At 28.7% G+C, this 72,089-nt stretch overlaps 1 protein-coding gene, 1 long non-coding RNA gene and 1 pseudogene across 6 annotated transcripts in view; all 3 read right to left on the bottom strand.

Moving 5' to 3' along the window:
* The window catches only part of LOC147802148 (uncharacterized), a 7,114-nt gene extending 6,654 nt beyond the window's left edge, over positions 1–460 (bottom strand). The window contains exon 1 of the long non-coding RNA XR_015429636.1: positions 126–460. This is a non-coding gene — a long non-coding RNA (uncharacterized LOC147802148). The remainder of the gene's footprint in view (positions 1–125) is intronic.
* A 14,189-nt stretch (positions 461–14,649) lies between these two features.
* Positions 14,650–33,140, bottom strand: LOC107439152 (nuclear cap-binding protein subunit 1-like; annotated as a pseudogene). The gene is made up of 9 exons (XR_015429635.1): positions 33,031–33,140; positions 32,024–32,088; positions 28,152–28,245; positions 27,606–27,709; positions 25,249–25,351; positions 23,453–23,590; positions 21,147–21,261; positions 17,055–17,141; positions 14,650–14,766 (listed from the first exon to the last, which is right to left on the bottom strand). The product of XR_015429635.1 is annotated as a nuclear cap-binding protein subunit 1-like (transcript).
* Positions 33,141–36,474: 3,334 nt separating this feature from the next.
* On the bottom strand, positions 36,475–56,698 carry LOC139425847 (protein FAM200C-like). 4 transcript variants are annotated; one of them, XM_087153029.1, is made up of 6 exons: positions 56,392–56,685; positions 55,012–55,224; positions 53,203–53,320; positions 52,971–53,085; positions 48,885–48,969; positions 36,475–38,902 (listed from the first exon to the last, which is right to left on the bottom strand). In XM_087153029.1, the coding sequence occupies exon 6, from the start codon at positions 38,005–38,007 to the stop codon at positions 37,534–37,536; it is 474 nt and encodes a 157-aa protein (XP_087009155.1). In that variant the 5' UTR covers positions 38,008–38,902; positions 48,885–48,969; positions 52,971–53,085; positions 53,203–53,320; positions 55,012–55,224; positions 56,392–56,685; the 3' UTR covers positions 36,475–37,533. The 4 variants fall into 4 exon arrangements, with proteins under 4 accessions (XP_087009155.1, XP_087009157.1, XP_087009156.1 ...); XM_087153031.1 differs by lacking the exon at positions 55,012–55,224 and having other exon boundaries at positions 56,392–56,698; XM_087153030.1 differs by lacking the exon at positions 48,885–48,969 and having other exon boundaries at positions 56,392–56,694.
* Between the last annotated feature and the right edge of the window lie 15,391 nt (positions 56,699–72,089).

Genomic DNA, 72,089 nt, shown 5'->3' with positions numbered 1-72,089 from the left:
TTTAACTAGGGCAAAAAAAGAAAAAAAGATTTGGAACAATTAAATGACGTGAATGTCCCAAACTCCACTTTTACAAAATTTTGCAAGCAAATATTGATAGAAAATTTGGATCATAAATGACTCACCCACTACCCACAATATTCTTGGGTGGGGAGGAGCTGACCTGACACTCATACAGGCCCTCATCTGCCACTTGTGGATAGTTAATTGCCCAATTATTTGCATGTAAACACTTTGGAATCGAGTGTCACTTGTGTAAGTATACTCTTCAACAGATGAAAATTCTAATCCAAGACACCTAAAAAAATAATAAATTTATTATACAGGGATGAGATTGGCCAAAAGCTGAATTTCCAAGCAAGTAAATTTTATGTGTGTGCAATCGTTTAATAATATATTACAGATAATTTAAGATAATAAATAACAATGTGTTGACAGAAAATTGTGAATTAATTTATTATTAAATAAATGATTACATCAATACTTAACATTTAGCAAAAAGTAAAATTACCAATTGGAAAAATAAGCTAGAAATTATATTTTTCTTCAGCTCTCATAAGAGACAATTATTACGTGAGAAACTGCATGATTTAGCAAATTAAAACTACTGAGAACATACATTAACATTCCATTTCTTTTAATTAATACTGTCTGATATATTTGCTGTAAATCACGTACTTGATTTACAGCAAATATATCAGTAACGTGACTTTTAAATTATTTAGAAAATAAAATAAATTTTTACAATTGGAATCACTATGTTCATATTATAATGTAATCTAGCTAGAGCACTGTGAAACATATCAATAACTGTAAAGTAGGAATAAATATTAACTCCTTAACATACAAAAATTTCTATTTTAGTTTGAAAAATTAAATGATAATCAGTAACTGTTTAGATAATTATTTTTCAATTTATTGCATAAATACATTATACATACAACACTATTTTTTAAATTTTGGATTTTGGTGCTGAGTTAATTAACTCTTTTTTCAAAAAAAAAAAAATTAATCACTTTTTAAATTATTGCTTTTGTTAGCTATATCCTTTATGTTCGCTATATCCTTTTTTGTTTAATTTCCGATTGCTGAAAATGCTTCATGTTTCACAAAGCAAGCAAAAAACCCTCTAATAAGATCAAATTGTGCGTAATGCAGCTTGTGAGAGATGGTTGCTTCAGTTGGGAAAAGTTTTATATATTCTTGTAGTAATAGCAAAACTGACACAAACCAGGGTTGCCGCTCAAATCTGGAAACAAAATTACCTGTACATATTATACACAATATATTAAGAGGAAACAACAATTACTGTGCTCTTGTGTGAGCTATATTAGGCTAACTATATTTATTAGTTTTAATTGCTGGAAAAACAGCTGAACATACTTAAATAATGCTATAGTAAATTAAATAGTTTAGTATAGCTGAAATATCATGGTTAAATATCCTGCATTGAGTGGTCACCATTTTTTAAAAGGCAAAAATAAGAAATAAAATTCCCTGTATTTTCCCAGTATGCAAAGAAAAAATCAAAATTCCCTGCATTTTCCCTGTTATTTTAGGAGATTTTTAAATTTCCTGTATTTTCCAGGTTTTCCCTGTTCTCCCTGTGGAGTGGCAACCCTGCAAACAGATTGGTGATTAATTTAGTTGTTAGTCCGTCTTCAAACATCTTTTGAGAAATCATACTTTTTATTCGTTGCATGCACAGAATGTAAGTTTTGAATATATTCTCTTCCAGTTTCGCTGATATTGTAATGCCCAAATATACTAATAATCGTTGATAGAAAAACAGTCACCTTTATAGCAACTAATTCAAGAAAACTAAAACTTACTTTTAACAGGAATTGCGATAGTTGATCTTAAAATCGCGTGAACACAAATTGCAATCTTGGATTTTTAAATCACGTGAATATAAATCCCGATAATGGATTTCGAAATCACATGAATATGAAACTCGATATTAAATTTTGAAAATGAGAAAATACAAACTGCGATATAGAACTTTTAAATCGCGTAAATACGAATAACGATGCATAATTTTTAGATCGTGTGAATACGAATCCCAATGCCCTATTTCTAAATCACGTATAAATACGAAAATCGATGTTTGATATTATAACCGCATGAGCGAATCACGACATTGGGTTTTAAAATTGTGTGAATACAAATTGCTGCATGGGTTTTTAAAAACGCTTGATACAAATCGCGATATCGGATTTTTAAATCTCGCAAATAAGAATCGCAACTTTTAAATTATGTAAATACGAAAAGCTATGTTTGATACTAAAATCGCGTGAATAAGAATCGAGATATTTGCAGATTCCGGACTTTAGCGTCGGTTGAATTACGAAAATACGAGCTATCTGGCAAGTGGGTAAAAAATCGGAAAAACTTATCTTCTGCGATTAAAAGCGGAGAAAATAACAGGTGGGCTGAAAAGTTCGTAGGCTAACATAGAAAAAAATTTTTTTAAATAAAATTTCATTTTATTACTCAATATAGTTTCCTTCAAGGGCGATACAACGATTATAGTGGTCATATAATATTTCGATACCATTTTTGTACTACGATTTGTCTTTAGCCTCAAAATAGGGCTTAGTTTCGGTGACTACTTCTTCATCGGCGCTAAATTTCTTTCCAGCGAGCATTCTCTTGAGGTCTCAGAACAGGAAAAAGTCGCTGGGGACCAGATCTGGAGAATACCGTGGATGCGGAAGCAATTCGAATACCAATTTATATAATTTTGCCATCGTTTTCATTGACTTGTGACATGGTGCATTGTCTTGATGAAACAGCACTTTCTTCTTCAAATGGACCCGTTTTTCTGCGATTTCGTAGTTCAAACGCTCCAATAACGCTATATAATAGTCGATGTTCATGGTTGTTCCTTTTTCAAGATAGTCAATGAATATTAAACCATGAGCATTCTAAAATACTGACGCCATAACTTTGCCTGCTGACTTTTGCATCTTTCCAAGCTTTGGAGTTGGTTCATCTCGTGCAGTTCACTCGCTGACGGTCGATTGGACTCCGGTGTGAAATTATGGAGCCATGTTTCACACATTGTCATATATCGCCACATAAATTCAGATTTATTATGATTAAACAGCTTCAAACACAGCTCAGAATGATCAATTCGTTGTAGTTCTTGGTCAATTGTGAGCTCGTGCGGCACCCACTTTGCCTAGAGCTTTCTCATACCCAAATATTCATTCACGATATGTCTAATACTTTCCTTTGATATCTTTAGGGTCTCAGATATTTTGATCAACTTCACTTTACAGTAATCTAAAATTATTTTGCTGACTTTTTTGATATTTTCGTCGCTAACAGCCACTTTGGGGCGTCCACGGTGTGCATCTTCGTTAGTTATCATTTCAATTCGTTTAAACTTAGCAAACCACTTCTCAATGGTTGATTTTCCTGGTACAGAGTTCGAATAATGTTTCTCAAGCCAAGCCTTGGCTTCAAGAGCATTTTTTTTCACTAGAAAGCAATGCTTTATAAACACGCGAAATTCCTTTTTATCCATTGTTTTTAAACTAACAAAAGTTGCTTCACTAAAAATACTATATCTCACAAACTGTTAGTCCGACAGCTGTCAAATTTATACACGTGCCTTTCGAAAGTTAGAACTAACTAAAAATCATATGTTTTTTATAATAGTAGCCCCATCTATGTGTCAGCCTACGAACTTTTCAGCCCAACTGTTAGCTATGCAGTTCGAATTTTCTGTTTATCTTTAAAAATTGGAAATAAATATAATTAGTTTATTTCAACGACTGAAAAAGCGGAATATTTATTTTAAAAAAAAGCTAAATTTTTAAAGAATCAGAGTTTTTGTTTAAAAGGCTGAATTTCGATCGACAAAAGTGAAATATTTATAATAAAAAAGATAAACTTTTGGAGAATCGGAGTCTTCGATTAAAATTCTGAATTTCGAGAGACATAAGTGAAAAAAAGCGGAAATCCGCTAACAAGCGGAAAAATCTCATCCCTGATTATATTTACGCAATTCAGTACCAAGATACCAATACATATCTAAAATTGTTGTTGTCTTTTTTATTTTTTACCAAAACACTATTTAATATGCAAGTATCATGTGCAAGAAAAATGAGGAAACCTGGACAATATTATAAGATATAATATGCAGGGGTGATTGTGGGCCCAACTCAAATATCCTGAAAATTTCTGAGTAAAATCATTCAAAAAATTAATATCTTTATAAATTTAAATAGTAATTGAAATTTTCAAAACATGATATTCTAAATGAATTATATGCAGCATAATTTAAATGAATAATTATGTGTAAGTTTACTTTTATCTTCAATCACATTTATCATTCTATCAGAAAAAATATTTACAAATAAAAGAGATGCCAAGTACAAATTCTAGTTCCAAAATTTTTAAATAAAATATACAAGAATTTTTATAAATATATGTGATCGATGATTTCTTGAAACATCAGGACTTAGGATTTCCAGAAACTTTCGGATTGCAGTTAGCGAAAGATCCGGAAATCCGGATTTTTTCCGAAACACAATCACCTTTGAATATGAAACTTTTTACAAAGGGTGCGTAGCCAAATCTTTAATCAAAAAATAAGCATTTTTTTAACATTTAAAAATATTTTTAAGCACTATATACATTAACAAAATGCAAAATAATTTTCAAAGAATGACCGCAATAAAATAACTAGTCTCTGACAATGAACTCTTTTCTTGATTACATCAGTCATTATAAAATGATCAAGAGATTTTTTGATTCGATATCAGAGGGTGGAAATAAAGACTGAAGTTGAGAATAATTTGCAAAATGCAGCAGAGTTGCACATAAGAGTGCAATAATCTCACTGAAACTCAGCTGAGTAGATGCACAAGAGGACTCGTAAGTATTTAATCAAACATGTAAAATGATTGGTGCTTTCATACGTTATGAACCAAGAGTACACCGAAGTAGAGTGTGGTTCAATAATGGTTTGGGAAAACTTTGAATAGAACAATGAGAAAATCACGCTTTTGCATAATACATGGCGAAAATCGACATGGTAAAGAAAAAAATTTCATTTTCAAAAAGGGAAAATTAAGCACTTCTTAAAAATACCCAATAAAAAAAAAGCAGTTTTAAGGTCTTTTCAAAAACGAAAATTGAAAATAAGCACCTTTAAGCATTTTTTAAAAACGCTACACACCCTGTTACACCTTAAATCAAATCTGATGGAAAATGATAAAATTAGGAAATGGAACAAGCAAAATATATCAAATTTTAGAAGGAAAAATTGTTGAAAGTTGACCAGCTGGTAAAAAGAAAATTTCTAATAATGTTTTAGCACTTGATACTATTCCCTTGATTACATTTTCTGATTTTTTTAAAATCAAATTTCTTTCATTCACTATACTTTAAAAATGTGGCTTTCCTCATTAGCATTAAAAATGTGGCTTTTCCTACTTTTTCCAAATGAAATTTTTTTTAAAAGACATTAAATTAAAATATAAAAAAAACTGGTTCACTGTGTAAAAAATAAATCAGATTCTAAGTGAGTTGTGAATTTAATTTATTATGAGAGTTAAAAATTTAATTATGCATAGTCATTTAAAAAAACTAATTTGATTTAAAACTATTGAATTCAAATAATTTATCACTGAAATAGGAATTTCATAATGTACTTGCAAGTAGGTAAAAAATATAACTGAATCCTTAATGTAAAATAGTACAGGAGAATGGCTCACCTTGTGACATTTTTATTTTTGGCCTTAAATTTCAAATTAACTTTTAGTTCTTTTAGATTCAAATAAATTTCAGCATCACCTAACCTTGGAACACATTTTGATTCTATTGATTAAGCAGTTAGGAATTTATTAAGATTTTTATTTTTGAAGCATGTTTCATTACTTTATATAAATGTTTAATTAGTTGTAAAAATAATTTTTAATGAAGTTATTTTTAATAAAGGATAATATAATGAAGTATAAAGCTTTCCCTTAAGAAGTTATCAAATTTAATTGTTCTAATGCTAAGCCTAAAAGTATGATAGTTTAAAATTTCATATTAAGTATTTAGTGCACCTAGGGACAGATGAAGGTGACCCACCTAGGGACACTACATATACAAAATTAATCCTTATTAAAAAAAGATTTTTAACAAAAAGATAATGTGCATGCAAAATATTTTTTAATTTATATAATCTTTGTTTATTAATAGTTATTATTTCTTATTTTAGGAACTCATTAGACTTGACTAATAACAAGAAAGCAAAAAGTATAAAATAATGCAGCAGTTGTTGCTAACAATGTTGAAAAAGCTGCCGCAAATTTTATCAGAGGAAATGACTTATAAGAAAGCTGTTGAATTCTACATTATTAGTAAGACCATTATGAACTGCCATTTTATTTCCTTTTTTTAAAAAAAAGAGAGCAGCCAAATTCTAACTTTCAATATATTTTAAATATACAGATTTGCAAAATATTCACAGATGAGGAAGGAACAAATTTGGTACACTATATGTAACAAGCCTCCAGGTACCATTAAGGATTAACAATATGTGATGCACGTGCACAAGAGTGTGCTTCGCCAAACCAAATGAACATTCCTCCAAACCGAGAGAATGAAAAAAAAATCTAGGAAAATGAGGATTTATTGCTCTCAGAATTAGTGAGAAATACATTCAGAAGAAAACCAGTAATTAGTGATTTATGCAATGACAACAGTGATGATGATGCTTGCAGCTTAAATGAAATGAACAGAGAAAGTGACTACAAAATATTTAATAAGAAAAAAGTTCATCTACAAAAAATTAGTGAAATAAGATTACATATTGGAGATTTTGCTCTTATCAAATTTGCTGGTAAAAGATCTGATGCTGTCTTTGTAGGTTGCGCTGAAAGAGTTGATGGATATGAGTAAGAGTTATCAGTTTTGAGAAGAGTGAATCAATCTGTAACATTTATTTATCCCAAAAAAGAAGACAAATCATACAAAGATTTAAATGACATTTTGTTAAAATTTTAAAGAAGCAGAGCAAAGTACTGACCGTTCTTCAGGTTCGCTATTTGATTCTGAACAACTGGATTTGCATACAAGAAGTTGAAACTAACAAAATAAAACTTTATTAACAAAATTAAAAAATGTAAATTTATTTAGTTATACAATTTTTAGAAAATTTCTACTTAATTTTTCGCATCTTCTTAACTGTCCCAAGGTGCCCCACTAGGAGGTACAACTTGGGACAGATAACAAGGTAACTAAACATTTTTAAAAATTTTTCTATGACAGATATAAAATTAAAACCTAGTTAAAAATGTTTTCAAATGTTACAAGAATACCTGGTAAAATTTTGACAATAATTGATCAAAATAAAATGAAAATAAAAAAGTGTCCTAAGGTGAGCCACTCTCCCCTATACATCTTTCTCCTTAACTCTTTAAATACCGAGCCCTCCAAACCACAACATGCCCAGAATACCGCAAACGCCCGAAGTAGGAAAACAAGTAGCAAAAATTTCCTTCCCCCAGTTTCACTCAGGAATGACAGAGTGACTGATCATCTCTTTATTCACCTGTGGAAATATCCCCAAAATAGGAGTTCAAAGGGAAGAAAGACATAATTTGAAGCAAGAATATCGCTAACGTAACGAGATTTATAAAATGTTAATAAATGCTTGCATTTGTTTTTGGTTTTTTTATTATTTTATTCTTTATATTGAAACATAAGTATGTAATTCCATGTAATCCAGTTATACAAAATCTAAATAAAGCATTTAAATTGGTAATAATACTATCGCACAAATAAAATCCTTTTTTTTTTCGTTGTAAAACAAAAACTAATATAATTCAATAACTTAAATGATTGAAAAATAAATTTTCAATTTCTTAGAAACCAACATTTAAAATTAACATCAGTCATTAAGGAGAAATTAATTTGGTGATAGTACTAAAATATTATTCATCCTAAATGTGTGTCCTACTTTGTATCAATTTACAATATGAAATAAGAGAAACGTTTCTTATTATTTACCAAGGCTCTGAAACCATTAAAAATATTATCCCCAGAAACTATTAATTCCTCCTCAAGGTATCAAAAATATTTTTCCCTTTAGCCAGCATTAAATTCATTTCAATGAAGTTTTCATTTGTAAATAATATTCCTTCAAGCGCTGCACCATAAAAGAGTTTGTAAACTTATATAAAGTAATAAAAGTAATATAAAGCATTAAAAATATAACTTATATAAAGCATAAAAAGTAAAAAAATGCTGAAGAAATATTTTAACAATAATATTTTAAGTTCAATATTTCTATATCATTTGAAAAAATCAAAAAGTCAAATTTTTTTCAAATAAATTATCTTATTTAGAAGCTATATTTTTATGTGAATTTCAGTTCGGTGCATCGGAAAACAATTTTTAAGTTTGAAAATTAAAAAGTATAATAATTAATAAAATTATTTGTTATAAGGTTCTTGTAAATAATCTAAATTGTTTAACTAATTTTTAATTATTTGAAAGTAAACGACTCGAGACAGATGCCAAATTTTGTATAAGTCTTTCCATAATTTATATAAAAATATTCTGAAGCATCCATTTCTTCGTTTTTGAAACATCCATTATTGCTGTAATTTTTCCGCGTGTCCTCTTCATACGAGTATTTGATAATTTTTCTCAAGAATTTAAAAAATATTGTCGTTAAAAATAAAAATGCATAAATATGTGTAATTAAGTAAATTGATCTAAAAAAATTATATTCATAATAAAAACAATAAAACTGCCTTTGAATTTCTATAAATAATTTCGATAGTAAAAATAAGTTATAAGCAATTTAATAAGAATCTAATAATTGAAAAATTATCATAAATTGAAAAAGTGGATTGAAAGCAAACAAAATAAATGTTCAACTATATAACAATATCTTCAAAGCTTAGCCTAAATTTTCATTTACTAACATGTCTAAATTTTTATTTACTAACTATTAATTTTTCTTAATTTCATTTTTAAAAATTTTAATGACTATATTTAATAATCTATATTTAACTACTATATTTAATGCATAATTTTTTAACCTCCGACCCCATCGTTAATCAGCCAGACAGCTGTTCTTTACGTATGCTAGGGAACACAATTACTTCCTATTTCAACACTGCCTTCTAGGCTAAGATTTATCTTTCTGTCACGTTTCTTTGTAATTATTTCTTTTTGAGTATGGGACTAAATTGTTCTGCATTTTACTGAACAGTTGGAAATCGGCATCTGTTTACAGACATATGGTGCAGTATATATGGGTGTGGTGACAAGAAATTTCTTTGAAAGAAAAGGGGAATATCAAAGAAATTTCTTACACTACCACACCATAATTTTGGTGACAAAGATATCAGTCCCAACTTCAGTTAGAAATGGAGAAAATCTACTATATGACATGTTAATTTTCATTTAACAATAGCCTTTAGAAGCTATACTGATAACGCTTATCTTCTACAGAAATGAATGAGTAAATTGTAACACATCTGGGTGGTCTGACAGCTGAATATAGAACATTCATTATGAAGGAAAAAATGCGTTCATGAGAAATTAGAGTTAACTACAGATAATCCTCCTGTGAAGAAACCCTTTTGTATGAAGATAAGGCGTAAAATTGAAAATAAATAAATACATAAAGATTTAACTATTTTAAGAGTTTTGACACCAACACATTCTCCACTAGTAAAATTCGTGTTTTTAGACCAGGTGTTAACAATTAATAAAAAAAATGGGTCTTTGCAGCTTCAAGTGCAATACCTACGCAATAACAAGCATTGAAAAGGTGAAAATAGCGAGGCATTCATAAAACAGCAAGACAACGTGAATGATTTACAGCTGTCGAACTACAAATGCAGAATAAAGCTCAAATTTCAAATAATAGTTTTGGTACCCATCAAAGCAGTTTTTTCTCATGGATCCTACGGTTATAAATATAAAAACTATTTTGTAAGGCATCAAAGCCTACGATCTAATTCTAATAAAATAATGTTTAATTATTTATTTTATATTTAAAAATAGATTTATAATTAATTGTATTTAGTAATCTTTCAGTCTTGTAGAATAATATATTTTTAAATTACTGTCATTTCTTTTTTCTGAAAACACTGCAAATTTCGAGCTGTTTATTATCTTGAACAATTGATATATTTTTAAAGACACAATAACTAAATAATTTAATGTTTAAAAAAAAACTTTATCACCATTACTCCAGATTATTCTTTTCAACGTAAGTAATCAAAAAAGTTCAGATAAAAAGAAGTAACCAGCTTAATAATTTAGGTTATTTAATTTTGAGTTTATATTTGTTTCTACCTCTCTCTCTCTCTGTCTTTCAAAAAAGTTAAAAAATACTATATTTCTTAACTATAAATTTTAAGCTTATGAGAATATGATTTTTTTTTTTTACAATAAAACGTTTCATTTAACTTTTTCTCAAGAAGTATTATCAGAAAAAGTTCAGTCGTTAGGGGCAATAGTAGTTTCCGTTGGTGTCACATCTTCGAATTCATCTTCATCCCCTGATTCATTAAAATCAGACTCATCCTGTCTCATCATTGAAAACTAATTTAATTGAAAATTATTTCGGTCGAAGAACCTTTACAGCGAAAAGACATTTTGGTTTTTATATATATATATATATATATATATATATATATATATATATATATATATATATATATAAAACAACTTTACAAAAGCAGAATGATATAAAACAAACTTTTGTTAAAAAATCCCTCTGCTTTCTTCCCTTTTTGTAAATTACCTTCAAGGACGATTACTGCCACACCTCCCACATTGTGTGTTATTTCTCGAAAAGGGGGAAGAATCTCTAACTCGTTTTACGGGCACTTCGGGCGTTTTCGGTAGTCTAGCTTACGAGGCGTCTCGGGCGTTCCGGTAGCGAAAGAGTTAATTAACACTTAATAAGTATATTGTATTGACATAACAATTATTATGTAATTAAATGACATAACAACTAACAGTGAATATTATGAACATCAAACTAAACTCCAATTTGCCAATTCACCATACCAGCTATATGACTACTTTAACAGGTTATTTGAAATTTTGCACAGAGTGATATATTTGATGACAGCATAAACATTATTTTAAAATACAAAAAGATTTACAAAGCAGCTGTCCTTTTACAAAGCAGCTAATACTTATTGGCCATTCACAACAAAGTACCTTGCCTGTTTAATTTAGTGAACAATTCTGTATAATATTAATAAGAATCAAAAGTAGTAATATGAATGAGTAGCTTAAAAAACATACTGAATTGCGTATAAATTTTAACTAGAGCAATGTATTTACTATATATATATATATATATATATATATATATATATATATATATATATATATATATATATATATATATATATATATATATGTTCAGTAAGAAGAAAATATTGATTAAAAAAATTAAACAAATTTGAATGATGAATGTTTCTCCACCCCATTCGGGTGTTGTTCCAATCATACTCATATAACATTCACAAAATTGTCTAGTCCGTGACACACACCCTGAAAATGCAAGCAATCATAATTGAGTACACTTTCTTATTATTACTTTCAAATTATTTGTAAAAATAGAAACAAAAAAAATTGGACAAATGTAAAAAAAAAATAATTGTCTGTTTGTTTACATCAAAAAAAAAAAATACATTTGATTTTAGTAAACCAAAGCCTAAAGAGCATGGCTCCAAGCCTTTTCAACTTACAAGCCATAAATATTCTTTGAACAATAAAATTTATAGTTTCTATGTGACATCCTAATTCTTAATTTGATAATGATTCTTTCTATCAATGCCTTAAAAAAAACTATAACAGCACAGATTAAAAACTTAAATAATGACATCATATTTCAAAGCATTCAGTTGAAGAGGTATCGAAGGTGCCAAAATCCTTTTTCAAATCACTACATTAGACTGTCCTTTCATAATATCATTTTAACAGGGTTGCCACTCAAATCTGGAGAAAAAACAATTCCCTGTGTTTTCCCTGTACATATTATACACAATATATAAAGAAGAAACACAACAATTTCTGTGTTCTTGTGTGAGCTAACTATATTTATTAATTTAAATTGCTGGAACAGCTGAATATACTTAATGCTATAGTAAATAAATAGTTTAATGTAGCTGAAACATCATCCTTAAATATCCCATAGATTATGCATTGAGAGGTCACCATTTTTTAAAAAGAAAATAAGAAACGAAATTCCCTGTTCTCCCTGTAGAGTGGCAACCCTCTTCAAGTTACCCTAGATAATTAAAGATATAAATATTTTATCCATGCAACTTTTATATTGTTCATTTTCAAATAAAAATTAAAGGTTGAGCATCACATTTTTGCATCTTCCTTCACACAATAACTTGATGAATAAAAATCTCTATACAAAAATATTGCACTTGCAAACAAAACATTTTAGCTTTATAATTAATCAGTTATAAAAATTTTGATCAGTTTTCTCATCATTTAGAACGATTGTGGTAAAAACAAAAATGTAAATTTTTGAAGTTGAATAAGAGGTTGAAGTTGAGTAAATCTTTAGGTCGAGAGGGTGCAGGGAAGGGACAAATGTTTTTATTTCCTACTATGTGTCGGAAAGAATCTGTTTTCTGACAATAAGTTGCTGTCAAGCAAACATAAAGAAAGGGCATGCTGAATTTGTTTTCTCTATGAGTTTTGAAGGGGAAATGCATAGTATACGCATATCAGTGAACAAATAGAAGGTGAAAAAGAAATAAAAAAGAAAAATACATCCCTATACTTTACTCAGAAAAAGTAAAAAAAGTGACATGGAAATACAAAATATTAATAAGAATACGAAAACGATTAAAATACCGCTATTGTTTATTCAATAAAGTAAGAATAATCAGTTTCCTGTGTGAAAAAGCAAAACGCTAACATTTTAAAAAGAAAAAAGTTAAATTGTAAACTAAAGAGAAGGATACTATATTAAAAAAATATAAAAATTTAAGGGTAAAATTTTCAACTACATAATGTTTAGATATGCTGTAACCATTTATTAACTAGGCAGCTGTTAACTTAAACAGTTAGATAAAAAAAAAAGCTTGGAAACAATTTTAGAAATTGAAAATAAATTACTATTTGCTACATTTTATAAAATAGTTACCAATTTTATTTGTTTGAAAATTTAGAAAAAAGTGTAATTCTGTATAACTTTTAAAATTTCTAATACACTTACCGAAAACAAAGTCAGAACCTGATTAAAAGCAAACACACATACAACAAATTTAATGTAACAGAAAAGTAAAGATAATTTTAAATTTATCCTCGTTCATGATAACATTTGGAAATGTGACATCAAATCTAGGGCAGCTTATAGGTCCCTTCTTGCTTAGAAAGCAACATATCTTTTGTAGAAATTTCTCATTATGTTTCTCTAAAATAAGTCAGCGAAATAATCAGTCAGTAAAATAACACACGAGAAAGTCGAATAAAGATGTAGCCAAATGTTACTTATTCACGGCTCTAATAATTATATTTATTCTTAAGCTTATTAGCTTAAATTTTTTTTGTATGTTTCATTTTCTTTACAATGGTTTGATTCTGTTCGGAAAAAATTGCTCTCGACATTTCATTTCAATAAAGTTTTAAATTTCACTATGAACATTTTTTCAGAAATACAATTTTCTTTTATTGACCTGGTTTTTTTTAATACAGTGAACTCTCCCTACTGCAATATCCAACAATAACTCCCTAATAACAGAACATAGAACAATAACTCCCTTTATTACGTTAATATTTCGTGGTCCCGACAAACTTGCATATGAATTAATGTCATGTTCCTCTCAATATTATGATATTCTCTGAAGCAATAAGCCGCTGTAAAATAATTTTTTTATCTAAATTTCAACCATATTTTCTCCATTTATAATTGGTTTTCAAATAATGCAAAAAATCTCATTTCATCATCTTTTGCCATTTTTTCCACCTTTTCTGACAAACGAAGACTCACTGCTGACCACCTCAAGAAGTTCCATTCTTAGAATTGACTCCCTTATCTCTTTAAGGAGTCACAGATGCAACATTCCTATTTTATTTCATTCCCTTTATGCTAAAAGCTGATCATGAGTCACAAATTACCGCAAGCATCACATTTAACAGCTGAAAGAGAATTTTTTCTGTAGAGGGTGGGAGGATCCCCATTTACAAACGAAAATCATTTTCATGCTTTGGTTTCAAAGCATACTTTGTTGGTTGACTTAACAGTCAAAAAAATGAATATACAAACAAAAATATCAGATTATTTTCAATAAAAACGGTTTTCAGGTATGCTTACGATCCTATTTTCTGGATTTATTTCAATTGTTTTTAATATTTTTATCCATAATTAACAATCTGCAAATTTTTTTTTACATAATATATAAACATATTTACAGTTAATACATATATAACATTTAAATTTTAAAAAAATCTTATTGTGTCCTTAAAGTATGTAGGCCCTCGATACAACAACATATCCCTCTACAACAATATATTTATTCTGTCCCTAAAATATTGTTGTAGCGAGGTTTTACTGTATTATTTCTGAATCATGCTTACCACAATATGTGTGATCTATTAGACATAACACATTGACATAGTATCAGATTGATAAAAAACATTTATAAAAAAAGGGTCACTTTAAGAATCTTACTCTTCCAGTTGCCGAAATTCTTCCATGTATACCGCCTTGGTTGATTGGTTCACCAGTTATACAAGTGTGGGAATTCATATCGGCATGACCTAATAGGAGGATAAAAACATACATTAAAGAAAATACTTGTTATTGTTATATATAAACTTTCATTGCTATTGTTATATATAAATTTTGACAACAAAAAATATCTTAAATTTTTTTAATAAATTCCGCTAGAAACAAAATTCCAAGAAAAATATATGTAAGTGTATTTTTTACTTAATTTTTTTCTCAAATTTTCTACAGACCAAATCTAACTTAGTAATAATCAATTGCCGAGCGTATCACAAAATAACCAACCATTTTAAGGAATGTGGCATAAGACAAGCCAGAATGTGGAATAAAATTTTCTGAACTAGGAATTATTGAAAGTATAAATTAAATTTTAAAGACTGTATTTGAAAAGTGGCTCTATTAACTGTGATCATAAGGTGTAAACAGTAGAATTTTTTAAATTTATTTTTTTAAAATCTATTTTCAACTAAGTAATTTTCAATAATGCTTGAAGTTCTTGAAAAAAAAGTCCCGCTCAAATACACTGTTGATCGACAGAAATTTATGATAAAGAATTTTCCAGACAAATCAGAAATTATTATTTTCTGCTTCCTGCATATAGGTAGGAAATCAGTAGCTTTGGTAGACAAGGATAACTTTAAAGAAACATTAATGTCAGAAAACACTATATGATGCAATGAGATCAAGGCTCATTATGTAATACTTGGTAAAGAATTCACAGAGGCATGTTTCGGCATCTGCTCTCTTTCTATTGGCTTATGTTCTTTCAGATTTGATACATTCTTATGAATACATTAATTACCAACCAGCAAGATAAGTTGAAAGCTTTTAATGGTTAAATATTTTTTCTTGAAATAAGGGGGGCAAAAAAGTTGTTGTGAAAGATCATGCAGGGTTTGAAAAAACCCGGGTATTTTAGAAAAAACTCAACTCGCCTGGGTTTTATTGAAAAAACGTGGGGGAAATTGGGTTTAATTTGAAAAAACCCTAGGGGGAAATTGGGTTTTATTTGAAAAAACCAAATTGGGTTTTTTCATTTAGTGTTCATAAGCTTTAAGTTTTACTGTGTAAATATTTTTATTAAAGTGTAGTATAAGCTTAAAAATAGAAATAAATCCAAAAAGTTATTTTAATTTTGTCATATGTATTTTATATTAAGTTTAAATAACGCATTATTACTAATACATATTTGAATCTTATTTATTGTTAAGTACATAAAGTTTCACAATTTTTAACTCAACATTATAAAAGATAAATGCAGAAATAAAAAAGGAACAAGTTTATTAACCTTTTTGCTTTCACACACATTTATTTACTATATTTATTAAACACATATATATACACATTACCTATTATAAAATTATAATCAGTAAATATTTATAATCAGTAAAAACTAAAATTTCATCTGACTTTAATAAAAATCTTAAATAAATATTTAATGGACTTCCATGTTTTTATAATAAGATTAATAGAAAGTGAAATTAAAATTATGTATAATTATCAGTTACATGTCCCATTTTTTTCAAATAACTAATCCTAGGAAAATGATTTCATTTTTAGATAAATAATTTTAAAAAGTTCTCTTATAAAAAAAGTTTAGCTCATTTTTTAAAGTCAGAAAAATAAAACTGTTTAAATTTGTTAATGTATCACTTACTAAAAAAAAGAATTTTTTTTTCTCCAATTTTTTTAAACATGGGAATTAATAATAATAACCTATTTATTAATATATAAAGAATGCAACTAAATTTGAAAAATTGATCTTTTCAGACTATATTATTTAAATTTCTATTTGATTTATTTTCATTAAAATATTTTTTTGAAAAAACCCACTTAAAGTTTTCAATAGTACTATAAAATTATAGATTCAAGTGTTTCCTTTACTTTATAAATATTAAAAACTTAATCATATAAAACATGCAACTCTATTTGACAAATTTATTCTGCACAATAAATTATACAACATTAAATGTGCATCATTAAGTTTTAATAAAAAAAAAAAAAAAATTATTGTTGAAAAAACCCACTTATCGTTCCAAGTGGGCTTTTTCAAGGTGGGCCCACCCAATTACACCCGGCCGGGTGGGCCTTCTTGGCAAACCCTGTCATGCATTAACATGTTCTTGGTCAGAGGAGATTATATCGAGCAGTCTGAATTACGAATTGTTCATAATCTTAAGAATGATTAATTTCAAATATAAATAAAATAAAAAATTAAACAAAAAAAAAAACATTAATAAAGTAGCTCAAAGACTTATTTCAAATCTATATATTAGTCATATATTACCTTTTAGGTAAGCAAATAAATATAAATTCTTACCTATAGTCTGGGCTTAAGTGTCGGCAATCCAACTCATTTCTCTCTCTCCGGTACCCATGTCAGGGGCAGGAACATCTAAACCTGGTCCTATAGAAGAAGGAAAAAAATTACATATTGGTAATCATTGATATTTTATTTATTTATTTTTAATTATAAATAGTGCACTTCAGGGCTTAAGAGAAGATATAGAAGAGCTGGTGAATTCATACTGAAAGATGAAGCAACAATTCCCCACCTCAGGCAGCACACAGATCTCATAAATCCCAACTAAAGGATATGAAAACTTTGATATTTACACTTTCTGTACAAAATGAGTTGAATGTTCAACAACTTTTTCTGATAATAGCTGTCAAACTTTACACTGATAACAAATTATTTGTGTTCAAAAATATAGAATTCATACATTTTCTTGGTATTTATCATAATATTAAAAAATAACATTTTAAAGTTAGAAAAATTTCTCAATGGTTGTCGTTCATTACAGTTTTCTAACTTTTGTTTATAACTTTTGCTGTTAAATAAAAGAAAGCATGTAAAGGCACTTCTATAGTTACATATTGTTTCATAATAATAGTTTACTAATTGTAATGTCTATTTTTTTAAATATATTTTCATATATTTATACATTATCACTAAAAAATTAAAACTTGAAATGCTAATTTCCTAAAAATACAATCTTTGAGTATATAATAATGGAAATATTACTCTTTCTCATAAATATTCAAGAGGCGTTATAATTTAAACACATAAATATTTTGAATAATGACATTAAAAAATACATTCATTATGAAATTGGAAGAAGAGAAATTCAATGGAAAAATTCTAATAAAAGTTCTTAAATGTGCAGTTGTTCAACATAAAGCATAATGCAGGGTTCAGCACAGGCTATTGTAGAAAAAGTGGTGAAAAAAGTGATTAAAATTTTTTTTAAAGTGATAAATAGTGACTTAATTAAAAACAGTGTTAATATCTTAATATCCTTAAAAATATACAAATTTAAGAAAAATTGATCTAAAAACATTTTTTGCTATAGTAATCAAACTTTAAATCACATTTTAATTAACTGCTATTAAAAAAATACATAATAAACATTAATTTTTCCTAACTAAAAAAAATGTTGCATGTTTAACTTTAGCTCCAACAACTTAAAATATTATATTAAAACAGCAGTGACACATTCCAAAGTTTCATTTCATTTCATTCAGTATAAATAAAATTTATTTAGAACATTGAAAACTGAACAAAGTGACATTAAATTTAGTTAAACTTTTAGCTTTAAATTAAGCTATTTTTAAAAATTTTGTTTACTAAAAAAAATTTGACCATTAATAATTTAAAACCATCTACCTATGAGCCAAAATTAACTAAATTACTAAGAAAAACACATTTACTGTGGAATAATCACTTTTCAATGCTTAATTAGATAGAGTAGCTGCAATGATAAGGGGTTTAGAAAGCAAATCAAACACCTAAAAATCCTTTCTTTGCCAACTGAAGAGCAAAATTCCTAGTTATTTTCTCCAGTTCGAATGCAATGTATTCCTGGGGTTAATTTTCAATCCAGCTTTAGCTCCACCAAATGCCACATCCAGTTAAAAGAAAATGAGAATTTAATGCCCTCAGAATAAATGGGAAATACATTTGGAAAAAAGCCAGTTATTAGTGATTTATGCAATAACAGTGATGATGGTGCTAGCAGCTTAGATAAAATGAACAGTGAAAGTGACAACAAAATATTTAATGATAAGAAAAAAGTTCATTTTCAAAAACAAGATTACATGTAGGAGATTTTGCTCGTAAAAGATCTGTTGTTGCTTTTGTAGGTTGTGTTGAAAGAGTTGATGGAGATTAGTACGAGCTATTATTTTTGAGAAGAGTTAAACAATCTTCAACATTTATTTATCTCAAAAAAGAAGACAAATCATACATAGATTCAAATGACAGTTTGTTAAAATTTATAGAAGCAGAGCAAAGCACTGAACGTTCTTTAGGTTTGGTATTTGATTCTGAACAATTGGATTTGCATACAGGAACTTTAAACTGACAAAATAAAGCTTTACTAACAATATTAGAAAATGTAAATTTATTTAGTTATACAATTTTTAAAAAATTTCTACTTAACTCCTCATATCTGTTTAACTATCCCAAGGTGCCCCACTAGGAAGTACACTTTGGGACAAATAACAAGGTAACTAAAAAAATGTTTCTAATTTTTTTCTATGACAGATACAAAATGAAAACGTAGTTAGAAATGTTTTCAAATGTTACAAGAATACTAGGTAAGATTTTGACAATAATTGATCAAAAAAACATTTTTTTAATAATAAGTAGACTAATAAGTAGACTAATGAAATATTGCTTTAAAGCTACAAATCTAATAAATCTGTTATGTAAGCGTATTTTAGATATAACAGTACATAACTGTTATGTTATGTAAGTACACTTTTATTGATATTTTACTTTTTTTTATCTTGTAGTATAAAAGAAATCCATGATTAAAACAGGATTCCTGCTCTTTTAACAAAGCAAACATTAAGCACTTTTAAAGACTTTTTTCAAAAAATCAAGGACTTTAAAAATGGTATAATTGTTTATTAACATCAAATAAATATATATACTATCAGTGACAATGCTAATTACTTAACTTTCTAAAAAAAATCAATAAATAACAAAATAATAAAAAAAACTATCTTATTATAATGTAAGTACTGATAAAATTGTATTAATAAACAGGGCTCACCAAACTAAGATCAGACAATTTTTGCAAACTAGTGTTGGGTTTTTTTAAAAACATTTTCAGATTGTCAAGAATTAACAAAATCTATGAAATTTATCTATATTCCCTTTTTACTAATTTCATTCAAAATTAATCGTAAAATTAGGTTTAGAAATAAAAATTTGCAATTTTCTCATAAATTAAAAAAAAAGAGTATCAACACATTCCTATGTCCAGAAAATTGGTAAGGTAACTTAATTAACAAATTATTTATATTTTCATTATTTATAGACATTTACTTTTAATATTTCTTCATTATCTTCTATCATTCTTAATATTATTCACTACTATTATTATGACTTGATATTTTATTTTTATCATGAATTAATAGTTTTGAAAAAATATATTAAAAAATTATATGAAAAACATATTGAAAATGGTATGCAACTTAACCATTTTGAAATTATTACTCAACAGCCAAAGTGTTATATTTACTTTTATGATGAGTTTACAATTATTTCCAGCCATATTAAGAATTAACTTTTCATAATATTACTAAATCTAACAAAAAACATACTAATTTTAAAACAACCAAAAGTTAAATAGAAATTTAAAAAAAACAACAACAGTATTTTAAGTTGCAATGTTAACTGGGAAAAATAATTATTAAAATCTAAGTTTGAATTTTATTCTAATAGACATTAGTAACAAAGTTTCGGATCTTTTAATTGAGTAGGTTTAATTTTTTATGTAATAATCTGTTTATCCTTAAGAAATAAAAACAATAGCGTAACAATCTAATACTTTAAAAAAAATTTACATGGCAGCAAAACATGTTATTAATAGTTACTAAACATTTAATTTTCTTGTTAGGAGCAAATCATGCATTCTTATTTAATACTCAGGAATAAAAATTTAAAGTATTTCTGAAAAAAAAAATTGAGGTTTTTACCAAAAAATAGAAGCATACAAAATCTAGAAATACTAGCTTTGAACTTGATAAACTCAATGTTGAATATCATCTTAGATGTTTCATAAAAGTTTAAAACTAAATTTATTTTCACTTATTCTGCTTGTTCTGAGTCAGCAATTTCTAATCTTTTATTAAATATAAAGTAAATTTCATACAAAATGAAAAAATTCCCAAATTTTCTTGTGGAAAATTCAACAGTTAATAATTGCCAGATCAATTTCAGAGTTAATAGTTGATTTAAAGATCAATCACTTTTCACTTTTAACCGAGACAAATTCAAACACAAAGTAGCTAAAACATTACATCCTTATATTGCAGAAATTTCACTCGAAATTGAATACATAGTGTTAAGGGGGAAATTTCAGTCTATATGTTTAGCATAAAAACAATAAGACGAAATTACCTGAAAAAAATACTTCCTGTAGTCGACCTAACATGGCTTTAAACCAATAATTGCTGAAATCCACACCTTCTGCTTCACATCAAGCTATATGTTCGGTCAAAAGCATGATGCACCTCTAAGAAAAATAAGTACAACAAATTAAACTTTAAATATACATTTCTATAGTTGAACTGTTTGATTTATTACATTCACTTCAGGAAATCAGATAGTTTCAACCTTATTAAAAAAAAATGTAAATTGGGACAGCACATTTTAGTGAGGTCTTAAACAGATCATAAACTTGACAGTTACAAAGAAAAATATTAAATAATCTGATAAAATTAGAAGTATACAATCTACTGTCAAATGCAACCCTCAATGAATTCACCCTATTTTCAATATATCACCTTGCATTCCAATCAAAAATTAGTCTGAAAAAATTAACTAGCTTACAAATTTCTATAATTGTCCTTCTGACTCATTTCAAAATACTTTAATTAAACATCTAAATTCCAACATTGAAACAGCAAACTGTAAAAGTGCTAATTTAAGGTGCATAAAGAGTTAAATCTTTGGACCAATAAAATAAAACCAATAACCAAAACAAATCTGATTCTAACACTTTTGAAACAAAGATGAATAATTTATATGTATACAGTAAAAAAAAATTTATTAAATAATTTAAAGAATATTGAAAAACTGTTACAAGTAATTTTAATATAAATAAATAGAGCTAAACTCAGAGCTTTCAATAAAATAGTGGCTTTAGTTGCCTCAGATATGAAATAGTTTCTCTCTAACAAATTCTTAAAATATTTGCACCTTAATGATATAAAATTATCCAAATAAAGTATATTTTAAAACATTTACACTTTATAAAGTATATATAATAGGTTAATTTGAAATACACAAAAAAACAGAAGCCTTAAACTCAACCTGCTGTAGATGCATATTATGTTATGTGGATGATTTAAGAAATTCTCAAAATAATTGAATAAAGAGAAAATGCATCAGAAGAAAAATTTGTACGACATATCATGTATAAAACATTTTTCAGAGCATAATAATTGTAAATACACAAAGAAATATTAAATTTAATGTTTTTAAAATACACATACACTGTACTGATATTTAATAAACTCTATTTAATTTTCCAATGGAAAAATAATAATTAAATATTGAATTAGAATTTTACCAAAGATTATAAACTGCACTGGGTTTTATTACTAAAAACAAAAACAAAATATTATCTAGCAATTAATAAAAGTCATGAAGTAGGAATCTTGCTTAGATTCAATTTTAACACAGATCATGTCTTGCAGGTCTCCTAAATTAAATATGACAATTATATGAGAATGCATAGTAGTCTAAATTACATAAAAATGAAATGAAAAAAAAATAAAAAATTAGGTAAAATTGTAAAAGGTTTTTAATATATTTTATTTGATGACTAAAGTTTAAATACAATCATTAAAGTAAACAAGTTTTAAATATTTGCATAATTTTCAGTTTTAAAAAATATACAAGTTTTATTACTAAATATGCAATTTATTATTTCTGAAACAGTTTTAAGGATGCTACTAACTCATTAAAAAAACGGGCTAAGAACACTGGAATAAATTAAACATCACGTTTACAAAAACAAAAAAAATTCAAAGTGAATTCAACTATGTTTTCTTATGAAGCTAAATTAAATTCTGAAATTTTACATTAATATGCAACCGTCAAAAACAACAGGTTTGAGGATTGTTTTTCCTTGCAATAAACCAAGACTGCGGAATGTTATCATGCCCATCAAGGGCTGTAATTGCACTGGTCGAACAGAGAGGGGGAAAAAACTTTTATAAGAGGATTAAATATGGATAATGGAATATAGCAAATTGATAATTTAGTGAATTGATTTTTTAAAAAAATTACCAATTTTTTGCAATTGATTGTAAAATAGCAGATTTTTTTAATATAAATATATTAATGAAATTAGTCCAAATTAGTCGCCTATTCTTAAAAATTATCGTTTCACTTGCCTTTTTAGTTGACAATAGCAGCTCTGAAACCTTCAACATATTTGACTTTAAAATATTATGTATAAATTTTTTAGCCAGATTGATTTTGATTTTATTGCAATAAAGAACACTTAATTTATTACTTGACATAAAAACCGAATTCCTAGGTCAACAGGGGGGAATTAGGATATTGACTGAGTCTGTGTGACACCCTTAATGATGACTAAGAAAAACAACAACAACAAAAAAGGTGTTAAGAAAATAAAAAAATTTTTAACTAAAACAAAACTGCCAATTGGAGAGGTAACCAAAATAAATCCTTACCAGGAAAATAATTAAGAAAAATTTTTTTAAATCACTCTGGGCCGCATCTAATTTTTCTTCCATTCCATCAATCATTTCTTTTGATGGTCGTACATGATTAGAATCTTCCTCATCGTCTTCTTACATTGCATCATCTTCCTATTTGATGTGTAACCAAAATTAAAAAAGAAAAAACAAAACGTTTTAAAGAAAGAGTAGATAAATAACAAATTTATAAAAAGATTAGAGAATAATATTTAAATTGAAATAGAAAAGTAAGTTGAAATAGAACAAAATAAAATACAGGACTTTATCAGAAGACACCCTTTGCATTTTAATGCGGGAGGGTTTCAGAGAACAATTGTTTAACAAATTAAAAGTGTTACTCTAGTCTCAAAGCTCCATTTGTAAAAAATAGATAAAATATAGAAGATATGTAGTCAGAATCAATGCATAAAAATTAATACAATTTATAAACCAAAAATAAACAAAATATAGAGGTAAAAATTTCAATAAAACTCACCGAAAACAAACCTTACTCACCTAAACTAACAAAATTTTATTCCAAAACCTATTTTAGATTGAAATAGATATATGCGTCAAAATAACATTTGGCCAGCAGAAAGAAATAATAGAGAAAATGAAGCTCCCAGATAAAAATTATAATAGATTGCATGATATTTAACCACATTTTTTTAAAGGAATATGACTAGACAACAATCTAATCATAAAGTCAATTCAATTTACGAAGTCAATTTCGATACATAAGAGGTGAATAAACACATAGAAACATTAAATCAAATTAGAAAAGCGCACAAGACAGCTGAAACCAAATTTGCTTTATATAAAATAGAAATAAAATATATATAAAATCTTTACAATTAAAATATAAATGTGTGTTTGCAAACCAATATTTCATCAGGGGACACACTGCCTGCAAACTAACAAGAGCCTTTCTGTAACAATAACAGATAAATAACAATACATTATATCAGCAGTCGGTTAAAATTTTTTTGTTTAACTTGATCGGTAAAACAATACAATCAGTTCAATTGGATACTACCAACGTCCCCCTCCCCTAAAAAAAACCGTTAGAATTCAATGTCCATTAGAACATCAAAACATGCGTTAAACACTTCAAAAACATGTGTTAAACATTTTTGCACTTTCCAAAATTAAAAAAAAAAAATACTTGTACTTAAAAGTTGTTTTAATGCAAAAAGATTCATATGTTTTTTAAAACTCTTATTTCTTTTGTCGTTATCACACAATGAACATGAATTCCCTTTAAATGAAGGAAGAAAAATCACCAACTTTAAATTTTAATTCTAATTAATGATTTGAGATCTGCTATCAAAGAAGTGGTAATATATTGATTTTTAATTTTAGAAACAGATTTAAACATAGATCACATGTAAAGTCAAGAAAGGGTTTACATTGTCTATTTATTTAACATTTTATTTTTAATTGACAAACACATTTAACACAACTGTAACAAAACTTCTTTTTAATATCATATATCTTTAGATTTTGAACATTTTTATTTGTAGAGATAAAAGGATATTTTGAATAGTGTCACTAAAGTTTGGGAATTTTTTGGATTTTTATACAATTAAATAAAATTTCGCACAGAATTTTTTTAGTAATTCTCCAACTTATTCCACATCATTGACTTAACAAACCCATACATTGAAAATTAAAAACTTGCCTTTGATGGGTGATAATAAAACATATAAACAAAATAATAACATACACAAAAAAGATTTAATCAATATGCAAACAGTTATACGGATCAAATCTTTCAAACGACTAATTACCTTTTGAAGTTTCTTTTTAGCATCATTTACTTGTTTTTCTTGATTAGTCACATAACGAATCATTTTACATGTTGTTAAATGAAGTATCTCCCATATATAAGCTCTACAAATAAAATAAAAATTCAGCTTTATTTACACATTTTTTTTAGCAAATATACAATATAGTAAAGGAAATATTTAAAACAAAATGCTAAAACTAATAAATATGTAATTTTTAAAAAGCAAAATTTATAATGTCTAATTATAAATATTAAATTTATTTTAAAAGAAATTCAGTAAAAAAATTATTAAAAATAATTTAAAGTTACTACTTAAATTACTCAGAGTATTCTTTTTAAACTAAAATGGAAATTACGAAGTTACAAAACAAAATAAAGTTAATTTATGGCATATTGATATTTAAGCATGGTTTAAAAGTTTAAAGGCACAGGAACTAAAATAGACTAAACTACATAGGGGTTATAAATAGATATTGAATTAAGAAAGAAATAGAAAAATCAACTGGGTAGTGTGAGATCATTGAACTTGCGTTTACCTAAACAAGACAATTTTCAGGATATTTAATCTAACACCCAACACATCTAGCTCATTTCTTATTATTTAATAAATAATATAAAATTAACATTACTATTTAATTTATAAATCTTAATAAATCAGTCGATTTTTTTTATTTTACAAAAGGGAAAACAAAAATCCATAAAATTCATATAAAAAATAACACTTATAAAAAAAAACTTAAAATTTCATACATAATAAAATAAATAAACATATCTTACAAATATAAGATATGTCACAGAAAACAAACTAAGCTCCAAAACAAGTTAATATAAATACATCCATATTTATAAGAAAAATATAAAATGAAAAAATAAAGAGCTTAAAACAAAATGTACACATAGACTAAGTTGATATAAAAATTCATCAAAAGACATATACATACATACTTGTTTAACTAAGTAAATTGTACTTTTTTTACTACGATTATACAAAAAAGTGATTCAAATGAAGATGCATTTCGGTGAGACTATTTTTAATGTAATCAGAGTTTTTATGCCACTAAAAAAGACCAGTTAAAATAAAATAATTTTTCAAAACTTGAGATAATATAAAAAAACCATAATGTTGTTAATTAATTACAGTGTATGATTGATTATTAGGAACAATATAGAACAGCACACTTTTGCACTTTCGAAATTTGTTTGCTTGAAGAAACAGCTTTAAACTTTAGATGTATAAAGAACAATAACTTTAAGCTACTTAGAATAATCAATATCCGAACTTTTGCATTTTTTTATTTTAAACTTTTGCAGCGAAATATTTATTTTAATATTATTTTGAGCAAAACTCACAAATTTATAAAAAATACCAGCTAAAAAAGATTTAGCACAATTATTAAGAAATGTTTAGTTTGCAGCAATTTAAAACACATTTCTGATATTTTGGAATATGCTTAGTAATTTTGGACTTTTATTATTTTGGGTGCTATAAATAGATGCCTCTTATAACAGTTTCTACTAATAATTTTTGGAGTCTTATGGACTGTTTTACTCATCTCTAATCAAAACAAATCCCTGTGCTCAGTATTATACTTTACCAAATTACTGATAAAAAAATTCATGTATTTTTTTATGCCTAAGTTATTATGCATATTAAATACTATGTAAAATAACGTACATATGAAACCAACAAATGTAAAACCGGAGATCCATTGTATATTTATGTATATATATACACATACAGGGTGTTCCATAAATGTTGTGACAAACTTCTAGGGGATTAGGGCATTTTATAAGGATTAAGAATTACTTAGGAAACCATGACCAGAAATGATATCGTATGCTGCTAAGGGGGCATTCTTATTATGAACTGTGCCCATGAACATCAGGTACTTTTATTTATCTAAATTATCTTCATTTTTTTGTTTTCTATTAATTATTGTACAACACTGTAATAAGTACAATATTAGCTGTTTTATTGTAATTTAAAGATTTGGCAACAAACTGGACAAGCTTGCCTAATCATTAAATTACGATAAAACAGCAGTTCGTAAGCTTATTTTAATGGAAATCTTGAAAATAACTAATAATAACATAAAATTAATATGAAATTAAAATATTTTAGAAAAAGTTCAAAAGCACAACATGTCCATAAAGCGCCTAAAGCAGTGTATGATGACATTTCTGATTACGGTTTCCAAGGTAATTCTTAAGCCTTATTTAGTGCCCAACCTACTTCCCACAGAAGTTTGCCGCAACATTTATGGGACACCCAGTAGGTATATATATAGACATACATTAGAAATTTATATATACAAGTAATAACTCAAATGTCTCATAATAATAATAAAGAATACTTGCTTAGGAAATTCTAAAGACATCTCTTTGGAAAAGAGCCAATTAGCTACTGTAGAACATTTAACTATTTCACCTTTCAAAAACTGTGTAAACAACCCTACCATCATCTGAAACAACAAAAAAAAAATAATACAAATTATCTTAAGAAGAAAGTAATGAAACATTTTTATAAATAGGGTGCAGCAAAAAAACTAAAAAAAAAAAAAAAAAAAACTGGAAAAACAATATTTAGTAATCCAATTTCATTAAAAATAAATAAATTAAAAAATATAATAAATAATAATAAAAGTAGACTTATACTAATTAATAAATTTAATTGATTTCAAAGTGACTGCTTTTTGCAGAGATGCAGTGGCTTAAACACTTCAGCAATGGACCATAAGTCTTCTACTTTTTATCTATTCCACTCCTGCTGAAGTGATTACTTTTTTAGAGGGTCCAAACTTTTGTATGCATCAGTCATCAATAATTAGTGTTGAGGTGTCAACAACAAAAATAAATTTAACAGGAAAAGAAAAGAAAATGCAATAAAGAATAAAATTAACAAACCTGTTGATAAGCATGCCAGAGTTCAAACATACTTCACAAAATACAAATTTGGGCTTCTTCTGATTTGGATAAGACTTTAAAAACAGCATGATATCTACATAAAACATATTGAAATTTACTTAAATACAAAAAACCGAGAAAATAAGTTATCTTATATAAACCACCAATTTGAACATCAGCTTGTTTCTGACAAGAACCCTACGAAAATTCATATGTCAATAATTTCATGACAAATTAAAAGTATTTATTATCAATATTTTATTTTCAACCTGATATTTAGAGCACTAACTTCTTAAGAATCATATTGTATTACAACTATACATATTGACATTACTAAGTAAAAAAAAAAACAGTAGCTATTAAATAAAATATTCAAGGAAATAAATAACTTACTTTGCTATTGCAGCAAATGCATGAGAAAATGATTTATCAGCATAATTTAATAGTGACTGCACAAATACATCAATTTTCAAAGGGTTGTGTGTATGTTCCACTGCATGTAACAAATTCAATACATATTACAAAAATCAGGAAAACAAATTTAGATAAAGGTAAAGAGTTTGATGACCCAGCAGGAATAGGTAAAGTACCGTACCAAAATGAAATAGCATGTAGGATCAGGTGGGGTATGTCAGGGATCATGGTATAAAGTGGGGATAAGTTAAAAAAAAAACATATTTTCTTCTTTTAAATTGAAATAATTCATTTAATATTTTTCAAAACATTTAATGGGATTGCAGTAAGCATTTTTACAAACATTTGCCGAAATTTGAAATTAAAGATCATATTAAAATTTTAATAACAACAATAAAAAAAAAGTATGTACAATCATCTTCTTGGAGAGGATTGGGCAAGTCTTTGAAAAGTAACAAGGCCTCTTCCGCAGTGCACCTCTCTTTCAGTGCACCTGTCAACTGCTGAGCTGCAACAATGACTGGCAACACTTCTGAAAATCCACAAAATCATGCTGTATTTCTTTTTTTAATTAAAATTTTTTAATATATTTACAAATCTCATATAATTTTGGTTTTTGGTTTGGAAAATATTCATTATAATGCAATGTTAATTTTAGTATAGCATTGCATGTACTTAATGTTTATCAATCAGTGTACTGTGACCCGGAAAGAAAGTTGAAAGTTTCCAAGACAAATTTTTAAAAAAAGGTCTTGTCCTAAGTTTTTTAGTAATTAAACAAATAAAATGGAAAATTTTTCACGAAAACGAGTCAAAAATATAAAATATTAACTGATATACTATAGACTTTGGATGATTTCATAAAAGATAAAAACATAACAAATCATTTCAGTTTACTTCACAATCTAAATTATATCATTGTTATATATAGAGATTAGTTTACTCTTATATATATATGTGATGTAAATGACACAAAACCTAATCATTATGAGTTTCCTCTTGATTTAAGATTCTTTTTATTCATCAATTTATTCAAAAAAAATTTATGGATTTAATACTTTTAGAAAAAAAAATATTTCAAAAGTGAATACCTAATTTCTTAAGCTGTACACACAGTTCGATATAAAAAAAATCCTTCTAGTATTCTCTTTTTTTCTTCTTCTTCGTATAGCCATTGCCTATAGTAACACAATGTGCATCATTAAAAATTACTCAGTCAAATTTCCCATTACAATTATTTTTATAATTACTATTTTTTTTAATTTTTATCTTTTTCCTTTCAGACAGCCTTAAAAAAAATTTTAAACAAAAATGTAAATTCACCAAAAGATATAACTTTCTTCCTGATTCTGATTCACTAATTTTATATGCAAATATATATATATTAGAATTGGTGAAACTTGACAAATGTTTTTTTCCTACTTTTTTTCCCCTAATAAAATTAATCAGAAATCAAAAATTGTGTTTTAGTTATTCCTCATTTATGCATATTAAAATATTATTAAAAGTTATAAAGAAACAAACATTATGACCCACCAAAGATTAATTCTTTTTTAATACAAGCTTGTCCAACTTATGGCACACTTGGCAACTTTTACTTTTTCTGAGAGTTTTTCAAAATGGTAAAGAAATGACATTTGAATTACAATGCCAGATAGAAATTTTTTTTTACTGGATGTTTAACAATTTAATAACTATTACACACTTACATGTATGTGGAGTTTACTTATATTAATCATTTATATTTTTCATGTATAACAATATTTAGCATATAGAAATTAATAAATCTGTAAATTAAATAAAAAAAACGAATAAATTAAGTAACCACTTTGAAAAATTAAATTATCCACAAAATCTGGAAAAGTTGTCAAATATGACTTACAGTCAGCCTATAAAATTCAGAAATTTGATATCTTCTGTCTGATGTAATAAAATATTACAATTCACAGCATAATAAAGGTCAAAATGTTTTATTGATTGATCAAATACAAATATTGAGTTTAATAATGGTGGATGGACACAATGAAGTACACTGGAACAAAATGCACTTCCAAAGCAACTTTTAAAATGTTCACTGGTTGAACAGAATCTTTCAGAATGTTAATATCTTGCAGCTTACCATAAATAAAATTAACAATTTAAACACATAAACAATAGTTTGACAGTTAAACAACAATTTTGGAAAAAAATGCCATATAAATAGAAGACCTTTTTTTTATAACTCACATAAAACATCATTAAATAAATAATCGAAAATTAAAATCATCATTTGATCTAAAAGTGAATTAAAAATCTCATCAGCCCCTTCTTGTCCATATTTAAAAGAAGTCACAGAAGGAACAAGATTAACCTTCTTTCACTAAGTCAGCCACTCTTTGATAATAAGAAAGTCTAGGGGAAAAGCATACATGAATAAAGAAAGAAGCATATATGCTGCTATATAATTAATATGAATACAGTGATTTAAACTACTTGAATATTGCTAACTAACTATGAAGAATGTGTGGAATTATATTTTAAAAAAATTAAACATTGCACAAATTATTCTTTTTAAAAAAATAATAACAGGTGTTTAGAACAATATTGTTAGAATTAATCAGATATGAATAAATTAAATTTAAATTTTTTTTTCTTACTTTCATAAAATATTTTTTTATTACTCTAGAACCAAAGTCTGTGTAATTTGTTATAATTTGGTCCATAATTCACTAATGATTTGATAACTAAACCACTAATTGTAAAGAATTTTAGTACATAAAATTATATTGAATGTTACAAACATTTATTTTATAGAATAGGAAATAGTTTATTAAATTAAAAATAAAAAAAAAATACAAAAAAATTACTTTTAATATATTTTTTGCATTTTGAATCATTTTGTTCTGAATTTTCCTACTTCCAGATAATTTAAAAGATTATTATCTTGTTTCCATACAGATAACTAAGCAATTAATTTAAAAATTTTTTGCAGGAATGATTTCAGGGTTTCTCTAACAAACACAGGTTTTGGATGTAAAGGTTCCATACTAATACATTCATTCCAGTCATCCCAATTCCAACAAAACTGAAGATTGCTTAAATGATAAGCAAACCAACTAGAAAATCTGAAATAGTAGAGACATTTAATTACAATAAATGTTATTTATTTATCAATTTATTATAACCAAACAAAATTTATTATATTATTTAGCAAAGCAAAATCTAAATTTTCCCATTATCCAACTGGATACTAAATTATGTGGGCATTCTTATCATAGCTGTTAAAAGATAAAGCTCCAAGAACTGTTAATGTTGTAGACTAGGTGCTTACATTTATCTAGCTAAAAAATTTATAAACTATCATAGCCAAAATTTTAGTTTGATTATTTAAAATACATTTGAATCAAAAAATAAATAATTAAAATTAATTAAAAATTGTTTAAAAAATTCTGAACATTCTTAAAAAATATTAAACTGACCTATTTATACAATCAATGTTCATTGTATCTAATCTTTCATAAATTAATTCCAGTGCTCGAGCTAGCTATGTAAAAGTTAATTCCAGTGCTCGAGCTAGCTATGTAAAAGTTAATTCCAGTGCTCGAGCTAGCTATGTAAAAGTTAAGAAAATTTATGATTTAAACAAGGGTTTAAAATAATAGACCTACAGTACAAAATCAAAATAATATTAAGGTACACAGATATAATAAAAAAAATCTATAATTTTTTTAGTTACAAACAAATATTAAATATTGTTTCCTTTTTATTATCTACATTCTTAAAATACTGATTAGTAATAGCTATTACAAAGCCAGGAACAATTATGCTTAAAAAAAGAAAAGGGGAAAAAAACAGTAATCAGTTTCATAAAAAAATATAAATATTAAACTGATTAAATAAATACTTCTGCTAAAAGTCATTTATTATTAAATAGCCAAAATTCAATTTCTAATTTAATGGTACTGCTACTATTATAACAGAAATTAATTTTTAATATATAGAATTTGGAGTCAGACATGTGCTTTCACAAACAATTTTAATAAATTCAGAAATTAATTTTAATTCATTTGGAAAGTTAATAATTCATGTGTCAATCTTAAACACAAAAAAGTGACAGATAATTCCTGCAATGCATTTATGAATCATAAACCTGATATTGCAGTCCAGAGAGTTAGAAAAGAAATAATATTTTATATTGACTTGGTAACTTCTCAAAAAATTACACTTTAATTTCAACAAAACTACCCTCATGTAACTTAAAGTGAAATTCAAAAACAAATTAAATATCATCATAAAGTAAATCAAACATCATCATAAAGTAAATCAAATACATATTTAAATTTCCGTTAATGTAAAACATAATAAACTGAATAACAGAGAGAGGAGATTCTGTGTTTTAATTATTTTAGCTAATAACACTACATAATCATGCTTGCCAATTAAAATAAAACACTAAAAATTGAAAGAAAGTAACTTGAAAGGATACAACTCGAGGTATTGTACTAGGTTGCAGTTTACATAGTTCAAGAAAAAGTGAACCTAAGCAGACCTCACGATAGTTTGAAACAGGTAATTTGAAAATTTCCCCTAATAGAACCTGAAATTAAAACAAAGATTAAAAAAGAAAGAAATAATAAATTGATTTATTATTCTCCCACTCTAAAATATTTTAGAAAGTTATGTTACAAACTTAATAACTATAAATAGATATTAAATGGTTACCTAAACTATTAAAATGGCAATTGAAAGCATGAGTCTAACATCTAAAAATAGTTTTCTTGAGTTCATTTCTAAAATCATAACTTTGGGGATATTTTTAATAACAAATCGACACTTATTAAATAAATATATACCATAATTCTAACAAAATTCTTTGGCTAAATCATATGTTAAACAATTTTAAAAACTCTGGTTTTCGCTTAGAAAACAACCAGAAATGCTTAAAAATGGTATAAAATTTTAACATTAAGAAAGGAAACCTCTTTATTAAAACGCATATTTTATTAAAACATCAGAAGTTATTATTTTCATAGCGTTTAAGAACTAACTATCAATCAAGATTTAAATTAACATAGGGAGATTAAAAAAATAAGGTATTTTTTCTTTAAAATGACATCAGAGCGAAATTTTGTTCTCATTTGATGAATATTTAAGATAAGAAAAAAAATATGACACATTTTAATAATGTTGAAACAAAATCCAACTATTTATTTCCAAAAAAAGTAAAATTCAATAATTTATTTCGAAAAAAAGTAAAATTTAATTATTCATTTCTAAAAACACAGAAAATCTAGCACATTTGCATAACCTCACACTTCTTTTAACATCTTTCCTCAGCAGTGAGAGCTCCAATTTGAACTTTTCAAGGTTTTTTTTTCCTTGTCATCCAACCTCAAGGTCAGTGGTCTTCCTTTTGCTCAAGATCCCTCAGCTAAAAAAATCTAAGAATTTCTAAATCCAAGATTTCAGTGAGGTTAACTTCCAAGCTTTTTAAAACAAAGTCCAGTAATCATGGCAATTACAGTCCAACTATCCAGTCTATTAAGAGGGAAATGCTGGCTGGATAAAACAAAATCCCACTAGCAGTTCAGTAAATGGCAAAATTTGAAAGAATGTTTCTCCCTGATTTCCCTAACATGGAAAAACTGATTTTGATTTGTGGAGAAAACTGCAGGTTGAAATACGATTTTTTACATGCAGAATGGTCTGTGGGTTAATAATACCCATCACACATTTTAAGTTAAATTATTAGTGTAATAATATTCAATGTTTATGGATAAATAACACAAATGTGAAAACTTATGATTAGGAAGAGTAAAAGTGTATGGACAACTGCTTTAGCAATCTTAATTTTTTTCCTTCTTCCCCAACCACAACGAGTTTCACAAACAGCTAGTTCCTATGTTCCACTTTTTTTATTCCTAGGTTAGATAGTATGGTAGCCAGATATCAGACTGTAATGTCATAACTTATGTTACTTGTTGCCTATAAAGTTGAATATTGTTCTCCAAAGTTCTCCTTCCCACAAAGTGTGGAAGATAGCTCTGAGAATTTTTCTCTAAAATATGTCCAGTTAGCATAGCGGCATAAAAATACTTTACTTGAATTTTATTATAAAACTTTTAGGAATATTTCTACTCAAGTAGGAAAAAAAATAAAAGAATAAATAAAATTATTTTAAAGGGGGAAAAAATCTGAAGTAAAAAGTTATTTTTTCTTCTAACATATATTTAAAATGTATAACCAAAGCAAATTTTTTATTTAAAAAAAAAATCTTTAAACACAGCAATATTACTTAAAAATGCTAAAACTTTATTTTACTTTCCAAATTATAAAGCAGGAAAAAGTAAAACTATTTTACTTTCTTGAGTAAAATCATTAATGACGCATTTAAAAAAAATTATGTCCTTATAAATTTAAATCATTGACATTTTCAAAACATGAAACTCTAATGAAATTATATGCCACATGATTTAAGTGAATAATTATTTAAAAGTTTACTTTTATCTTTAATCACATTTATTATTCTACCAGAAAAAAATATTTACAAATGAAGAGATATCATGTATGAATTCTAGTTCTAATATTTTTAAAAAAAATATACAAAAATTTCTATACATAAATGTGATCGATGATTTCTTGATTCTTCTGGACACTGAATTTCAGGAATGCGGTTAATGAAAAATCCTGAAATCTGGATCTTTTCAGGAGCACAATTATCTCTGAATTATAAAAAAAAAAAAAAAAAATACCAAGACTAATTTAACTAAATTGCCTACATATAATTGAAAATCATAAAAGGTAAGAGTAAGGAAGGCATAAGATTATTAAAAAAAATGTGCTTGAAAAGCAATTAAGGAAACCATTTTCAGAACAGAAAATTAATTTCTCAGGTAATTTTCTTTGTTGTTCAAAGTGATTTAAGTATTGAATTTAATATTATATCATACATAGCTTATAATATTTGAAGCCTTTGCAAAATGTTTTTCAGATCGTAATAAACTAAAGCAGGATTTATTTTTGTAGAAATATATTTTTTATGAAATAGTAAATGAATCAGTAAATAAGTAGTATGAATCAGTAAATCACGGAACTTGAGAGCAAGAAATTTTTACCAATCTGACATTTTTTACATAATAACATTAATTGAAATGATAGGTATAACCAAAACTGTTATACTCTGCATCTTCATATTTATAGATTTTAAATTTAAAAAACAGAGTAAAGAAAGAGTTGAAGCAATAATATAGCTGGCTGAAAAAAAAACAAAAGCAAATAAATTTTTCTTCTTTTTTCTGCAGAATTACATTCTAAAGATACTTTTCTTGTTCATCAGAAAGAAAAGCAATACTCCTGATTTTTCTGCTATCATTTTGGAATAAAAAAATTTGGCAATAACTGGCTTGCTTCAGCTAGAATTTTAAATTGATAAAATTAAAAAAAAAATTGTAACAAAAATTCTGAAATCACAGAAGTTTAAAAGATAATTCGCTCTAGAAATGTTTTTTCTTTCATTTTTTGAAAGAACACCATAATTTTTAAAGAACACGATAAAAACATTTCATATTTTAATTAAATATGACTGTGAGTGGAGATTTTGTTACAAATTCAGATATTCGGAACATCATGAAATTAGTAAATTCCATTTTAGAAATTAGATTTTTCGGCAACCTAAATTCATGACTTTTCATGATTTTTTTTTAAAAAATATTTAAAATCATGACATTTCATGACAAATTTTGTTCATTACTGAAATTCATGACTTTCCATGACTTTCAGGTGCGCGGATACCCTGTATATATCTATATAGATATAATCTATAACTTTAAAACATATATATATCTATATAGATATAATCGATAACTTTATAAGATCTATAGACAACCTGATAGATAACAAGATCTATAGCAGTGTTTCCCAACCTTTTTTGTGCCATGCCCCACCTAAGCCTTTATAAAATTCTTATGCCCCGTATATACATTATTTTTAATATTAAAAAATTGAATTGTTCACTTAAGAAACTTAAATGATAGGTTTTAGGAAGAAATCACTAGGAAATTGTTAACGAAACACAGTAGGTAAATTTTAAAAAACATATAATGAAAAACTAAAATTCAAATGCGAAATAATTTTAATCAAAATTTTTCTATGATTTAATATTTTAATTTAGTGAGATCCTTGCGCTTGATGCTTGCTGCACAGAGATTTTATGTTAGGTTCCAATTTGGTTAGCTTCAGTCTCAAGTCTCCCCCGTTGTGTTATATCCATATGATTTCTTTTTTTTTACCTGTAAATCATTTACAGCATAAATCCACATTCAGCTAAATATGAAGATGGAAGCGGTAACAATAGCTTTCTTGCACATTTGGTTGAATTCGGGTATTTGATTTCTGTTTCCTCGCAAAGCCATGCCATCACTCCTTTTATATTAAATAAAGTTTTAACTGATTCATCATTTTGCATTTCTGCGAGTTCTTTTTGATGCTGCATATTTGATATATCAGAAAAATCCACTAACATTGGCTGCATCATCCATGGTGGAAAATCAATTTATTTTAAATCAGAAAATCTTTCTTTTAAATCAGTCGATAGAATTTTCAGTTGATCGACAACAACAAGTAAAGCAGTCTCATTTACTTTACACTTTTGGAGCCAATGAAACTGTTCGAAGATTTTGTTGTTAATATATTTCTGACATAACATAATGAAACCAAATATCTTCGCTTTTGTGTCAACAAGAGTTTTATTTGTTCCTTGAAGTTGCTTATTTAATATATTTAATTTTTTAAAGATATCTGCTAAATGACTCACAAATGCTTTACCATGGACTGTTAACAAATACTTCATTTCAGGTTTGTCGCTTGAAAAATTACTAAGAGTATCAAACAATTCCATAAATCTTTTCAAGCAGTTCGCTTTGGAGAGCCATCGTACTTTAGTGTGAAGTAAAAGTCTCACATGGTCTGCATTTTGTTCTCCACAAAATAGCTAGAAGATACTCTCACATTTGACATTAGCTTTAATAGCATTGATACACTTAATTACTGAATGTAGTACTTTATTTGGAACAGGCGAGATTGTTTTAGCTGCCAAGTTTTCCTTATGAATAACACAATGCACAAGAATCATTTCTGGATTCTCATCTTTCATCAATTTTAAGCAACCATTTTTCGTGCCCATCATATTAGGAGCACCATCTGCAGCACAAGATGTTATATTTTTCATTGGAATATTATTGAAGTCAAAGTAGTTTTTTAATTCATTATATATATCTTTGGAGGTGGTGGTGCTTTCTAATCTTTTACGGAACAACTTTTCTTCAGCAAAATGACCTTTATCAATAGATTTTACATAAGTTATCAATACTGCCACACTGTCTATCGAAGTTGATTCATCCATTTGCACTGAGAATTTTCTTGTTTTCAGCTTTTCAACAAGTTGTTTTTCAATATCTTCACTCATTTCGTCTATTTATCAGATGCAAACAACTTCATTGTTTAGCGAGATTTTAAAGCTTCCGGGGGTCCACGCGGAGCCTACCGTCTGACGCATGGAGGTTAACTTGACGCTACCAAAAACCCAGTTGATATTTTTATTTTGGTCTCGCCAAACGAATTTATAATATTAATTGGCTGCATCTATTTAAGAATTTGCTTTTTTCTTTCAATTTTGGTATCGAAATCTAGTATTACATTTAAATGGCCTAGACAAAAGGGTTAAACTCGTGTCGAGTCCATTTTCGAATTGCTCCCCTTAACAATCAAATTGCCCCCCAGTGGGGCGTGGGCCCCACGTTGGGAAACACTGATCTATAGCAACATGCAGTAAAATTTTCAAAATATTAGAGATTCAAATAAGCAGGTTGCCTGACCAGCATTAAAGAAGATTGGTGCATAAAAAAAGTATTTCTGGTAAACTGCACAAGTACTCTACTTTAAGACAGATTCCAGAAGAGTTGCACAAGTTGTGTAACACTTTTAAGGCGAAAATCTGGAAAACAATCTTCAAAAGAGATGCCTGGAGAAGACCAGGGCCCACCCAGAGCCAGTGAAGAGAAAGAAGAAGTAAATCTACAAATAGTGCCATTGAAGTTTTTGATGTTCAATTTTTATAAGCAAAACATTCTATTTTTTGATAAGAAAAAAAAGTGAAATCTATTTTTAAAGCAACAAAAGTAGGTTTTGCTTTCATTTCCAATATATGTAAGTATTTTCCGAGAAGTATGTCTATACAAGTAATAAATATATTTCAAAGTAATATAAGAATACTACCTAAGAATAAAAAAAATTATACCCTCTCCAACAAAGAAAGCGCAGCTTTAATCGCACCTTCTGGTCGACCAAAAGGGAAGCAATACCTACACAGGAAGAAAAAACGTTGATTGGCCAAAAGAAAGAAAAACATATGTTATATAGCAAAATGCATTCTTATTCAAAAGACAAATGTATGGTACATAGCTATATTTACATCATAATTCAAAGTCTGTAAAACCATTGGAAGATGCTGTACTATGTTAAGAATTTTCTTTTTTTTATCAGTTTCAGAAAACAAATCAACAAGGCAAAATATGAAAACTAATATGTTTCGCAAAGCACTCTATTAGAAGATCAAGAAGCCTATCTTCTATCCATTGTGGAAAACAATGACAATTTTATGTGCAAAAAATCGCTATTGAGATAGCATTTTATATACCCAGCATGCTTCACATTTAACATAATTTTCTTTAAAAATAAGATTTATAATTACCTATCAATGATGAATATCACACCTTCATGCTAACTAATTTAAGAAAAATCTTAGTTCTTGCAAGAATCTCAATGTTGGACTTTTAAAATTTCCAGGGCAGTTATATTCGAAATGGCGAAAATCCTCTAAAGCAAAAGACAGGAATTCTATGAAAATTTCGTCGGCTTATAAATTTTTGATTAGCGAAAGTCGGAGAGCCAATTGTATTGAGAAAGGCGGAATTTCGTGATATTCGCAGAAAAATTACATACCCTGCTTCTAATTTTAAGACCCTTAAAGATAATACCAAAAAGCCGGAATTCCGGGATACCCCCGGAATACAATCACCCCTCTTACACAAACTAAATTAAGAAATAAAAAGATTTAAACAATATTTTAAATTTAAAAAAAATTTAATAAAGAGTTGAGCTTCAAAAATTGACCATACTGCACCAAATGTAAACAATATTATCTGATTCAGGTAAACTGATAAAAGTTTGCTATTAACTAAGTCTAGAGCGAAAAAAGAGACAACCTCTAAGAGAATAACCAAAACTTAAGAAAAGAAATTAGCAAGTGGATTTTAAATAATAAGCCAATTTAGCCTAAATTATAAAGAAAATAATAGTATAATTACCCAAAATGAGTAATTTGATTTTCGAGAAGTATTCTTAATTGTTCCTTAATATCGGCAAAAATATCTTTCTCTTTAGCAGTCACTGTCTGGCCTTAGGTAGAAAATAACTTTTACTTTTTTAGAATATTATTTTTGTAAAGCACATGTAATATTATAATAAAATTAGTATGCTAAATTATTTATAATATACATATAGTTGTTCTTAGCATTGATACAATCTTTATAATAAGCTATGAAGTTTATTTAAAAAATGGCTATAACTTGCTTCTTACATTTCAATTAAAAATAAATTTAAAAAAAAATTGTTTCTTATAAATTTTTATCAAGCATCATTCAGTAAATGATATCAGTAAATAATCAGTATATTCATTTATCAGTAAATGATAATATATAAAAAAATCTGATTATTAGAAATTATTAAAACAAGAACATAGTTTGAATAAAAAAAAAAGATTTAGATCTTTTTTAATATGTAATTTATGCATTTATGTCACACTGCTTCAGTCAATTTAAGCTTTTTAAAATAATTTAGGTATGTTTTGACATTAGACACTGAACAAACCATCCAAATGTAATGCATAAGTAGAAAAATTAACTTTTATAATAAAGAATGTTCTTTATTTTTATGTCAAATATTGAATAATAATGAAAATTTTAAATTAAATTGAAAATTATACAAATATGAATGTAAATTATTTATCTTTCTTGAGATGATTTTCTATTTTTACCACCTATTTCTAAATCTGTTCTCAATATTTAATAAATAAGCACAATAAAATTTAGTTGCAAAAAGAATTTTAATTAGTTGACCCACTTTTCAAAGAAACTAAGTCAAACTTTTTGTAAAAAATTTGCCTTACTGTAAGTTACACCAGAATTGTTTTCTACTACTAACTTATACAAGTAAAACATTTTAATTTACAAAAATCTCAGTAACCTTAAAAGCCATAATTTCTGAAAAAAAATATGGAAGTTGTGGATATCTCAGTTCATTATTTGTTTTTAGCTAAATATAATCCATGAAATAACTTTAATTAGCTTTAGGATAATTTTGCATTTCAGAAAAAAACTTTAGATTAAATTAACATTCAATTTTATCATTAAAAAAAAGTTATTACAAAAAGTGGTTAAAAAAAACAACATAGCAGTATATTCAACAACTTATTATATGCTACTATTCTAATGAACCAATATAATGTCTACATTTTTTAAATACTCTAAACAGATCTATGCTTTAATATCAAACAAATTTAATATTATTTAAGTTAATTTTATTATGTAAAAATTATCATGATATTAAGACAATAAATAATCATTTCTAATAAATATAAGAATTAACTGTACAAGAAAACTTTTTCCAGCTGCAACTTTTATCATTAATACTTTAAGAAATTTAAATTATGCATAATTAAGATTAACAATAAATGATCAACAGTGATACAACAGTGCACCGTATCAGGTATTAATTACTGATAAATATATTATTACAACAATAACATTAATCACAAAACAATAGTTCTAAGTCATACATAACAATAATATGAAAGAAACTTCAAAGGAAAATTTTGAATAATATCAAATATTTCAATAAATAGAGTTAAAAATAAAAAGGTTTTTTCTTATAATCCAATAGATTCTACAGAGTAATTTCATTTCTCTTAAAGTTTTAAGGAATAAATTTGAAGAGAGATAGGTGTCTTTTTATCAAAGTATTTTGTTATTTAAATACATGATATTAATCTTATAACACTTATCAGGTTATAATATGAACTGTAAAAGTATTAATTTAATATTTCTTCAAAAAAAATGAGTGGAATAAACAAAACAATTTTAGGTTGATGTCTTTACCATTCTTTCCAGTTAAGTTTCAGTGCTTGGCAATTTAGACTTACATTGCGAACATGTGGAAAGAAAAAAGAAAAATTAAGAATAGAGAGAAAAATGTTTTTGTTTTTTTCCCTAAATTTTTTTTTTAAATTTATTCTAGAAACATGTAAAGAATAACTTAATTTATTTTAATAGATCACACACAGAAGGATATATATTTTCATAACATTTAATAGCAAAATCTACATTTTGAAATTAAAAATTTTACTGTCGGTAACTTTTTAAAGATAAAAAAAAATTTCATGTGCTAAATAAATACACAAGGAACAATAGCAAACTTTGTCTAGTTATAAAAATAAATCATATGTTTCAAAAGTAAAAAAAAAAAGGTTTATCCACACTACTTCATAGTAAACAAACTAGTTTAATAATAGAATATACATAATCCCTGGATATATTATTAGATGCACTATAAGATTCTATGTAAAATTATAATAATTAGGTGATACTATGCAGCTGTATTTTTTTCACTCGGATGAAACCGGTTTGCATTTGTTTACGGTCCTGTATCAATTGGTTAACATTGTAATGCAATACGTTAAAAATAAATACAAAATCTCCTAAATAAAAACCCATTACACGAATGTTTAAATATAAAAGTATTACCCATAAACTCGTGCAAATCAAGTAAAAATTAAAAAACTGCAGTGTATCTAGTAATTTGATCTAATTATTATAATATACTAATATAATGCTTGATATAATAAATATTCTATATTTATATAATATATCGTCTAATTTATCCAATCATCGAATTTATATTAAATATCATCTAATTTAACCAATTGATACACTAACATAAACAAGTGCAAACCGGTTTCAGTCACATGAAAACAATACAGCTGTATAGTATCACCTGATAATTAAGATTTTGCATAGAATCTTATAATGCGTCTAATAATATGGTCAGAGACTGTATATACAGTTACTGAAAGATTATTTATGCAACAAAAAATCAGAAGTTGATTTCCGAACAGTTTTCATTTTTTACCACGATTGTCATTTAAAAGTATTTGAACAAAGAATATAAAAGAAACTGTGTACAGGAAATTAAATTAAAACAAAAAATGATTTTTAGAAGTTAAAATCAAAATTAGATGACACGTAAAATGAGACTATTTAAAAATTACGTCTAAACACATAACATTAATATTCAAAATCACTGAAATTTTCACGAAAATTAAATTTAATAATTTTAATGTACAAAACCTAGGATAAAAGAATGAAAATTTATTTAAGCAATACCTTTCCAGGGTTCTCACTCTTTCAACAAAGCAAAAATTAAGCACTTTTTTTTTGCACTTTAAAAATAGTATGATTGTTTATCATCAAATATACACATTTCATCAGTGACATTGCCAATTATTTACCTTTCTTTAAAAAATCAATAAATTTAAAAAATAATAATAATAATTTTATTATAATGTGAGGACTGATATAATTGTATTAATTAACAGGGCTCGCTAAGGAAGTAACAGGCAATTTTTGCAAACCGAGATCTGTTTTTTTAAAAAAAAAAACATTTTCAGATTGTTAAAGGTTAACATCATCTATGAAACTAATCCGTAATCCATTTTTAATGATTTCATTGAAATTGGATTGTAAAATTAAGTTCAGAAATTAAAATCTGCAATTTAGTCATGTATATATATATAAAAAAAAAGAGTAAATAAAGAAAGCTGGTAAAAACATTAAAAAAATTATTACAAGCTTTTTTATTTTGCTACTAGACATGCATCACACATTCAGTTAAGTCCAAAAAATTCTTTCTTTTTCATTACTAAAATGTTTCATTTATAAGCGTATACATACATTAAAAGAATTAATACTAAAAAGTTGAATTACAGTTATGCATGAGAATAGTTTTCTTAACAGTGTCATTTTAAATCAGTCCTATTTGAAGTAAAAACAGGCCATACCACGCACCATATCTAAGCACCTTAAATCATTTCACTTTTTTTTTTCATTCGGCTATGAAAAGGCTATATTAGGCTATGTTATTTTTATGAAAAGTTTTATGGAATAAAAATACAATTATGTTTGAGAAGATTTATAATTTTCAAACCAATATGTTTTTTATTAGTTCTCGGTGAAACATATAAACAAAAGGGTCTAAAACGACTTTTCAAAGGTATCAACGCATTCTTATGGTCAGAAAATTTATAAGGTTCCTTATTTAACAAATATGAATAAGTTATTTATTGTTTAACCATTTATAGATATTTACTAGTAATATTTCTTTACCATCCTCTATTATTCTCTAGCATTATTATGATTTGATATTTTATTTTTATCGCAAATTAACAGTTTAAAACTGAAAGTGTTATTTTTTATTATAAAATAATCCTGTAATATCACCTTATCAGGTAACATTTTGTAAAAAAAATATTGGAAAGTTTTTATGAAAAACATATTGAAAACGGTATGTAACTTAACAATTTTGAAATTATTACTAAACAGGAAATGTGTTAAATTTACTTCTATGATGAACTTTTATACAAAATTATTTCTAGCCAAACAAAATCTTTTAATTGAGTAGATTTAAATTTTTATGTAACAATCTGCTTATCCTTAAGAAACAAAAATAATAGCAAAATAATCTAAAACTTTAAAAAGAAAAATTATATTGCTACAAAACAAACTATAAATAGTTACCAAATATTTAACTTTCTTGTTAGAAGTAAATCATGCATTCTTAAGGTTTTCATCAAAAACCTAATAAACCTCAGGTTTTTGATGAAAAACCTAGACGGGGGCTGGGATTTTTCAAGCCCTGTTTATTACAGATCGGTTTAATTTTTAGTACAATTGTGAATTTTAAAAAATGTTACTGCTTTCCATAAATTTACAGTTTCTTATTACAAACTGAAATATTATACAAATTTATTTAATTGTTTAAGATTTTAGGAAATATAGTTTTCATTATGAATTCTAGTTTTAAAAAATTTTCTGGTACTTCTTTTCTTAGGGTATAACTTAATTCCTATAAGCAGATGTAGACCAGTATAACTGAATTTCTTAAATTCTGTCAATTTTGAAGGTGAGTGTGGGTCTTCTACCTAGACACCTTAGAACTGCACCTCCCCCAAAAAAGCACTTCCATGTGCAGTATCCCCCATGTCCACACTAATCGTTTCTTTTAGAATGCTTCACTCTCCTCATGGAGTATCATTCCAGGCAAAACGCAGAATATATTAATGAAAAAACCAAAACAATAAGGAAAGACCATGCTTTTTTCCCCTTGCCATAGCCCCTTCACATGCATTCCTTTTTGTCTCTCTAAAATGCTCTACCCTCTATGCATGGTCTAATTCTAAATTATAAAAGAACGGCACTTTGTTTCAAAAAATTGAACTGAAAAATTGTTCCTATCAACCATAATGATACAAAAAAATTAAGGACTTTTAAAAACTTTGTATCAAAATTAAGTACTTTTAAGGGCCCTTACTTTCCAAAATAAAAATTAAACAATTTTTAAGGACTTTTAAGGACCGTGGGAACCTTGATTTCATTCAATTTATTGTCTAATAAATAAGAAAAATATCATACCTGCCAACTTTAGAGAAATAAAATAACGGAGATTTTACTAGCAACATTTTTCGGGCTATGGATACATCATACATAATGATGTTAGTCAAAAAGAGAAATTCAAAATTGGAAATAATATAAGCATTTACATTAAGCAAAGTAAAAAATATATGTACAAATCTTAAAGTAAAGTTGATTTTTTAAAATTATTATTTATAATATCTTAAACTATAAGCACTCAACTTACTATAGTACTGGCAATAGTACCATCTGTTAAGGAACAAGAGAAGTATTTTTGCCATTAGCAGATGTTTTATTGCAAGAATTTTTAAAAAAAATTTATTCTACAAATACGGAGAACTTTAGAATATACAGGTAAACAGGAGATAGACATAAAATACAGGAGTCTTTGTTAAAAAACTGCAGACTTGGCAGGTATGCATTATACATGAAAATCAAATTATGTAAAACTTAATCTCAATAATGCAAAGTAAAACATTTCGAAAACTAAACTAAGTTAATTGCAATTTATACTTTAATCTTAAATAAATCACATAAATTTTGATTTTTCTTCTCCTGATATTTCCTGGGAAAAACTAACAATATAACCAAAAGTTTAAAAAAGGCAGCAATATAAATTGCATACAAATTGAACTTTTCTAAGCAAGCATACTATTTCTAGATTCTAAATTACTCTATTAAGGAAAAAGAGATACTTATGAAATATAAGTCCCTAAAAAATGTATAAGAAAGAAGTTGTCAGAATTTTTCTGCAATTCATTAAGTTTAAAATGTTTCTTTTAACAAAATGATGATCAAAATAAATTAAATACAAGAATTAAAAAAAATCATATATCTAATTAAGTTTATTGTTATTTATCTTGATCATAAAATGTCAAAATAATGTCCATCAATGTTTAATCAAAGATTTCTAAATCACAAAAATGGATAGTGTAAGAAAGAAAAATAATTTTTGAGGATAATTCTAAAGCTAACATAAATGTTTCAGGTTTAACTAAAGCATGGCATCAGTTTCTAAATAAATTTAGATATCTAAAAACAATCTTGCAATCAAAGTACTTACTAAAATTCACTTAACATGTTAGTGTAACTATACTAACAAATAAAAGGCAATACTAACCAAGTAAATATCTAAAGAACTACAAAAATATCAAGGTTCTAATAGGCTAAATAGTTTAGGTCAATTTATTTTGCTTTTTTGCCCTCCTTACAAAAAATACTAATTTTTAATGTTCCTTATCACACTTCCTACTCTTCCAAAAACTAATTTATTAAAAAAAAAAGTTATTTCACATAAGTTTAACCCTTAACACTAGGTAAGGACACAATAACAAAATTTAAGTTTGAAGTAACTCTGAATAAAACTAAGTATAAATTTAATTTTCAATTATAAATCAGTAATTTTAAATTTCAGGAGTAAATTTGTTTCAAGCACTTATGCAACAATTGTAGCTTAAGTACTTAGTGGCACAGTCGATTTAGATGTTCACACAGCTGATGGAAAATTGGAGTCATGAGTTTGAACCTGGCAGTCAGAAAAACAACTTGAGTGTATATGCCACAAAGTGTGCATTAAATCTTTTATGAATTACAGTCCTCTTGTTGGTTAGTTGTGGTGTTGAAACTTGGAAAGAGGGGAACCGGCTAAGTTTTATTTCTAACAATTTTTGCATATTCCACTATTGAGGAGCGAAAATTGTGAGATTCCTGAAGTGAAATTGCAACAGTTAAATTTATCTAATACTTAATAATTGAAGCTGAAATATTTTGTCACCTACAGATCCTGGCCAAATTATTGGATGCAGGGTAGTTTTTTAATAATTACATGTTTTTGCATGAGTTTATATGCAATACTTTTATATTTAAACATACACGTCGGTTTTTTATATACTTCCTATTTGTATTTATTTTGAACGTATTGCATTACTATGTTAACTAATCGATACATCAATGAAAGCAAGTGCAATAAAGGCTTCAGTCACAGGTTTTGCAGTCTTATAATACGTAGTTATTTGCTTATTTTGCATGCAGAATCAATTGGAACATTTTCATAACTTGTAAAGAAGACAAAATTTCCCTATGTAAAAAGTGAAAAAGGTCTCATGCTAAAATATTTTCAAACACCAAAATATTACAAAAACTGAAGGTTTCTGAAGCTAGCGTACGACGCATAAAGAAGAAAATTTAGTCAGGGAACAAATTGAGCCCCCCCCCCCCAAAAAAAAGAAAAGATACAGCAGTATCTTACAGTGCATCTAATAATTCAGTCAGATACTATATTACTCCTTGAGCCTTTTTTTTTACCATCTCTGCAATTCTACAATAGAATAAAAAAAACTAAGTAAAGGTGTTGTCTGTAAAGTAAAGAAAATATCAAGATATCCAAATAAATTTTTTAGTGATTATAGTGACTGAATTATGTTTGTAAGTTGCTGTTTAATTGTCTCCAGTAACAGATTATACTTCATAGTTTTAATAAATAAACAGCGAAAAAAAATCTAAGAATCAAAAGGCACTACAACCACAACAGAAAAATCTCCTGGAAAATTAAACCTTTAATTCAAAACCATAAGTTTTCTTTCGCTGACAACCAAGCAGTTTTTTTTTTGTTGTTGTTGACTAGTGGAAAAACAAGTTACTTCCTTCCAATAATAATTTCTAAGAATATAAATCTATAGCAATAACTGATCCCCCATGGCAGAATCACAGCGACATTGTTGCTGAATGTTACAGAGTTCTTGCACAAAGATTTTTCTTTTTAAAAACGAAAAAATTTACTTTTATTTTCTACAGAAACTCACACATAATATTTGAATCATGCATTTAGTTAAGTAATTTTTGACGCATTCAATTTAGGCTGATAGTATTGTAAATCGATATCATGTTTTGACTTAATTTTTGGCAGTTATTGATATTGATTTTCACATGGTTTTTAAATATCCCGATATATTTCAAACAATAAAATATTAAAATCGTGCATTTGAGTATTTACTTTTCAAGGCACTGATTCTGTCGAATTTTTAGCAGTAATTGTGATTGATTTTTTAGTTTTTAAATCTGATATTTTTTATACGATATTATTTAATACAACTTAATCTGAAAACTTTGAGGAGTCTTAATCTTTATGGAGTTTTATTCGTGTGATTTGGTCGTTGATCTTTTTTAGGACAATTACCACTGTGGATTTGATTATTTTTATTGAGATAGTTATTTATAAAATGTGAAGAAGGAAATAATTTGTCGTTCCCCTCCAACAAAATGTGAGAATATCATCCATAATATTAGAATAAAAAATTATTACATGTTCAATTAAAATAGTATAAATTATAGGTTTTTTTGTAAACACAAAGTTTTTGTTATTTAAATTAGCAGAATACATGTTTGTTATTATTTAAACTGTCTTGCAGATAGATATCAGTGCTAGATAGTTTTGTTGCAGATAGCTTAAAAAAATTCTGCCACAGGGAACTAACACACATTCAATTCAAATAGTGTTATAATTATGTGATGCACTAAAAACTTAAGAATGTACATATCATACTTATGAGTTATCATCTTCAGCTTGAGAAGCATTGTCTTCAGTGTAAGTTCCAAGTAATTAAATCCTTACTTCGGCAGCCAACTCACTAATAAAATAAACACACTAATTTTTATTTAAATAGTAACTAACTATATTCAACTCTTCATTAGTTATTTTGTTAATGATTGAAGAATATATTCAATACAAAAAAATGGAGAATGAATTCAAATACAGATAAGTATAAAGCTTAGTTCACCAGACATTATTTACATCAAAGAAAATATATAGTAAAATTCAAAAATAGCAAAAATTTCAATGCAACGAATATTTTAAGAATCCCTAAATGAATCTCTATAGAAACAATGAATTAAAAATACTGATATTACAAAATTGGTAATCCGATTTAACGAAGATGAAAATAAGCAACATTTCTCATTTTCTCTCATGATTGGGGTCGCAAGTCTGTCGCGGCAGGAATTAATGCGAAATTGCACTCTTTTTTTTCTAAAATCCACGAGTTTCTCAGTATGTTTTGATTTTTAAGAAATTGCTTAGAATTAGAAATTTTGTTTTCCTTTTTTAATTTATTATTTTTATTTAAATGAATTTTTTACTTTCCTGAAGCCTCAAAATTACCAGAAAAAGTCAAGAAAAAAGAATTAAGTATAACAGAAATGCTCTTGAAAATTGCCGCGCTATAATAAAAACGCCTAAAAAGAAGAATTTTTTTTTAAAAAGAAAAAAAAAAGCGAGATAGAGACAAAAACAAAAATTAATTAAAAAGTTAATTAAAAAGAAAAACAGAAAAAATACATTTTTCTTAGTTCCTAAAACAAAACTTTAATACTGAAAATCACAGTTCTATGTCACTGGTTATTAATATTACAGCACAGAGAAAAAGGAAAAAGTGATAATAAATTAACAGTATGAGACATTCTGTTAAAATGTTGAGTTATAATGAAACCAGCAAAAATGAAAAAAAAAATCTTTCTCAATTCTTAGAATTAAAAGTATAGAAAAAATGATGAAATTTACTTATCTGAATATATATATATATATATATATATATATATATATATATATATAAAAGCCAAAACTTGTGGTTCAGTGTAAACTAATCTAGTTTCAATTCTTCAAATTTAGTTTTTCCATTTGTCTTCTATGAGATAAATTTGCTAGTCATGTGCAGAAACATGGATTTTAAAATTTAAGAAATTTGTGTAAAAACTATATCTTATAATAAACAATACTATATAGTTAAAAATACGATTTTACATTATTCTTTATCATATCTACATAAATTCAAAAAAAATAATAATAATACTTTTCTAAAAAATATTCCGCTGAATATTTGGCTGATCCTTCAACCAACTGTATTTTTGAGAAAAGGGCCAAATACTCGTTACATCCCTGATATAAATGCAATGTTTTTAGAACCTGAGAAATTCATAAAGAGGTGAAAAACATGAATTTTTAAACTGCTCACTGTTTGCAGTTTTGATTTCAATTTTTTGTTGGTTAAGTGATCTTTTTCAATTAAAAAAAGAAAACGTTTACTATATAAAAAAATCGAATAATCAATAAAAAGAAATAATAAAGTACATTACCAAATAAGAATTAGAATTTATTTTGAACAGTTTTGTTTTTATTTTAGGCCTTTGCTTAAAACTTATAAATTTTGTTCAATTAAAGTAATTAATTTGAATTTGTTGAATTCTATGCCAACTGAAACCAGTAGTGAATTTTTAAAGTTTGAACAATATCCTTGTATTTAGTATCAGTGTAAAGGAAATCCTTTGTAATTTATAAATTTAAATGTTATTCTTTGGAGTTATGCATGATTATAGTAAAATTTATCATAAATAGAGAGGCTTTATGATTTTGACTTATTTACCAAAAAAACTATCTCTTTTAAAGAAGAATAAGTTATTAAAAATATTATGATTTTACATACAGCTTGATTTATATTGCAAAATAAATTGTTCCTGAGTCTAATTATGCAGTGATTACCGCTAAAAAAAATTTCTTATTGTTTAAATCAAAAATTATCTTAAATATATGTTTGTCCCCTCTGTTACAATTATTCTCTTAAGTTTATTTTATTCATTACACAAAAAAACCTTTTTACTTAATATTTGGTTTTTATAATAAAGTTCATAAGTACATGCATGTTAAGCTATATTTTTGAAAAAAAAATTTTAAATTTTAAAGTTTCTCCTATAACAGTGAGGACAAAACTAAATGTCCCCTCAGTTACACAAAATTGATAAGTTGACCATTAAAGAACTCTAGGAATGTAAACAAGTGCTAATGCATCCTGATTCAATTAGTTTAAACCAGTTCCTTCACTATTAGAGCACACTTTTTATACAAAGCTGTGCAATTTTTATTTGACATTGCGCTTAGTTTATAGTTAAAAGTTTCTAAGTGAGTAATCAGTATAGGGAAAACAGCAGCTGAAAGAATGACAGAATATAGAACTAGATTGTTCTATATTTTCTCAGATAAATAAAGATAATTGTGAGAAGAAAGATAAAGAATATGAAGCAAAAATTTATGATAACAGAAGTATTTTGAAAAAAAAAACTTAACAGAAAAATAGATAAATTGAAAAAAAAAATGCATTATTTGTATCTCCAAGAAAACATTATACTGTTCTCTACACACTCTGCAACCTTACTACCAAAACAAAAGAAATAGCTTAGTAACAGAGTTTCTGATGAAACAAAAAAGGCTTGGAATAAATTTCTACTCATCTAATAAACTTTCTTACCAGACTTCTGGTAGAGCTGAATGTATGGTTGTCAAAGAAAATGGACAGAAAGTCCACAAAGTCAAACGTGCACCTTGATGGAATTTTATCAAGTATCAAAGCAGATGCATTCTAACATAAAAATTGGCAAATCTAAGTTTGCTGTACTACGACCTATCCATATTTTATGTGTAGGTAAAACACCATACAAAATGTGTATGTGCTATTCACGAAAATGAGAATTTACTATTAAAATCATAGTTGTTTGCCTAATAACTATATAGAATGACTAAATATAACAACTTGCGACAATCGCTCAATTGACTTTTTATTTTATAACCTTGTGCAATAGATAGTTTTGTAACTGTAAAAAGCTCTAGGAAAAAATTTAGTAGTTAATTTTGTTGCCGAAACAACTGAAATTGGGAAAGAAGCAAACAATGCACTTGTTTCTTTCTTTTTTTTTTCTTTTTAAACATGGCCTAGTAAAATAAAAACTTTCAAATATAACTACAAAGATGTAGCACGGTTTTCAATTATAGAAGTGCTGCCAACTCCAACTTTAAATAACCAAAGAGTAACTTATAATAGTGATATTTCATTTTAATTTTTTGTCAAATTTGTAAGACCTCCCCTCTGTTACATTCCATGTCCTCTCAGTTACGATGCATTATTTGGACTTGTGTTTTGCAATTTTAAAAATCTTATAATAATTTATTTTACCTTGAAATGTGATAATTTAAAAAAAAAAGTTACATATAATGTTTAGGGTGGTCGCAGAATTTAGCGTAAATAACAGTGCATGTCAAAAATTTGGGATTTCATTTGTCCCCTCTGTCACAAGTACTTTTAATTAACTTGCAATTTAACTATGAGGCTCTTTTATTATTTTATGTCAATTAATTAAACATTAAACCCTAAAGTATCATATTCTAGTAGAATTTTTGTTTTCAAAAATATTTAATATATTTTTCAGAATAAAATACTTGTGTAATTTCCCCTCTGTTACGCTTGGAATTCAACATTCATATTACTTAATTATGTTCCAAATTTTTTCCTACTTTCATTCAATAAGCATTGCAGTTTTTTTTAATTAGAATTTATTTTTAAAATGAATTTTTGCATTGCAAAATATGATAAAAAAAAAGCACTTCTTTTCTCCAATGTTTATTTATTTATTTTGATAAATCTAGTTTTGATATGATAAAAATGGAAATTTTTTTTAAAAAAAAGTAGTAGTTTTTTTTTATTTTTTAATGAATTTTAATAATTGAACGCCTTTAATTTTTTATAAATATATTACTAAGTTTATTGATAAAAAAAAATTAGAACACTAATGTTTAAATAAATCTTACTATATTCGCTGTTAACATGTCCAAATACAAGTGCAGTTCTTGGTTAGTCAACCTGCTGTGCAAGTGGCCCTTCACTCAAAACGGTTGTGCCCCCCTAGTTTACACGATCCAAGCTCTAAACAAAACAAGTTTTCTTAAAATTCAAACAATTTTTTTAAGATACAGCGATACATAAACAGATTCATATACATATCCAAACATATTCAGAACTCAGCATTAAAATAAAACTTACACTATCAGGCCATTTTTGAGGCAGGTGCTTTTGTAAGCTTTTTGCGAAATGTGTGAATAAGTGGTTCAGTCTCACTTTGTAGGTCCAATATAAGGAGGGTTTAAAGTACATTCTGCATCTGAAAAAATGATTCAGCATCAATAAAATGAATGACAATCAAATTGATCACTGACATAGGCTCAAACTTTGAAGGCTATCAGGAAATAATTTGATAAGTAGAAATACAAGGTTAGCAGAAAACAATTGGTTTGGACCCATTGTTTTTTATCTGGATAATTTCTTTAAAAATATTTTCTTAATTTACCATAATTAAAGCTATATTATGTTCATTAAATTGTCATTGTAAAGAAATTTTTAGTCTAAATATCTTCTTACCAGTAATTGCATATGTAAATACTACTTAAATGTTATGCTTGTATGCTTCATGATTAAATGTAGAAGGCAACATTAAGCTTTGGTCCAAACAATTGTAAGTGCTGGCAGAAGATCAAGAATTATTTTTATACTATTAAATGCAAAATTATGCTTAAGAGGACATCATACTACATGGGAAACTTTACGTTGCGAATTCTCTTTCACCTTAATAACTAATTTAAATTAAAGAAAAAGCGAATTCAGACAAACTTAGTGTAAGCCATAAAGTTTCAAATACTGGTAATAAAGCAATAAAAGTATCAAAATGAAAATAAATTATGAGAAGATAACTTCTGATTATGAGAAGATAACTATGAGAAGATAACTTCTGATTCTTCCAATAATTTGCTTACATTTTTAAATTTAGAAGAAGAAAAAATTCAGCGATTTAAACTCGATATTTTACTCTAGGTTTGTCTGAACTCACTTTTTCTTCACTTTAAATTAGTTATGGTGATGAAAGAGAACTTTCAATGAAAAGTTTCCTTAAGGGTATGGCATTCTCTTAAGTCATTTTTCAAAACAAAATATAAATGCAGGAAAAATGTATGTACCCAGAACAATAAGTGAAATGCTAGTGAAAAGAGAAAATCTGGCATTCCATGTAAACTAAATTAGTTTTTGAATTAAAATTTAAAATGTTTCAAATAAGGGATGTGTAAAGTTTTATTCATTAATGAAATGGTTCAAATTTCAGTTTTTAAAAACTTTTTACTAATTTCTATTGGTTCAGTGATTAATCGTAGAAACAATTCAATAGAATTAGTGAGTTCAATTAAATTAATACCAATTGTTTATTTTTGCACTACAGTAATTTTTAATACTTATACCACGTTTCATGATTTAAAAAAAAAAAGCTTCGTATTGCTTTAAAAACAATTATATTATTCATTAAAAAAAATTTTTTTTTAAACAGATGGGACCAAAATTAATGTTAACGTACCATAAAACATTATAAAAAGAGGAAAATAATAATTTATAAAAAGTAAAAATAATGAGATGCAATCGTAATGATAATTATAAATGGAATCTTTTCCCTTCAATGAGAAAAAATACTTTTAAGAATACATTTTAAATTAGAATTTAATTTGAGTCTATTTTAATAATTCTTTAAAGAAAACACTATCATATAATCATTTGTTATTTCAGAAAAATAAAACCATGTGTAGACTGTGGTTTCATTTTTTACTCTGAGTTATATGGATATGTTTAGGCATTAACCTTGAACCGGTAGGTGGCTATATGATTTTAAAGAATGTAGAGCTCTTGGAATTTTGTCTGTTGTTTTGATTGCCTATGCATCTACGTCTTCCTTATTAAATATGTTTGTGAACGTCTGGTACTTTTTTTTCTAACATAAGGACCTGCAATGAAAAAAACACGGAAGATATTTACTCATTAAGATATATTTAGAGCTGGCCACATGCAGCAATTGTTCTTTAAAGAAAACTCCCAATCAACAGCAACTTTACCAGCTTCATTTACATCATGAAGTCATAATTTGCAACAGCCAATCACATCTTTTAAATCAGTCAGAAATCCTTCATCTGAATTCTCCTATCAAATAATGCCTCCAAGACTATTCAAATAGCTACGACGATCTTGACACTAAAGAATAAAATTATAAATCTCTATAATGGGCAGAAAAAGAGATTTAAACTTTTTATACAGTAATACGTTTCTACCCTTAGAGTTGTTTCCTAAAACTGATCTTTTTGGAATCAAGCGTTTTTTCAATAGCTGGAACACTCAAATAACATTTGGAATTATATGGTTCAGGTTAGATTTTAACAACAAGTTTTACCATAACATGATAAAAAGTAGGTTTTTAGTGGTTAAAAAAGATGAAAATAATCAAAACCTGTTAAAAATTAGCAGCCCATAATTTATTTTCATGTTTAGTACTTATAGCTGAAACAATTAAATAATATATATATTTTACAGTTAATACTTGGCAGAAATGGATAATACATAATTTAAAAAGCAATTAAGGACTAAGGATGTACTTAAACATGTTCATTAAAAATATTATTTCCTGCATGTTTGTGACTAGAATAATTATTCTCTTACTATGCTATCATAAACTCACTTTAATAAATACTTAAAATAATAAAAGCATTTTATTTTAATAATAACCGAGACTATTTTTCTTGTTTAGTACCTTATCCTGTAGCTTATTACAAAAAATTAATTTCTGACAATTTTTTGTTGTTGTTGTTCCTACCTGAAAATAGCCAATTTGTAGGGAATAACCTATGTACTATAAAAAAGCAACTAATCATTAGATGCATGATTATAAAACTAGTTGCTTACAAAAGAAAAAGCAGACAATTTTGTTCACTGCTGACAAAAACTTACTAGCACCAATATAAAAATATCCCTAAGTAATTCTACACCAATATTTCGTCTTGAAAATAGATCCATCACAATATTTTTTGTTTCAAAACCCAGTTCTGTTTTAAAATTTAATTTTGATACTTTATGCACTTAATTTTAATGAATTAACGCAAAGTTTAGTAAAAATCAATAGTTTTATAAAAAATTTTGACAGACCTCTCAAAAGATATGAGTGTCATTTGACTTGTAACTATATCATTTACTACAAAAAAATAATAGTTAGGTTCGTTACAATTGTTACAAACGACTCACATTTCTTCAACTTTAATATGAAATCAAATTAATAATATAATTTGATTTCATATTAAAGTCGAATGAATTAATAAAAATCACTCGGATACCATAATTAAAAGAAATATGAGAAAAACAGTTCCATACCCAAATGCTGATTATAGAATACATAAAAAATTAAAAGTAGGGCACTCATCCTAATTCGGAATTATATTTATTAGAAAAGTTAATGTCCTATATTTATTTCAGAAAGACTAAATAATGAGTAGAATCTTGAATCAGAAAGAGATAAAATTTTTTGTTTTGATAAGTTACTTGCTGTTGCATATGTCTGTGCGATTTAAAACAAGCTTTAAACTTTCAAAGCTTTGTGGAGACGTAGTTGCTACAGGTGGCGTAGGTATGTAGGTATTTTATTTACATCGCACTAGAGCTGCACGATGTGCTATTGGCAACGGTCTGGAAAACATCCCTGAGGATGATATGAAGACATGCCATCTCAATTCTAATCCTCAGCTGAGGGGATGGCTAACCTGCTTTGGTAGACAGACGACCTGCACGCGAAGTCGAATATTTTACTGCAGAACTGTTTTACGAGGACCGATACCGCTTACCCTCAGTCCCTAGTCAGTTGTTGTTAACTAAACAACTAAAACAAGCACTTTGGTATAGTTGTAGTTCATTTACGTCGCACTAGAGCTGCACAATGGGCTATTGGCGACGGTCTGGGAAACATCCCTGAGGATGATCCGAAGACATGCCATAACAATTTTGATCCTCTGCGGAGGGGATGGCACCCCCGCTACGGTAGCCCGACAACCTGCACGCGAAGTCGAGCACTTTACGGTAGAACAGTTTAACGAGGATCAATACCACACACCCTTGGTCCCTACGCAGGCTGATCCAAGTGATCACCCACCCGCACACTGACCGTAGGCAGTGATGCTTGACTTCGGTGATCTGCTGGGAACCGTATCTTAACGATCAGTCCACTGCGGGACTCAGTCCTTACTCAGACTAATCAAAGTGGTGCTCCATCCGCTTACAGACCGCAGCCAGTTTTGCTTGACTTCGGTGTTCTACTGGGAACCGTGTCTTTACTATCAGTTCATTGCGGGACACAGGTGGCGTAGAGCAGAACTCTTTACCTTGCTTCCGTCAATAGCATGTGTAGAGTCGTGCCATCCAATATTACATTATGAAGCGTTGTTTCAATTTATATTTCACCGAAACAAACTACAAATAAATTTGGAAAACGCCACTAGCAAGCTATGATACAATTACGAAATTGAAAATAACATTACAGTGATATTGTACACTTCTTTTTCTTTTCTACGTGACAGCCCCTTACAGGCCTTGTCTGCCGCAGCAGCTGACAAAAGCCAGCGACTCGTATCCCTGACAACCTCCCTTCCAAATTTTAATCTTTAGGAGTTTCAGATGATTTTCGATGTCGTCAAGGATATTGTGATTTGATTGATTGATTTGTTCATTTTACGTCGCACTAGAGCTGCACAATGGGCTATTGGCGACGGTCTGGGAAACATCCCTGAGGATGATCCGAAGACATGCCATTACAATTTTGATCCTCCGCAGAGGGGATGGCACCCCCGCTTCGGTAGCCCGACGACCTGCACGTGAAGTCGAGCACTTTACGGTAGAACAGTTTAACGAGGACCAATACCGCCCACCCTCGGTCCCTACTCAGACTGATCCAAGTGGTCACCCACCCGCACACTGACCGCAGCCAGTGATGCTTGACTTCGGTGATCTGCTGGGAACCGTGTCTTAATGATCAGTCCACTGCGGGACAAGGATATTGTGCACTAATATAGCAAAATAAGGGATAACATTCAAAACATGGCAAACCCTATCATTTATTTATGTTGTGATATTAGAGGCCTATTTTTTATTCAGTATTTACGAGGTATATCCAGAAAGTAAGTTCCGTTTGGTTACATAAAAAACATGAACAGATACAGAAAAAATATTTATTGAACAAAAATCTACAATTGTAAAACTAATTTTCTACATAGCTTCCGAAATTTTGTAGGCACTTGTCATAGCGTGGCACAAGTTTTTGTATGCCTTCTTCATAGAAGGTTGCCGCCTGTGTTTTCAACCATGTGGTAACATGTTCTTTCAGCTCATCATCATAGTTGAAGTGTTGACCACCAAGGAAAGATTTTAGTTGTAAAAAGAGATGAAAGTCGCTATGAGAGAGGTCAGGGCTGTACGGAGGATGATCAAGCACGTCCCAGCCAAATTCCCGTAGGAGTTCTTTTGTCACGTTTGCAGTGTGAGGTCGGGCATTATCGTGTACAAAAACAACACTTTTAGACAGTAATCCTCGGCGCTTGTTCTTAATTGCGCGGCGCAATTTCTTAATGGTCTCGCAGTAAACATGTGCATTGATTGTTTGGCCTCGTGGTAAGAAATCAATCAGCAAAATGCCTTTTATGTCCCAAAAAACGGTGCACATGAGTTTTTGAGGTGTCAAGATTTGCTTAGGCTTAATTTTCGTTGGGGACGAAGTGTGCCTCAATTCCATTGATTGCCGTTTAATTTCTGGGGTGTAGTAAGGTACCCAAGTTTCATCCTCCGTGACTATCCGAGAAAGAAAATCATCCCCGTCTTCATTGCAGCGTGTCAATAACTGAAGTGCACTGCCCATCCGTTGTGTTTTGTGTTGTTCAGTAAGAATTTTGGGTGCCCAACGTGAGCAAAGTTCTTGAAATTTCAGTTTTTCAGTAACAATTTCACGAATTAGTGTTCGTGAGATTTGCCTAAATTCCGTAACGAGAACACTAATTGTAAACTTACGGTTTTGCTCAAGCTTCTCTTCAACTGCATGAACCAGTTCATCAGTAACCAAAGACGGGCGTCCACATCGTGAACTTGATCACGTCTTTCATTGAACTGTCTGACCCATCTTCAAACCATTGAATCACTCATAGCAGTTTGTCCGTAAACCTCGCAGATTTGCCGATGAATTTCACATGGTTTAACTTTCTTTGCATTTAGAAAACGAATCACAGATCTGATTTCACAAGCGGCGGCATTTTCAGTTAAGGCTGACATCATAAAGAAGCACAACAAAGAACACATCGGCAGCAGCGATCTGAAAATGGCGCACATTTCTTCTGCTTAAGGCAGAGTAACTGGCGCGCATGCTCGAAACTGCGATCGCAGCGCTGCCGCGGATAGAAATAGAAACGGAACTTACTTCTAAACATTATTTTTGAAGATATATTCCACAAAAATTATTCTTACTCTTAATTATTCTATTAAATATTATTCTTACTTCTAAATATTATTTTTGAAGTGTTCAACAGATTATTTTTTTATAATAATTTTCTTAAAAAAGGGTGAAAAATATGTTCGATTGAAAAAGAACTATCAAATTAAAACTATGTAGATATAGTCGTAGATATAGTATCATTTTCGATAAGTTCCTCCTCTTATGAGGTGATGTGTGAACAAACTTAATATTCTAAGAAGTTTCATTGTTGTGATTTGTGTTTAAATGTACTCTTAATAATTTTACCATTCATAAGAGTTTTATGTAATTTATAAATTCTAACAGGTCGTGTGCTTTAAACAAATGTAAGAACAATAGTCCTGAGCGAAATTTATTTCAATTTACAGCTAAATTCATTTAATATCGTATTTATGTAGCTAAATATTAATTTTCAGCTTAGATTTTAATTTCTGATAGATACTTTCATGGTTAATAATATATATTTTGATTCAGAACAGTTTTCAATTTCTTATACATTATATTTCACATAATTATTTTATTTCATTTAAATTTAAATGTTTTAATTACATGATAAAGCGTTTTTACAGCATTGAGAGAGCTACCACTAATTTTTAGTGAATACATTATATTCCTAAAAGAACAAAGTTTTAATATCTATTTTATATTTTATAACCGTCGTTGAACAGCCGACCCAATTTTTTTGGGTTTACGACTACTAATGTTCAACTCCGTATCCTTGTTTTTTTGAACCAATCCAGAAGATTAGGAAACTCCTGGATCAGTACCACCGGAGGTATGATTTGTTATAGGAACACATAACACTTTGTGACCCGACAGATTTAACGTGCATCAGTCACCATTTACTAGACGGGGAGACTTCGACCGGCGGGGGTCGAACCAGTGGCTCCCAAGCTCTTGGGCGCATTCATCCCCCCCCCCCCAAAAAAAAATTTGCTAACTTCCCCCTTCCATGTTAGCTTGTTTATTTATGTACTTAAAAAAATTATCTCGTCTAAATTCCCCCCCCAAACTATTCGTTTTATTTAGAGTAAAAATCCCCCCCAAGCTTTAAACGGGCGCTTCGTGCGCCCACCTTCCCCCCTGATGGGGGCCCCTGGGTCGAACCCACGAACTCTTGAACATGATGGGCCCAGTGCCCTACCAACCAAGCTATTCCAGCCTAATCTATTTGTAAAATCTATTTAATTTATTTTGATAACCGTCATTGAACAGCTGACCCAATGCTTGGGTTTACGACAACTAATGCTCAACTCCAAAGCCTTGTGATTTTGAACCAATCTAGAAGAAAAGGGAATTGTTGGATCAAAGTATTGGGAGAAATTTTACCTTCGTGGAAGACTTTTTGATGGAACTAACCCACATTTGCGTCACATGGAGAGGGGAGACCACGAGAACCTCCCACGGTTACCCTGACGGCAAGGGTACTCCAACCCATGATCCACTGAGGAAATTTGTCTTGCGAAAATAAAGTTGGAAAAAAAATTTTTCTTCTAAAATACCAATTTAACTTTATTTTTACGAATGTCTAAATTTCAGGAAGGACGAAACATATTATTCGCCAGCTTACTTTAATTTCAGAGGGTAGTAAAGTTTTATCACTTCTAAGTGGAAATTTCTATTTCCTCTATTAAGTTTGTTAATTAAACTTGACAATAATGTGTATTTCTAAATTTCAGAAAGAGCGAAACACATCCTTCGCCCTTAAACTGAATTTCAAAAGAAAGTTTTATTTTCAAAAATTAGCTTCTAAATTAAGATAAAAATTTCTTTTTTTTGAAAAAACGGTAACCAATATATTTTATTTTATTTTGACAAATGTCGAAAGTTCAGAAGGAGCGAGGCAAATTATTCACCCTCTTAATTAAAATTCAGAGTAAAATAAAGTTTTCAATTTCGAAAATAACTTCAAAGTCGAATTTTTTTGTTTTTAAATTATCAGTTTAACTTGACATTATTTTCATGAATGTCTAAATTTTGGAAGAGGCGAAGCACGTTATTTCAGGGTAAAATAGTTTTTTTTACTTAAAAAATTGCTTCAAAGTTGAAAAAAAATTTTTTTTACTGTATTTCTAATTTTAGAAGGGGTAAAACTCATCATTGGCCCTTTAATTAAGTTTTTTTTCTTTAAATAACTTCAAAATTGGAAGAAAAAAAACGGTTTTTATTTTCTAAACTTACCAATTTTACGTGACTTTATTTTAGCGGCGAATGCCCAATGTTCACATTTCAGGAGGGGCAAAACACGTTCTTCGCCCCGTAGCTTAAATTTCAGTGAGTGTGACGGTTCACACTGCCCCCCCCTTCTCAGTTGGCACGCCAGGAAGTGGAGGCTATAGGCAATGGTGAACTGCGCTCAGTAATTACCTCAATTATAACCCCGACCCCTAACAGTATGCTGATTGCGCTTCTAGTTGGTTACGCTTCTAGGTAGGCATCTCTTCTCATTGACATCAGAAGAGTGCAATTTACAAAAGTCTATCTCGCAAAAACTATCTTGCGAATAAGTTTCTTCTTGACCAAGAAATATATCAAATTATATTATGCAAAAGTTCTTAAATTTGAGATATTACAACAGGATTAGATTTACAAATAGAATAAAATACATTTACTGATAGTATAGCATTTATCAATACAACTTTATTATCTTTATGGGAAAGTGAATTTACAAATGTGCGGAATTATAAATTTTGGGGAGAAAGAACGGGAGAACTTATTCATATACGAAAGTTGTGTCATTCTCTTTTCAACTTTTGATTTATTGTTAATAAAATTTTTCCATTAGGACACATTTAAAGGCGTTATTTCGTATAAATATAGTATTCAGTGTTTTGTAGTTAAAATTAAGAAACAGTTTGAATAACGAGATGGCTTAAGAGTAAAAATGAAATAATTTTTAAAAATTTTACAAAATAACTCTTTTATGGTTTTACTTGATGAAGTAAAAAATGAAATATTGAGAGTAACTTTCTAATTTTAGGAAAATAGAGTTAATGTAGTTTTAGTTAATTTTTCTGATATTATGGTATTTTATTGAAGAATTTTCTTAAAATTTGTTGCAAGATTTTCTTATTAACTCTACAGATATGATTAAAAGATTATAAATAATAACAATATCAAATAAATTACTATCCTTTACTTTTGTTCTTATATCAGCATGTACTTGAAAAATTAACTTGAAAAAAACTGGAAAAATCCAGGAAAACTGCTATGTTTCCATTGTTTTAAATTATTTTTACAATATATTTGACAGTTTATCACGCGAAAGGTGTTCTGAGTAGAATCTTGCATCTTTCTTTGTTAAAGAGCGCATAATGGAATAATAATAATAATAATAATTAAAAAAACAAAACAAAAAAAACGGCAGGGTGGGGTTTGAATTTCGAAGCCGTCTAACTCCCTTCAATATTAAGTTATACTTTTCAAACTCGGTCCCTAAGTAGGGGTCTATGGTCCAAACATTTCTGCTGGAGGAAATATTTATAAGTGATTAGGGGGAGCATGGGGGGCCTCAAAGGTCTATTGCATAGCTGACTCTGAGAGGACTTTTGAAGTGTAATTGTGGCAGGCTTCTCGTGTTCCAGTAGTATGGTGGTCAAGACACCGGACTGTTAACCGACGGCTGGGGCGAGAGGGCGAAGGTTCGAATCCCAGCTTCAGCAAATTTTCAAAAAATTATTTTTTTTTCTTCCACTTATTTTGCACTATATTATTTTTTCAATGCGTTTTTCTACATTTCAGAAAGTCCTACATATAGGAAATATTTTTTTTAAATTGGGAAAATGGCGAATAACGGGTAAAAACATGAAAAATCCAGGAAAATTGGTTTATATCCATTGTTTTAAATTATTTTTACAATATATTCGACAGTTTATCATGCATAAGGCGTTCTATGAGTAGAATCGTGCATCTTTCTTTGTTAAAGAACGCATAGTGGAATAATAATAAAATTAAAATAAAATGGCGGGGTGGGGTTCGAATTTCGAAACCGTCTAACTCCCTTCAATATTAAGTTATAATTTTCAAACTCGGTCCCTAAGTAGGGGTCTATGGTCCAAACGTTTCTGCTTTAGGAAATTTTCATATGTGAATTAGGGGGTGCTGGAGGTGCCTCAAAGATCTATTGCATAGCCGACTGTGAGAGGACTTTTGAAGCAAAATTGTGGCAGGCTTCTCGTGTTCGAGTGGTATGGTGGTCAAGAAACCAGACTATTAACCGACGGCAGGGGCGAGGGGACACAGGTTCGAATCCCAGTTTCAGCAACTTTTCAAAAAAATTTCTTTTTTTTCCTTCCCCTTATTTTGCATTTTATTATATTTTCAATGTGTGTTTCTACATTTTGGAGGGTCCTACATATAGGAAATAATTTTTTTAAATAGGGAAAATGGCGAATAACGGGTAAAAACTGGAAAAAGCAAGGAAAATTGGCTAATTTCCATTGTTTTAAATTATTTTTACAATATATTCGACAGTTTATCATGCATAAGGTGTTCTTTGAGCAGAATCGTACATCTCTCTTTGTTAAAGAACGCATAATAGAATTATAATAATAAAAAAAATGGCGGGGATTCCGAATTTCGAAAACGTCAAACTCCCTTCAATATTAAGTTATAATTTTCAAACTAGGCGTTCTATGAGTAGAATCGTGCATCTTTCTTTGTTAAAGAACGCATGCTGGAATAATAATAATAGAAAAAAATAAAACAAAATGGCTGAGTGGGGTTCGAATTTCGAAGCCTTCAAACTCCCTTCAATATTGAGTTGTAATTTTCAAACTCGGTCCCTAAGTAGGGGTCTATAATCCAAACATTTCTGCTAGATGATATTTTTATATGTGAATTAGGGTGTGCAGAAGGGGGGCCTCAAAGGTCTATTGCATAGCTGACTGTGAGAGGACTTTTGATGCGAAATTGTTTCAGTCCTCTCGTGATCGAGTAGTATGGTGGACAAGACGCCGGACTGTGAACCGACGGCTGGAGCGGAGGGGTCGCAGGTTCGAATCACAGATACAGCAACTTTTCAAAAAAATTCCTTTTTTTTTCTTCCGTTTATTTTGCATTTTATTATTTTTTCCATGTGTTTTTCTACATTTTAGAAGATCCTACGTATAGGAAATAATTTTTTTAAATTGGGAAAATGGCAAATAACGTGTAAAAACTCAAAAAATCCAGGAAAATTGGTTTATTTCCATTGTTTTAAATTATTTTTACAATATATTCGACAGTTTATTCTGCGTAAGGTGTTCTATGGGAAGAATCGTGCATCTTTCTTCGTTAAAGAACGCATAATGGAATAATAATAAAAAATAAAAAAATAAAATAAAATGCCGGTGTGCGGTTTGAATTTCGAAGCCGTCTAACTCTCTCCAATATTAAGTTATAATTTTCAAACTCGGTCCCTAAGTAGGGGTCTATGGTCCAAACATTTCTGCGACAGGATATTTTTATATGTGAATTAGGGGCTGCAGGGGGGTGCCTCAAAGTTCTATTGCATAGCTCAATGTGATAGGACTTTTGAAGCGAAATTGTAGCAGGCTTCTCGTGTTCGAGTAGTATGGTGGTCAAGACACCGGACTACGAGCCGACGGCGGGAGCGAGTGGGCGCAGGTTCGAATCCCAGCTTCAGCAACTTTTCAAAAAAAAATTTTTTTCTTCCGTTTATTTTGCATTTTATTATTTTTTCAATGTGTTTTTCTATATTTTAGAGGGTCCTACCAATGGGAAATAATTTTTTTAAATTTCGAAAATAGCAAATAACGTGTAAAAACTGAAAAATTCCTGGAAAATTGGCTTATTTCCATTGTTTTAAATTATTTTTACAATATATTCGACAGTTTATTATGCGTAAGGTGTTCTATGAGTAGAATCGTGCATCTTTCTTCGTTAAAGAACGCATAATGGAATAATAATGAAAAAATAAATAAATAAATAGGTGCGGTGGGGTTCGAATTTCGAAGCTGTCTAACTCCATTCAATATTAAGTTATAATTTTCAAACTCGGTCCCTAAGTAGGGGTCTATGGTTCACACATATCTGTTGGAGGAAATTTTTATATGTGAATTAAGGGGTGCAGGGGGTGCCTCAAAGTTCTATTGCATAGCTCAATGTGAGAAGACTTTTGAAGCGAAATTGTGGCAGGCTTCCCGTGTTCGAGAAGTATGGTGGTCAAGACATCGGACTATTAACCGACGGCTGGAGCGAGAGGGCACAGGCTCGAATCCCAGCTTCAGCATCTTTTCGAAAATATTTCTTTTTTTTCTTCTTCCGCTTATTTTGCATTATATTATTTTTTCAATGTGTTTTTCTACATTTTAGAGGGTCCTTCAAATAGGAAATAATTTTTTAAAAATGGGAAAATAACAAATAACGGGTAAAAACTGGAAAAATCCTGGAAAATTGGCTTATTTCCATTGTTTTAAATTATTTTTTCAATATATTCGACAGTTTATTATGTGTAAGGTGTTCTATGAGTAGAATCGTGCATCTTTCTTCGTTAAAGAACGCATAATGGAATAATAATGAAAAAAAATAAATAAATAGGCGGGGTGGGGCTCGAATTTCGAAGTCGTCTAACTCCATTCAATGTTAAGTTATAATTTTCAAACTCGGTCCCTAAGTAGGGGTCTATGGTCCAAACATATCTGTTGAGGGAAATTTTTATATGAGAATTAGGGGGTGCAGGGGGTGCCTCAAAGTTCTATTGCATAGCTCATCGTGAGAAGACTTTTGAAGCGAAATTGAGGCAGGCTTCCCGTGTTCGAGAAGTATGGTGGTCAAGACATCGGACTATTAACCGACAGTTGGAGCGAGGGGGCGCAGGCTCGAATCCCAGCTTCAGCATCTTTTCGGAAATATTTCTTTTTTTTTCTTCCGCTTATTTTGCATTTTATTATTTTTTCAATGCGTTTTTCTATATTTTAGAAGGTCCTACAAATAGGAAATAATTTTTTTAAATTGTAAAAATGGCAAATAACAAGAAAAAACTGGAAAAATCCTGGAAAATTGGCTTATTTCCATTGTTTTAAATTATTTTTACAATATATTCAACAGTTTATTATGCGTAAGGTGTTCTATGAGTAGAATCATGCATATTTCTTCGTTAAAGAACGCATAATGGAATAATAATGAAAAAAAATAAATAAATAGGCGGGGTGGGGCTTGAATTTCGAAGCCGTCTAACTCCATTCAATATTAAGTTATAATTTTCAAACTCGGTCCCTAAGTAGGGGTCTATGGTCCAAACATATCTGTTGGATGAAATTTTTATATGTGAATTAGGGGGTGCAGGGGGTGCCTCAAAGTTCTATTGCATAGCTCAATGTGAGAAGACTTTTGAAGCGAAACTGTGGTAAGCTTCCCGTGTTCGAGAAGTATGGTGGTCAAGACATCGGACTATTAACCGACGGTTGGAGCGAGGGGGCACAGGCTCGAATCACAGCTTCAGCATGTTTTCGGAAAGACTTTTTTTTTTCTTCCGCATATTTTGCTTTATATTATTTTTTCAATGTGTTTTTCTATATTTTAGAAGGTCCTACAAATAGGAAATAATTTTTTTAAATAGGAAAAATGGCAAATAACAGGAAAAAACTGGAAAAATCCAGGAAAATAGGCTTATTTCCATTGCTTTAAATTATTTTTACAATATATTCGACAGTTTATAATGCGTAAGGTGTTCTATGAGTAGAATCGTGCATCTTTCTTTGTTGAAGTACACATAATGGAATAATAATAAAAAAAAAATAATAGGCGGGGAGTGGCTGGAATTTTGAAGCCGTCTAACTCCCTTCAATATTAAGTTATAATTTTCAAACTCGGTCCCTAAGTAGGGGTCTATGATCCAAACATATCTGTTGGAGGAAATTTTTATATGTGAATTAGGGGTTGCAGGGGGTGCCTCAAAGTTCTATTGCATAGCTCAATGTGAGAGGACTTTTGAAGCGAAATTGTGGCAGGCTTCCCGTGTTCGAGAAGTATGGTGGTCAAGACATCGGACTATTAACCGACAGTTGGAGCGAGGGGGCGCAGGCTCGAATCCCAGCCTCAGCATCTTTTCGGAAATATTTCTTTTTTTTTCTTCCGCTTATTTTGCATTATATTATTTTTTCAATGTGTTTTTCTATATTTTAGAAGGTCCTACAAATAGGAAATAATTTTTTTAAATTGGAAAAATGGCAAATAACAAGAAAAAACGGGAAAAATCCAGGAAAATTGGCTTATTTCCAATGCTTTAAATTAATTTTTACAATATATTCGACAGTTTATAATGTGTAAGGTCTTCTATGAGTAGAATCGTGCATCTTTCTTTGTTAAAGTACACATAATGGAATAATAATAATAATTAAAAAAAAAAAATAGGCTGGGAGTGGCTCGAATTTCGAAGCCGTCTAACTCCCTTCGATATTAAGTTATAATTTTCAAACTCGGTCCCTAAGTAGAGGTCCTAGGTCCAAATATTTTTGCTGGAGGAAATTTTTATATGTGAATTAGTGGTTGCAGGGGGTGCCTCAAAGTTCTATTGCATAGCTCAATGTGAGAGGACTTTTGAAGCGAAGTTGTGGCAGGCTTCTTGTGTTCGAGTAGTATGGTGGTCAAGACACCGGACTACGAGCCGACGGCGGGAGCGAGGGGGTGCAGGTTCGAATCCCAGCTTTAGCAACTTTTAAAAAAATTTCTTTTTTTTTCTTCCGTTTATTTTGCATTTTATTATTTTTTCAATGCGTTTTTCTATATTTTAGAGGGTCCTTCAAATAGGAAATCATTTTTTTAAATTGGGAAAATAACAAATAACGGGTAAAAACTGGAAAAATCCTGGAAAATTGGCTTATTTCCATTGTTTTAAATTATTTTTACAATATATTCGACAGTTTATTATGCGTAAGGTGTTCTATGAGTAGAATCGTGCATATTTCTTCTTTAAAGAACGCATAATGGAATAATAATGAAAAATAAATAAATAAATAGGCGGGGTGGGGCTCGAATTTCGAAGCCGTCTAACTCCTTTCAATATTAAGTTATAATTTTCAAACTCGGTCCCTAAGTAGGGGTCTATGGTCCAAACATATCTGTTGGAGGAAATTTTTATATGTGAATTAGGGGGTGCAGGGGGTGCCTCAAAGTTCTATTGCATAGCTCAATGTGAGAAGACTTTTGAAGCGAAATTGTGGCAGGCTTCCCGTGTTCGAGAAGTATAGTGGTCAAGACATCGGACTATTAACCGACGGTTGGAGCGAGGGGGCGCTGGCTCGAATCCCAGCTTCAGGATCATTTCGGAAATATTTTTTTTTTTCTTCCGCTTATTTTGCATTATATTATTTTTTCAATGTGTTTTTCTATATTTTAGAAGGTCCTACAAATAGGAAATAATTTTTTTAAATTGGCAAAATGGCAAATAACAGGAAAAATCAAGGAAAATTGGCTTATTTCCATTGCTTTAATTTATTTTTGCAATATATTCGACAGTTTATAACGTGTAAGGTGTTCTATGAGTAGAATCGTGCATCTTTCTTCGTTAAAGAACGCATAATGGAATAATGATGAAAAAAAAAATAAATAGTCGGGGTGGGGCTCGAATTTCGAAGCCGTCTAACTCCATTCAATATTAAGTTATAATTTTCAAACTCGGTCCCTAAGTAGGGGTCTATGGTCCAAACATATCTGTTGGAGGAAATTTTTATATGTGAATTAGGGGGTGCAGAGGGTGCCTCAAAGTTCTATTGTATAGCTCAATGTGAGAAGACTTTTGAAGCGAAATTGTGGCAGGCTTCTCGTGTTCGAGAAGTATGTTGGTCAAGACATCGGACTATTAACCGACAGCTGGAGCGAGGGGGCGCAGCCTCGAATCCCAGCTTCAGCATCTTTTCGGAAATATTTCTTTTTTTTTCTTCCGCTTATTTTGCATTATATTATTTTTTCAATGTGTTTTTCTATATTTTAGAAGGTCCTACAAATAGGAAATAATTTTTTTTAAATTGGAAAAATGGCAAATAACAAGAAAAAACGGAAAAAATCCAGGAAAATTGGCTTATTTCCAATGCTTTAAATTAATTTTTACAATATATTCGACAGTTTATAATGTGTAAGGTCTTCTATGAGTAGAATCGTGCATCTTTCTTTGTTAAAGTACACATAATGGAATAATAATGAAAAAAAATAAATAAATAGGCGGAGTGGGGCTCGAATTTCGAAGGCGTCTAACTCCATTCAATATTAAGTTATAATTTTCAAACTCGGTCCCTAAGTAGGGGTCTATGGTCCAAACATATCTGTTGGAGGAAATTTTTATATGTGAATTAGGGGGTGCAGAGGGTGCCTCAAAGTTCTATTGTATAGCTCAATGTGAGAAGACTTTTGAAGCGAAATTGTGGCAGGCTTCTCGTGTTCGAGTAGTATGGTGGTCAAGACACCGGACTACGAGCCGACGGCGGGAGCGAGGGGATGCAGGTTCGAATCCCAGCTTTAGCAACTTTTAAAAAAAATTTCTTTTTTTTCCTTCCGTTTATTTTGCATTTTATTATTTTTTCAATGCGTTTTTCTATATTTTAGAGGGTCCTTCAAATAGGAAATAATTTTTTTAAATTGGGAAAATAACAAATAACGGGTAAAAACAGGAAAAATCCTGGAAAATTGGCTTATTTCCATTGTTTAAAATTATTTTTACAATATATTCGACAGTTTATTATGCGTAAGGTGTTCTATGAGTAGAATCGTGCATATTTCTTCGTTAAAGAACGCATAATGGAATAATAATGAAAAAAATAAATAAATAAATAGGCGGGGTGGGGCTCGAATTTCGAAGCCGTCTAACTCCATTCAATATTAAGTTATAATTTTCAAACTCGGTCCCTAAGTAGGGGTCTATGGTCCAAACATATCTGTTGGAGGAAATTTTTATATGTGAATTAGGGGGTGCAGGGGGTGCCTCAAAGTTCTATTGCATAGCTCAATGTGAGAAGACTTTTGAAGCGAAATTGTGGCAGGCTTCCCGTGTTCGAGAAGTATAGTGGTCAAGACATCGGACTATTAACCGACGGTTGGAGCGAGGGGGCGCAGGCTCGAATCCCAGCTTCAGGATCTTTTCGGAAATATTTCTTTTTTTTTCTTCCGCTTATTTTGCATTATATTATTTTTTCAATGTGTTTTTCTATATTTTAGAAGGTCCTTCAAATAGGAAATAATTTTTTTAAATTGGGAAAATAACAAATAACGGGTAAAAACAGGAAAAATCCTGGAAAATTGGCTTATTTCCATTGTTTAAAATTATTTTTACAATATATTCGACAGTTTATTATGCGTAAGGTGTTCTATGAGTAGAATCGTGCATATTTCTTCGTTAAAGAACGCATAATGGAATAATAATGAAAAAAAAAAAATAAATAAATAGGCGGGGTGGGGCTCGAATTTCGAAGCCGTCTAACTCCATTCAATATTAAGTTATAATTTTCAAACTCGGTCCCTAAGTAGGGGTCTATAGTCCAAACATATCAGTTGGAGGAAATTTTTATATGTGAATTAGGGGGTGCAGGGGGTGCCTCAAAGTTCTATTGCATAGCTCAATGTGAGAAGACTTTTGAAGCGAAATTGTGGCAGTCTTAGCGTGTTCGAGAAGTATGGTGGTCATGACATCGGACTTTTAACCGACGGTTGGAGCGAGGGGGCACAGGCTCGAATCCCAGCTTCAGCATCTTTTCGGAAATATTTCTTTTTTTTTCTTCCGTTTATTTTGCATTTTATTATTTTTTCAATGCGTTTTTCTATATTTTAGAGGGTCCTCCAAATAGGAAATCATTTTTTTAAATTGGTAAAATAACAAATATTGGGTAAAAACTGGAAAAATCCTGGAAAATTGGCTTATTTCCATTGTTTTAAATTATTTTTACAATATATTCGACAATTTATTATGCGTAAGGTGTTCTATGAGTAGAATCGTGCATATTTCTTCGTTAAAGAACGCATAATGGAATAATAATGAAAAAAAAATAAATAAATAGGCGGGGTGGGGCTCGAATTTCGAAGATGTCTAACTCCATTCAATATTAAGTTATAATTTTCAAACTCGGTCCCTGAGTAGGGGTCTATGGTCCAAACATATCTGTTGGAGGAAATTTTTATATGTGAATTAGGGGGTGCAGAGGGTGCCTCAAAGTTCTATTGTATAGCTCAATGTGAGAAGACTTTTGAAGCGAAATTGTGGCAGGCTTCCCGTGTTCGAGAAGTATGGTGGTCAAGACATCGGACTATTAACCGACAGCTGGAGCGAGGGGGCGCAACCTCGAATCCCAGCTTCAGCATCTTTTCGGAAATATTTCTTTTTTTTTCTTCCGCTTATTTTGCATTATATTATTTTTTCAATGTGTTTTTCTATATTTTAGAAGGTCCTACAAATAGGAAATAATTTTTTTTAAATTGGAAAAATGGCAAATAACAAGAAAAAACGGGAAAAATCCAGGAAAATTGGCTTATTTCCAATGCTTTAATTTATTTTTACAATATATTCGACAGTTTATAATGTGTAAGGTCTTCTATGAGTAGAATCGTGCATCTTTCTTTGTTAAAGTACACATAATGG

Source organism: Parasteatoda tepidariorum, chromosome 10 (genome assembly GCF_982258835.1).
Source record: "Parasteatoda tepidariorum strain Cologne lab strain chromosome 10, Ptep-v5.0, whole genome shotgun sequence".
NCBI classification, from domain to species: domain Eukaryota; kingdom Metazoa; phylum Arthropoda; class Arachnida; order Araneae; family Theridiidae; genus Parasteatoda; species Parasteatoda tepidariorum.
This window is presented reverse-complemented; position numbering and strand designations above follow the sequence as displayed.

What these genes read in the sequence shown, in the direction of transcription:
- LOC139425847 (XM_087153031.1), bottom strand. Translation starts at nt 38,007, where the DNA reads ATGAGTGAAGATATTGAAAAACAACTTGTTGAAAAGCTGAAAACAAGA.